Source organism: Melanerpes formicivorus, unplaced genomic scaffold (assembly GCF_026170545.1).
Source record: "Melanerpes formicivorus ecotype bairdi unplaced genomic scaffold, bMelFor1.0.p_v2 SCAF_180, whole genome shotgun sequence".
Classification (NCBI taxonomy): Eukaryota; Metazoa; Chordata; class Aves; order Piciformes; family Picidae; genus Melanerpes; species Melanerpes formicivorus.
In genome coordinates this window covers 113,204-182,574 of record NW_027142532.1, presented here as the reverse complement: position 1 = coordinate 182,574, position 69,371 = coordinate 113,204, and the positions used below count along the sequence as shown (strand labels likewise).

The following is a 69,371-nucleotide window of genomic DNA, read 5'->3' as shown; positions in this document are numbered from 1 at the left end:
TGGGGGAGGGGAAAGGCATTTGGGGCCTGGGGTTCTGGCCTGCTTTGGTGGAGCTCTGGAGGAAGCTTTGGCCTAGGGAGGTTGCTTGGCTCCCGTGGCCCAGGCACACTATGGATTGTTGTGGATTGGATGCTTTGCACTGTAGGATGCAGCTCTGAACAGCACAGCCATGGAAACTGCCCAATTCTATCCAACCCTCTGGCCACAGCTTCGCATCAACTCCTTTCACAAGGCTCAGAGAGAGCCTCTCTGCCTCCTGAAACCTAAGGCAATACCCTGCAGAACAAGTTGGAGGAGCTCAAGGGGACAAGCTGCAGAGGGGGCCCAGGGCAACCTCCTGAGCTTCAACAAGAGCAAGGGCAGGGTCCTGCCCCTGGCCTGGCACAATCCTCACAATCAGGACAGGCTGGGGGAGGAGGGGATAGGAAGCAGCCCTGCAGAAAACCACTGGGGGGTGCTGCTGGACAAGAAGCTGGACAGGAACAGACAGGGGGAGCCTGCAGCCCACAAGGCCAAGGGCAGCCTGGGCTGCACCAAAAGCAGCAGGGCCACAGATGGACAGAGGCCATCCTGGCACTTGGCTCTGCCCTGCTGAGACTTCACCTGCAGCACTGCAGCCAGCTCTGGAGCCCTCAACACAGGAAGGACATGGACCTGATGGAGAGGGTCCAGAGGAGGGACACAAAAATGATCAGGGGCTTGGAGCAGCTCTGCTACCAGGACAGGCTGAGGGAGCTGGGGGTGATCAGCCTGGAGAGGAGAATACTCTATGGAGACCTAAGAGTGACCTTCTGGTACCTGAAGGGGACTACAAGAAGGCTGCAGAGGGACTCTTTGAAGCCATTGTCTCTGGTCCTGTCCCTGCAGGCTTTGCAAACTAGAGCAGAGCAGATTGAGATTGGAGGTGAGGAACAAGTTCCGCACCAGGAGCCTGCTGGAACACTGCAACAGGTTGCCCAGGGAGGGGCTTGAGGTCCCAGTCCTGCAGAGGTTCAAGGTCAGGCTGGACAGGGCTCTGGGCAACCTGAGCTAGTGCAGGATGTCCCTGATGACTGCAGAGGGGCTTGGACTGCAGCACCTTTGCTGCTCCCTGCCAACCCAAACCACTCTAGGATTCTAGGAGGCTAAGGGCAGCCTCCAGGGAGAGCAGGAAAAAGATGAGGCAGAGGAGGACAAGGAAGAGGACAAGGAGGAGGAGAACCAAAATCCCTTCCCAACTCCTCCAAACCTCTGCCAAATTCCTGGAAAGCTCTTCCAGCTCTGCAGAGTTCATTCTGAAGAGAGCTGAGGGAGTTGCTAGGCTCAGGGATGTCTTGCACACTCTGCACAAATGCTCCAGAAGCTTTCCAAGTGCCCTCAAAACCAGCAGCACAGCTCTGCTGCCACACAATGCCAGGCTGCAAGGGATCCCAAGGCTCAGCTGCTCCAACCTTGCCAGCTGACACTGGACTGGAAAGGAGCTGGCCCAGCCCCCTGCCAAGCTGAGCCTTCCAACTCTGCCCTGCAGGGCAATCCACCACTGCCCTGGGGAGAGGATTCCAATGGTTGACTGGCAGGGAAAGCTTTTGCCTCTGCAGGGCACTGTGCCACTTCAGCTCAACTCTTGCAGCAGCTCTTTGAGATCTGCCTTTGGAGCACCACAAACTCTGCAGCACTGCAGTGCAAAGCAGCTCAGCTTCAACTTCCAACTGCCTGAACTCTCACATTTTAAATTCAAGGCAGGGGCCAAGCTCACACCCAGCCCCCAAGCTCAAGAACCAGCAACTAAGGTCAGAGTCAGCTCCCAAGCACAAGAATCCAGATCAGAAATGCAGAACCAGCCCCCAGGCTCAGAGCCAGCTCCTAAGTTCACATCCAGGCCCCAAGCTCAAGAACCAGCAGCTAAGATCAGAACCACTTCCCAAGCTGAGAGCCACCTCCAGAGCTCACACCCAGGCCCCAAGCTCACAAGCCAGCAAACCAAACCAGGTTGGAAGAGACCTTCAAGATCATCACGTCCAACCCATCAACCAATCCAACCCACCCAAACAACTAACCCATGGCACCAAGTACCTCATCAAGTCTCCAAATAAGGTCAGAACCACAATAATAACCACAATAATAAGCAAATAAGGACAGAACCACATTCCAAGCTCAAGAGCCAGCCCCCAAGCTCAAGAGCCAGCCACTAAGGTCCAGAACCTAGATCAAAAGTGCAGACTCGACTCCCAAGCCAGCAACTAAGGTCAGAATCACTTACCAAGCTCAAGAACCAGTCCCTGACCTCAGAGACAGGCCCTGAGGTCAGGAACCACACCCCAAGCCCAGAGCCAGCAACTAAGGTCAGAACCCCTTTCCAAGCTCACACCCAGACCCCAAGCTCAAGAAACAGCTCCCAAGCCAGCAATTAAGGTCAGAACCACTTTCCAACCTCAGGAACTAGCCCCCAGGCTCCAGTACCAGCAACAAAAGTCAGAGCCAAGCTCCAGAGCCAGCCCCCACAAGCTCAAGAGTCAGCCAGTAAGGTCAGAACCACTTTCCAAGCTCAAGAAGCAGCAGCTAAGATCAGAACCACTTCCCAAGCTCAGAGCCAGCCCCTAAGCTCACAACCAGCCCCCAAGCTCAAGAACCAGTCCCTGACCTCAGAGACAGGCCCTGAGGTCAAGAACCACACCCCAAGCCCAGAGCCAACAACTAAGCTCAAAACCCCTTTCCAAGCTCACAACCAGACCCCAAGCTCAAGAGCCAGAAAATAAAATCAGCACCACTTCCCAAGCTCAAGAGCCAGCAACTAAGGTCAGAACACTTCCCAATCTCACAGCCAGCCCCCAGGTTCAAGAACCAACCCCCAAGCTCCAGAACTAGCAACTAACATCAGAACCACTTCCTAAGCTCACACCCAGACCCCCAATCACAGTATCACAGTATCACTTAGGTTGGAAAGGACCTCGAGGATCATCGAGTCCAACCTATCAACACAGACCCATGACTAGACCATGGCACCAAGTGCCACGTCCAATCTCCCCTTGAACGCCTCCAGGGTCGATGACTCAACCACCTCCCTGGGCAGCACTTTCCAATGCCGAATGACTCGCTCGGTGAAGAACTTCCTCCTCACCTCGAGTCTAAACCTCCTCTGGCACAGCTTGAGACTGTGTCCCCTTGTTCTGGTGCTGCTTGCCTGGGAGAAGAGACCAACCCCTTCCCGGCCACAACCACCTTTCAGGTAGTTGTAGAGGGCAATGAGGTCACCCCTGAGCCTCCTCTTCTCCAGGCTAAACACTCCCAGCTCCCTCAGCCTCTCCTCATAGGGCTTGTGTTCAAGGCCTCTCCCCAGCCTTGTTGCCCTTCTCTGGACATGTTCAAGTGTCTCAATGTCCTTCTTAAACTGAGGGGCCCAGAACTGGACACAGGACTCAAGGTGTGGCCTAACCAAAGCAGAGTACAGGGGCACAATGACCTCCCTGCTCCTGCTGGCCACACTATTCCTAATGCAGGCCAGGATGCTATTGGCCCTCTTGGCCACCTGGGCACACTGCTGGCTCATATTCAGGTGGCTATCGACCAGCACACCCAGGTCCCTCTCTCTTTGGGAGCTCTCAGCCACTCCAACCCCAGCCTGTAGCTCTGCATGGGATTGCCGTAGCCAAAGTGCAGCACTCGGCACTTGGACTTGTTGAATGCGATCCCATTGGACTCTGCCCATCTGTCCAGTCTGTCGAGGTTCCTCTGCAAAAGGGGACTCTGCAAGCTCAAGAAACAGCTCCCAAGCCAGCAAGTAAGGTCAGAACCACTTTCCAACCTCAGGAACCAGCCCCCAAGCTCCAGTACCAACAACAAAGGTCAGAAGCAAGCTCCAGAGCCAGCCCCCACAAGCTCAAGAGCAAGCAAGCAAGGTCAGCACCACTTCCCAAGCTCAAGAACCAACCCCTGACCTCAGAGACAGGCCCTGAGGTCAAGAACCACACCCCAAGCCCAGAGCCAGCAACTAAGGTCAGAACCCCTTTCCAAGCTCACACCCAGCCCCCAGGCTCAGAGCCAGTTTCACAACTTTGCTTATTTCAAGTTCCCTTCATTGCACTTCTGCTAAGTGTCCAAATTCAAGCAGCCAGAGAATGCTTTGGGCTGGTAGGGACCCCAAAGATCAGACAGCTCCAACCCCCTGCCATGCCCACAGACACCTTCCACCACACCAGGCTGCTCAAGCCCTCATCCAACCTCACCCTCAGCACCTCCAGGGAGGGGGCAGCCAGCACCTCCCTGCCCAACCTGCTCCAGGCTCTCACCACCCCCACTCCAAACTACTGCCTCCCAAGCACCACTCCAAATCTGCCCTCCTCAACCTTCAATCCACTCCCCCTCAGCCCATCACTCCCAGCCCCTCACAAAAGTCCCTCCACCGCTCTCCTGCAGCCCCCAGCAGCTACCACAAGGCTGCTCCAACCTCTCCCCACAGCCTTCTCCTCTCCACCCTCCACAGACACAACTCTCACAGCCAACCCACACAGGGGAGATGCCACAGCCCTCCCACCACCCCCAGGGCCTCCTGCACAGCCCCTCCAACAGCTCAACCTCCTGCCCCTCCTGGGGGCACCACAGCTGCACACAGCACTCCAGCTGGCAGCACACAATGCTGCCAGCACAAAAACCATTGCAGCAAAAGCCTCAACCTGTGCTCAGCTGCCAAAACCAAAGGGACCTCAACTTGGCCACAAGAGAAAGGACCAAACTCAGCCAAGACACTGATCCAACACCCAAGGCTGCACAAAACAACCAGCAACAGCTTCCAGCAACAGCAGACCTGCAGCTGGGCTGCAAAGCTCTACAGGAGAAAACCACTCCAGAAGGGCTCCAGGGCCCCAGGGATTGCAAAGCCCAGGCTCTCACTCTCCTCCTGCACAAGGAAAGCTTCACTTGCCCACAAGAAGCCAAACACTTCACCACACCAAGCCATCCACACCACTTGACTTTCAACCTCCTTCAAGCCCTTGCCTGGCAGCAGCACTTCCTCAGCCCACAGCTCCAGCAACACCACAAGGCCTTGAAGGCTCTCCTGCACTCCACACCTCTCAGCCACACCCACACCCCTTGGCCACCCACAACCCAACAAGCTTCCTGCTCACCACTTCTCTTCCCAAGCCTCACCTCCCTTTGGCCCTCTCAGCACACCACCAACTGACCCCAAAAGGCTCCAGCTGACAGCACTGCTTGCAAGAATCCCAGGCACTTCCAAGGGCAGACTAGGAGCCCAGAGGCAAAACCCAAACCTTTCCCCTCTCCACAGGACTCTCTCCCATTTCCCATTCTTCCCAGCACCTCCAGCACCTAAGAGGCATTTGCTCTGGGGCAGCTTCCTCACACAGCCACACAATTGCCTGGCCTGCAAAAGACCTCTCTCAGCACTGAGGCCAACTGCCAGCCCCAACACCACCAGGGACACCAAACCATGGCCCCATGGCCACACCTTGCTGCAACACCTCCAGCCATGGCCACTCCACTGCCTCCCTGGGCAGCCTCTGCCAGGCCCTGACCACTCTGGCACCAAACTCATTCCTCCTCCTCTCCAACATCTTTATTGATGATCTGGATGAGGGCATTGAGCCCATCAGCAGTAAATTTGCTGACGACACCAAGCTGGGGTCAGAAGTTGATCTGCTGGAGGGTAGAGAGGCTCTGCAGAGGGACCTCGACAGGCTGGACAGATGGGCAGAATCCAAGGGCAGGAGATTGAACACATCCAAGCGCTGGGTTCTGCACATTGGCCACAACAACCCCAGGCAGAGCTACAGGCTGGGGTCAGAGTGGCTGGAGAGCAGCCAGGCAGAGAAAGACCTGGGGGTGCTGGTCGATGGGAGGCTGAACATGAGCCTGCAGTGTGCCCAGGCAGCCAAGAGGGCCAATGGCATCCTGGCCTGCATTAAGAACAGTGTGGCCAGCAGGAGCAGGGAGGTCATTCTGCCCCTGTACACTGCACTGGTTAGGCCACACCTCGAGTCCTGTATCCAGTTCTGGGCCCCTCAGTTTAGGAAGGAGGTTGACTTGCTGGAAGGTGTCCAGAGAAGGGCAATGAAGTTGGTGAGGGGTTTGGAACACAGTCCTGTGAGGAGAGGCTGAGGGAGCTGGGGTTGCTTAGCCTGAAGAAGAGGTGACTCAGGGGTGACCTTATTGCTGTCTACAACTACCTGAAGGGAGGTTGTAGACAGGCAGAGGTTGGTCTCTTCTCCCAGGCAGCCAGCACCAGAGCAAGAGGACACAGTCTCAGGCTGCACCAGGGGAGGTTTAGGCTGGAGGTTAGGAGGAAGTTCTATACAGAGAGAGTGATTGCCCATTGGGATGGGCTGCCTAGGGAGGTGGTGGAGTCACCGTCATTGGAGGTGTTCAGGAGGAGACTTGATGGGGTGTTTGGTTACATGGGTTAGTTGATTAGGTGGTGCTGGATGATAGGTTGGACATGATGATCCTGAAGGTCTCTTCCAACCTGGTTTATTCAATTCTTTTATATTCTATTCAACCTAAGCCTCCCCTGCCACAATTTCAGGCCACTTCCTCTCCTACCACCTGAGACTAGGCAGAAGAGCCCAACCCCCACCTCACTGCAGCCTCCTTGCAGGCAGCTCCAGAGGCCAAGAGGTCTCCCCTCAGCCTCCTCCACACTAAACACTCACAGCTCCCTCACCTGGTCCTCACCAGCCCTGCTCTCCAGACCCTCCCACACCTTTCTTGCCCTTCTCTGCACCTGCTCCAGACCCTCAAAGTCCTTCTTCGAGTCAGGGGCCAAAACTGACCCCAGCATTCCAGGGGTGGCCTCCCCAGGGCCCAGGACAGGAGGACAATCCCTGCCCTGGCCCTGCTGGACACAGCACTGCTGAGACTTGCAGAGCACTGCAATTGCTTTGCTCACTTGCAGCAATCATTTCCTTCCCTTCCCAGCTCATTGCACAGCAAAGAGCAGCAAGGGAATTGCTTTGGCTTCTGCTGAAGCTCCTCCAAGGAAGCTGCAGGACTTCTCACCACCAAAACCATCAACAACAGGCTGCCCCCAGCCCAAGCCAAACCTTTCAGTCCAATTCAATGCAGTTCCTCAGCCACAGGCAGACACTCAACAGGTCAGCCTCATTTGGCTGCCTGCCAGCAAGCATTTCCCCAGAGGCAGAGCAGCTGCAGCACAGCAGTCTGCTTCTGACCATGCTTCCTGCCAGCACAGCTGACAAAAGCTCTGCACAGCTCTCAGCCTGCAGCCACACAGCAAAAGCTCCTCCTGCCCTGAGCCTTTCTGTGCTCAGGAGGCCTGCAGAGAAACTGAGAATCACTCTGCAACCCCCCAGGGAATCTTTGTGCCTCAAGAGATTGCAGAGCACAGAGGCCTTGGAGGGGTGTTCTGGGCAGGGGGGCTGTGGGTTTGGGGTGATTCTGACACCTCCTTAAGCTCTCTGCCCAGCTCTGCAGAAGGCCCAGCATCAGGGGCAGGCATTTTGCTGCCAGCCCAAGGGCTGAGGCAGGAGCACCCCTGGCTGCTGGCCCAGCACAGCCAGCTGCAGGCACTGGCAGTCTGGGGGGGGATAAAGCCCTGAACCCCCCAAACAGCCTCCCCCAGCTCCCTGTGCCGCCCCAGGCAGCCCATGCTGCACCCTGCCACAAGCAGGAGGAGCCCAAAATGCCCCCAGGGAAACCACAACAGCAGCCTGAGAGCTCAAAATGCCTCCCTGGCACCCTCAGTTACCTCCCTGCACCCCAAAGCTATCCCAAAGGAACCAACAAGGGTCCCCAACACCCAGGCAGCAGGAAAGGACTCCCCCACCCCCATGGGACCCAGCACTGGGGGGGACTGTAGAGGGATTCTGGGGGGCTGGGCCCATGGCAGTGCCATTTGGGACCCTGCCTGACCTGGGGGCAAGAAGACTTGGGGGGCAGCAACATTTGGGGACCCTCCTGTTCTTCCCTCCCCACTCCAGCTGGGCACTCCTCCAGTGCCACCCAAGTTGGGGACCCCATTGCCCTGGGGGTACCCCCCCCACCTCCTGGCCTCCTCTCACCAGTAGCCTCTCTCCAAATGGGGGCTCCTGCCCAGGAGGCCACCCCAGCCCCAAGCCCTGGGCTCACAGACCAGGCCAGGCCAGGCTCTGAGGTGCTCTATGGCCAAGCCAAGCTGAGTCCAGCACCAAGCCACTGCTGGACCCCACTGGACTCTTCCTTGGACACCCCCAGCAAGGGCAGCGCTCAAAGAGGTGTCCTGCAGCTTGTGCAGGGATGAGAGCAGCTGAGGAGAGAGGGGAGAAGGCAAAGAGAGGGCAGAGAATAACCAGCAGAGAGCTCAGCACCACCCCAGGCTCCCATCCAGGCTGCCAAGGTGCTGCTGGGCACCCACCGGGCTTGGCTGGGGGCAGGGCACCACTGCCAGCTGCAAGTAGCCAAAGGGGCAAGCTGGGCACACTGGGCACAGAGGCTTAGCCTCCTGAGGGCAGGGACAAAAGGCAGAGCCCAGCTGGGGTCAGAGAGAGGCCTGCAGAGAGATGGACACAGCCCTGTGCCCGAGGGCAGGCAGAGGCACCCCTGGCACAAGGGCACAGCAGAGCCCCACAGGAAGGGGCTGGGGGGCACAGAGGCCTTGGATGCCACCACCCCCAGCACAGCCAAACCGCCCCACAGCTGACACCAGCCCCAGGCGCTCCCAAGCTCAGGCTCAGCACAGCACCCACGCCTGACACCCCCACGGCACCCAGCACACAGCCTGCCCACAGCTCCCCCCCGCGCCTGGCCCTCAGCCCAGCCGCTGCCCTTCAGCACAGCAGCCGCCCGGCACCTGCCACCACAAAGCCTCCAAACCCCCAGGGCTCCCCCACACACCCCCACAGCAGCCTCTGCTGCAAGCCACACCCCACGCTCACCACCACCTCTCCTGCACACAGCAGCCCCCACAGCGCCGCTGCCACCTCAGCTCTGCTGCCAGCCCAGCCCCCAGCACAGGGACACAGGGACACAGGGCCAGGGACAGGCCCTGCAGCCCACCAATGGCTCTGCCTGCAACACAGCAGCAGCCAAAGGGGGCCTGCAGCTGCCCCCACCAGGGGGAGGCAGCAGCACAGCACCACAAGGAACCCCCAAACACACCCACCCCGACCCCACCCTAAACACGCACCCACAACCCCACACACCCCTCCCACAAAGCCACACACCACACCCACCCACCCCCAACACCTCTGCCCTACCCCACACACAGCCCCACAGACACACCCCCCCACACAACTCCCCACACCACCCCCAACACCACACACCCCCACAGCTCCCCACACACTGCCCACAGACACACACAGCTCCCCACAACCCCACACACCCCCTCGCACCACCCCACCACTCCCCACTCCCAGCCTCACCACCCCGACCCACACCACACCCACACACAGCCTCCCCCACCACCACCAACTCCTACCCCCAAACCCACACAGCCCCACGGGCTCCTCACCAGCCCCTCACACGCCCCTCTCCGACCCCAAGCCCCCACCCAACCTCACACACGCCCCCACAACTCCACAGCCCCCAACAACCACCCCCCACAGCCCCACCCACACCAGCCCCACACCTCACCGAGCCCTCCTCAAGCCCAGCTCCAGGACACAGCCCTCAGCCCCAGGCCATCCCAATGCCAACCCCACCAGCCGCTCCCCCAAGCCCCAAGGGATCCCCACCCCAGCAGCCCCCACTCTGCCCCGCACCTGCCCACACCTACCCCACAGCCCAGGCCAAAGGGGCGCACAGCAGCAGGAAGAGGAAAGAGGAAGAGCGGAGCAGAGGCAGCTGCCGACTGCCGTCCCCTGCAGCCTCCTGCCAGCCTGGGCGAGCAGAGAGCGATGCAATGGAGGCCCCGAACCGCCCACGTCGCAGCCCAGCCCAGGCGGGGGCTGGGGCCGCAGAGGAAGCCCCGCCCACGGCCGGGCAGCCGCAGCCAATGAGAGGCGGCGGGAGAGCGGCAGCTCCTCCCCCTGGGCGCTGCCGAGGCCCAGCCAGGAGCTGCCCCTGCCGGCCGCGGCCGCCATTGTTGCTGCCCCGTGGGGAGCGGCAGCGGGGCCGGAGCGCGGGAGAAGTGCCGGAGGTGCTGGCGGGCGAGCGGCAGCTGCCGGCTGGTGAGCTGCGGCGGGGCGGGAGGGGCTGAGGGGGCCGGGGAGCGCTGAGGGCGGCGGCAGCGCAGCGGGGAAGGCTCTGGCTGCGTGGGGCTGCCGGGGGCGTGTGCGGAGTTGGGGGTCGGGAGGGGCGCGGGGGGCAGGGGGCTCCGTGGGGCTGGGGCAGGCTCGGGGAGGGTGAGGAATTGTTCTGTTTGGCTTTGGCCAGGGGCAGGGGGGTGCCGGCGGGGCTGGGGGCCGCGGGGTTGGCTCCTGAAGCTCTTGGCTGTTTGCAGTCTGTGCTGTGCAGGATGTGCATTGGGACAGCAATGGGGGGGGGCGGTGAGGTGTCAGAGAGCGGCCGGGAGGGACGGGGTCCAGAGTGCAACTCTCATCCCAGCCCTGCTGCCCGCACTCAGCACCAGGCGGGGCTGGCACTGGCACTGGGGGTGGAGCACAGCCCTGGGAGGAGAGGCTGAGGGAGCTCTGGGGTTGCTGAGCCTGGAGAAGAGGAGGCTCAGGGCAGACCTCATTGCTGTCTACAACTCCCTGAAGGGAGGCTGTAGCCAGGTGGGGGTTGGTCTCTTCTCCCAGGCAGCCAGAACAAGAGGGCACAGTCTCAAGCTGTGCCAGGGGAGGTTTAGGCTGGATGTTAGGAAGAAGTTCTTCATAGAGAGAGAGATTGGCCATGGGAATGTGCTGCCCAGGGAGGTGTTGGAGTCTCCATCCCTGGAGGTGTTTAGGAAGAGCCTGGATGAGGCACTTGGTGCCATGGTTTAGTTGATCAGATGGTGCTGGGTGAGAGGTTGGACTTGATGATCTCAAAGGGCTCTTCCAACCTGGTTAATCCTCTCCCCTCCCTCTCCCCTCCCTCTCCCCTCCCTCTCCCCTCCCTCTCCCCTCCCTCTCCCCTCCCTCTCCCCTCCCTCTCCCCTCCCTCTCCCCTCCCTCTCCCCTCCCTCTCCCCTCCCCCTCCCCCTCCCCTCCCCTCCCCTCCCCTCCCCTCCCCTCCCCTCCCCTCCCCTCCCCTCCCCTCCCCTCCCCTCCCCTCCCCTCCCCTCCCCTCCCCTCCCCTCCCCTCCCTCTCCCCTCCCTCTCCCCTCCCTCTCCCCTCCCTCTCCCCTCCCTCTCCCCTCCCTCTCCCCTCCCTCTCCCCCTCCCCTCCCTCCCCCACAAACCAGGAGAGCCAACAGCTGCCACCCACCCAGGGGAGAGATGAGGGAGCAGAGGGGAGGAGCTGGCTGTGCATTCTGCTTCCAGGGCAGCTGCAGGGATTATGGGATGGCAGAACAATTCACCATGTCCTGTGCCCACCCTCTGGCCACTGCCCAGCCCCTTGCTGCTCTCTGGCACTGCTGGAGGAATCTTCTCTATGGTCCACAGCCCACAACAAAATACTATTGACCAAAGGACCTCTTCAGCTCTGGCACAGTGCCAGGCTCAGGGCATGGCTGACCTGCACCTGAAAGGTCTTCTCCAGCCACAGGCACTCTGTGATTCTTACTCCTTTAGGCTGGGAAGGGCCAGGCCTGGAAAAACATCCAGGTGGCTGTCAAGAAGGTGGTGCCAGGCTCTCTGTAATGGTGTCCTGGGGCAGGACAAGGGGCAATGGATACAGGCTGGGACACAGCAAGCTCCACCTCACCATGGGGAGAAACTTCTTGGCTGGAAGGGTGCTGGAGCCCTGCAGCAGGCTGCCCAGAGAGGCCCTGCAGTGCCCCTTGCCGGAGAGCTTCCAGAGCCATCCGGATGCGTTCCTGTGGGACCTGCCCCAGGGGATCCTGCTCTGGCAGGGGGATTGAACCTCCTCTCCAGAGCTCCTTTCCAGCCCCTACCATCCCAGCAGTCTATGATGCAATGATCCCAAGCTGTCTGACACCAAGCTGCGTGGTGCAGCAGACAGCTGGAGGGAAGGGAGGCCATCCAGAGGGAGCTGGACAGGCTGGAGAGGTGGGCACAAGCCAACCTCAGGAGGTTCAACAAGACCAAGGGCAGGGTCCTGCAGCTGGGTCGAGGCAATCCCAGGCACAAATCCAGGCTGGGCAGTGACTGGCTGGAAAGCAGCCCTGAGGAGAGAGACTTGGGGGTGCTGGGGGAGGAGAAGCTCAACATGAGCTCTCAGTGTGCACTTGCAGCCCGCAAAGCCAATCAGCTCCTGGGCTGCATCAGGAGAAGTGTGGCCAGCAGGGCAAGGGGGTGATCCTCCCCCTCTGCTCAGCCCTGGTGAGACCCCACCTGGAGTACTGCCTCCAGTTCTGGAGCCCCTATTACAAGAGGGATGTGGAGGTGCTGGAAGGTGTCCAGAGCAGGGCCAGGAGGATGAGCAGAGGGTTGGAGCTCCTCTCCTATGAGGACAGACTGAAGGAGTTGGGGCTGTTCAGTCTGGAGAAGAGAAGGCTCTGAGGTGACCTCATTGTGGCCTTCCAGTATCTGAAGAGGGCTACAGGAAGGCTGGGGAGGGACTGCTCAGGATCTCAGGTGGTGATAGGACTAGGGGGAATGGAATGAAGCTTGAGGTGGGGAGATTCAGGCTGGATGTGAGGAGGAAGTTCTTCCCCATGAGAGTGGTGAAGCCCTGGAATGGGTTGTCCAGGGAGGTGGTTGAGGCCCCAGCCCTGGAGGTGTTTAAGCCCAGGCTGGATGAGGCTGTGGCCAGGCTGATCTAGTGTGGGGTGTCCCTGCCCATGGCAGGGGGGTTGGAACTAGATGATCCTTGTGGTCCCTTCCAACCCTGACTGATTCTATGATACTATGATGCTATGACCACAGCCATGGGCTGGACCTAGTCAGTGCTGAGCAGCAGATATTTGTCTCCCTCACCTCCCTGCCAAGGCAAAGCACAGAGCTCCCAGAACCGATTCTATGATTGCTCATGGAAACATTTGAAACCCAGGGTGGCTATAACTCAACTGGAGTTTTAATGCTCACCTTAGTGTTTGTTAGGTGTCTTCTTGGTTTGGTTTTTTTTTCCCCTGGTCTGGTTTCTGGTTTCTAAGCCTTTCAATGTTCACCAGACAAACCCTGGTGGTGGTGGTACTTCAGGTGATTTCTGACTGCATCTTCTGCCACATAAACAGCAAGCAATTACAGAGTGAGCAAGGTGCAGACAACATGAAGTGGGAGTGTTGATGTGCTGCAGGGTAGGAAGCCTCTGCAGAGAGGTCTGGAGAGGTTGGGCTGCTGGGCTAAGGTCAGTTCCAGAAGGTTTAATAAGGCCAAGCACTGGCTCTTGTGCTAGCATCACAACAACCCCGTGAAGGCTGCAGGCTTGGGGCAGCGTGGCTGGAAACTGCCCAGCAGAAAAGGGCCTGGGGGTGTTGGTAGACAGCCAGCTGAGCATGAGCCAGTGTGCACCCAGGTGGTTAGGAAGACCTCCATCATCCTGGCCTGGATCAGAAGGGCTGTGACCAGCAGGAAGTGATTGTCTCTCTGGAGCCAGCACTGGTGAGACTGCATCTCAAGTGCTGTGTTTGGTTTTGGGCATCACAGTATGAGAAAGTCACTGAGGTGCTGGAGCAGGGAGAGAGAAGGGCAGCAAAGCTGGTGAGGAGATTGGAGAGCAGGTCTGGTGAGGAGAGGCTGAGGGACCTGGGATTGCTTATTCTGAAGAAGGACGAGAGGAGACCTCCTTGATCTCTACATGTTCCTGAAAGGAGATCAGAGTGAGGCCAATATTGGCCTCTTCTCCCAAGTAACCAATGACAGGACAAGAGGAAATGCCCTGAAATTGTACCAGGGGAGATTTAGGTTGGAGAGGAGGAAAAATTTCTTTGCTTCAAGAGTGCTCAGGCATTGGAGCAGGCTGCCCAGGGGGGTGGGAGAGTCACTGTCCCTGGATGTATTCAAGAAATGAGTAGAGGTGGCACTCTGGGACATGGTCTGGTGGTCATGGAGATGTAAGTAGAAGGTTGGACTTGATGATCTTGGAGGTCTTTTCCAACCTTAGTGAGTCTGTCTGTGAAACCCTGTGGCAAACCAGCAGCACTCAGGGGCTGAGAACACAACTCCCACTGGGATCCATCCCCAGGGCTCAAGTCTCCTCCTAAGGCAGCTCTGAACCCTCAGCTGCAGTTCAAAGGCTCTGCTTCGAGCAGGGCAATGTTCCTCCTGCCAACAGCTGCCAGCTGAATTTGGGGTTTCCCCAACCCAAACTCTTCTCTGATTGGATCAACTCTGCCAGGAGCAGCAGGTTCCACAGTCCTGATGCTTCACCTCTCAACCCCCCCAAATTCTATAGCTGCAGCTCAGGGGAGCTGACAGCTTTGTGCCTCTGGATTCCTCTTTCAGCACTTGGAGAAGATTTTAACATTTCCCAAACTATTAGAACCTCCTAAACCTCCCTAAAGATGCTTTAAAAGCTCTGTTTGAGGACTTGAGGATTTTAAGGAGTTTTTTTGGCACTCAAAATGCTTTGTAAAAAATGGCTTAAAAATGATCCAAATCTCTCTGAACATCATTCAAAGGACCTGAAAAGAATCAAAATCTTGTAGAAAAACATCAAATATGGACAAAAATAATCAAAATGTCTTCAAAACTCACTAAAAGGACCTGGAATGAGTAAAGATACTTCAAAAATCATTGAAAGGGACTGGGAATAATAAAAATACCTCAAAAACCATTAGAAAAATCCTAAAAATGGTCTAAATATCTCCAAAAAATCATTGAAAAGGCCTGAAAATGATCAAAATGTCTTCAGTAATCATGAAAAAGGAGATGAAAATACTCAAACTATCTTCAAAAGTCATTCAAAATGCCTGAGGCTAAGCAAAATCTCCCCAAACCCCATTAAAATCAGCCCAAAATAAGGAAAATAGCTTCAAAAGGAAGGAAAAGGGGCTGGAAATTATCCACAGAGCTGCGGGAAATGATTAAAAGTGCCAAAATGAACCCAAACCAATTCCAGAACCTCATCCCCATGGCTGCCAAGCTCCTGCAAACTGATTCTGCAGAGCTCTCAGCCAGGCTCTGGCTTCTTGCAGTCTCCAACATCCTTCAGAAATGCTGCAAAAGGCTGAAAACTGCCGGAAAAGTCCTCAGCACCTGCTGGAAACTCTGGAAGGCGACAGAAAAGCTCTTCCCGAGCCGTTCACATCCCCTGGAGCTGCCCCAAGCCCCCTCGGGAGGCATCGAAATCTCTCTGCAAGAGTTTGGGAGAGGCTGGGAGGAGGTTTTGGGTTCCCAACCCTGCAGAGAATCCTCAGCGAAAAAACTCCTCCGCAGCTCTGCAGAGCTCCTGGAAACCTCTGCGCAAGCTTTCCGAGCTGAGCCAAAGCTCCTGGGAGCTGTGCGCAGCTGCTGGGTCAGAGGTGTTGCGGAGCTGCTGTGCCCCAGCCCTGCCCCCGCAGCGCAGCTCAGCCCAGACGGCGCCGCCCTGGCTGAGAGCTGCACCTCCCGGCATGCCCCGCACGGAGCCAGGGCCGCAGCTCCCCGCTGGGACTTGGAGGCGTGGTTGGGGTAATCCGGCGTCTCTCATTGGCTCCGGACGCCCAGCCGTGGGCGGGGCTTCCCCTGCGGCCCCAGCCCCCGCCTGGGCTGGGCTGCAACGTGGGCGGTTCGGGGCCTCCATTGCATCGCTCTCTGCTCGCCCAGGCTGCCAGGAGGCTGCAGGGGACGGCAGTCGGCAGCTGCCTCTGCTCCGAGCTCTTCGTCCTTCCTCTTCCTGCTGCTGTGCGCCCCTTTGGCCTGGGCTGTGGGGTAGGTGTGGGCAGGCGCGGGGCAGAGTGGGGGCTGCTGGGGTGGGGATCCCTTGGGGCTTGGGGGAGCGGCTGGTGGGGTTGGCATTGGGCTGCGGTGGGGCTGAGGGCTGTGTCCTGGAGCTGGGCTTGAGGAGGGCTCGGTGAGGTGTGGGGCTGGTGTGGGTGGGGCTGTGGGGGGTGGTTGTTGGGGGCTGTGGAGTTGTGGGGGCGTGTGTGAGGTTGGGTGGGGGCTTGGGGTCGGAGAGGGGCGTGTGAGGGGCTGGTGAGGAGCCCGTGGGGCTGTGTGGGTTTGGGGGTAGGAGTTGGTGGTGGTGGGGGAGGCTGTGTGTGGGTGTGGTGTGGGTCGGGGTGGTGAGGCTGGGAGTGGGGGAGTGGTGGGGTGGTGCGAGGGGGTGGGTGCGGTTGTGGGGAGCTGTGTGTGTCTGTGGGCAGTGTGTGGGGAGCTGTGGGGGGTGTGTGGTGTTGGGAGTGGTGTGGGGAGTTGTGTGGGGGGTGTGTCTGTGGGGCTGTGTGTGGGGGGTAGGGCAGAGGTGTTGGGGGTGGGTGGGTGGGTATGGGGTTGTGGGAGGGGTGTGTGGGGTTGTGGGTGCGTGTTTAGGGTGGGGTCGGGGTGGGTGTGTTTGGGGGTTCCTTGTGGTGCTGTGCTGCTGCCTCCCCCTGGTGGGGGCAGCTGCAGGCCCCCTTTGGCTGCTGCTGTGTTGCAGGCGGAGCCATTGGTGGGCTGCAGGGGCTGTCCCTGGCCCTGTGTCCCTGTGTCCCTGTGCTGGGGGCTGGGCTGGCAGCAGAGCTGAGGTGGCAGCGGCGCTGTGGGGGCTGCTGTGTGCAGGAGAGGTGGTGGTGAGCGTGGGGTGTGGCTTGCAGCAGAGGCTGCTGTGGGGGTGTGTGGGGGAGCCCTGGGGGTTTGGAGGCTTTGTGGTGGCAGGTGCCGGGCGGCTGCTGTGCTGAAGGGCAGCGGCTGGGCTGAGGGCCAGGCGCGGGGGGGAGCTGTGGGCAGGCTGTGTGCTGGGTGCCGTGGGGGTGTCAGGCGTGGGTGCTGTGCTGAGCCTGAGCTTGGGAGCGCCTGGGGCTGGTGTCAGCTGTGGGGCGGTTTGGCTGTGCTGGGGGTGGTGGCATCCAAGGCCTCTGTGCTCTGCAATCTCTTGAGGCACAAAGACTCCCTGGGGGGTTGCAGAGTGATTCTCAGTTTCTCTGCAGGCCTCCTGAGCACAGAAAGGCTCAGGGCAGGAGGAGCTTTTGCTGTGTGGCTGCAGGCTGAGAGCTGTGCAGAGCTTTTGTCAGCTGTGCTGGCAGGAAGCATGGTCAGAAGCAGACTGCTGTGCTGCAGCTGCTCTGCCTCTGGGGAAATGCTTGCTGGCAGGCAGCCAAATGAGGCTGACCTGTTGAGTGTCTGCCTGTGGCTGAGGAACTGCATTGAATTGGACTGAAAGGTTTGGCTTGGGCTGGGGGCAGCCTGTTGTTGATGGTTTTGGTGGTGAGAAGTCCTGCAGCTTCCTTGGAGGAGCTTCAGCGGAAGCCAAAGCAATTCCCTTGCTGCTCTTTGCTGTGCAATGAGCTGGGAAGGGAAGGAAATGATTGCTGCAAGTGAGCAAAGCAATTGCAGTGCTCTGCAAGTCTCAGCAGTGCTGTGTCCAGCAGGGCCAGGGCAGGGATTGTCCTCCTGTCCTGGGCCCTGGGGATGCCACCCCTGGAATGCTGGGGTGAGTTTTGGGCCCCTGACTCGAAGAAGGACTTTGAGGGTCTGGAGCAGGTGCAGAGAAGGGCAATAAAGGTGGGGAAGGGTCTGGAGAGCAGGGCTGGTGAGGAGCAGGTGAGGGAGCTGTGGGTGTTTAGTGTGGAGAAGAGGAGGCTGAGGGGAGACCTCCTTGGCCTCTGGAGCTCCCTGCAAGGAGGCTGCAGTGAGGTGGGGGTTGGGCTCTTGTGCCTAGTCTTAGGCACTAGGAGGAGAGCAATTGGCCTGAAATTGTCACAGGGGAGGCTCAGGTTGGAGAGGAGGAGGAATGAGTTTGGTGCCAGAGTGGTCAGGGCCTGGCAGAGGCTGCCCAGGGAGGCAGTGGAGTGGCCATGGCTGGAGGTGTTGCAGCAAGGTGTGGCCATGGGGCCATGGTTTGGTGTCCCTGGTGGTGTTGGGGCTGGCAGTTGGCCTCAGTGCTGAGAGAGGTCTTTTGCAGGCCAGGCAATTGTGTGGCTGTGTGAGGAAGCTGCCCCAGAGCAAATGCCTCTTAGGTGCTGGAGGTGCTGGGAAGAATGGGAAATGGGAGAGAGTCCTGTGGAGAGGGGAAAGGTTTGGGTTTTGCCTCTGGGCTCCTAGTCTGCCCTTGGAAGTGCCTGGGATTCTTGCAAGCAGTGCTGTCAGCTGGAGCCTTTTGGGGTCAGTTGGTGGTGTGCTGAGAGGGCCCAAGGGAGGTGAGGCTTGGGAAGAGAAGTGGTGAGCAGGAAGCTTGTTGGGTTGTGGGTGGCCAAGGGGTGTGGGTGTGGCTGAGAGGTGTGGAGTGCAGGAGAGCCTTCAAGGCCTTGTGGTGTTGCTGGAGCTGTGGGCTGAGGAAGTGCTGCTGCCAGGCAAGGGCTTGAAGGAGGTTGAAAGTCAAGTGGTGTGGATGGATCGGTGTGGGGAAGTGTTTGGTTTCTTGTGGCCAAGTGAAGCTTTCCTTGTGCAGGAGGAGAGTGAGAGCCTGGGCTTTGCAATCCCTGGGGCCCTGGAGCCCTTCTGGAGTGGTTTTCTTCTGCAGAGCTTTGCAGCCCAGCTGCAGGTCTGCTGTTGCTGGAAGCTGTTGCTGGTTGTTTTGTGCAGCCTTGGATGTTGGATCAGTGTCTTGGCTGAGTTTGGTCCTTTCTCTTGTGGCCAAGTTGAGGTCCCTTTGGTTTTGGCAGCTGAGCACAGGTTGAGGCTTTTGCTGCAATGGTTTTTGTGCTGGCAGCATTGTGTGCTGCCAGCTGGAGTGCTGTGTGCAGCTGTGGTGCCCCCAGGAGGGGCAGGAGGTTGAGCTATTGGAGGGGGTGTGTAGGAGGTCATGGGGGTGGTGGGAGGGCTGTGGTAGCTCCCCTGTGGGGGTGGTCTGCGAGTCTTGTGTCTGTGGAGGGTGGAGAGGAGAAGGCTGTGGGGAGAGGTTGGAGCAGCCTTGTGGTAGCTGTTGGGGTCTGCAGGGGAGCTGTGGAGGGACTTTGGTGAGGGGCTGGGAGTGATGGGCTGAGGGGGACTGGATTGAAGGTTGAGGAGGGCAGATTTGGAGTGGAGCTTGGGAGGAAATTGTTTGGAGCTGGGGTGGTGAGAGCCTGGAGCAGGTTGGCCAGGGAGGTGCTGGCTGCCCCCTCCCTGGAAGTGCTGAGGGTGAGGTTGGATGAGGGCTTGAGCAGCGTGGTGTGGTGGAAGGTGTCTGTGGGCATGGCAGGGGGTTGGAGCTGTCTGCTCTTTGGGGTCCCTTCTAGGCCAAAGCATTCTCTGACTGCTTCAATATGGACACTTAGCAGAAGTGCAATGAAGGGAACTTGAAATAAGCAAAGTTGTGAAACTGGCTCTGAGCCTGGGGGCTGGGGGTGAGGTTGTTTGCTGGTTCTTAGCTTGGGAGCTGCATCTGAGCTTGGGATCTGGGTCTGCACTTTTGATCTGGGCCTGACCTTGAGGACCTGTTCTGAACTTTGGAGCTGCTGGAGTGCTGTGTGCAGCTCTGGTGCCCCCAAGAGCTTGGGAGCTGGGTCTTGAGCTTGGGTGTGGGTCTGAGTTTGGGGGCTGGGTGTGGTGTTGGCTGATGATTCCTGAGCTTGGGAGCTGATTCTGAGCTTGGGAGCTGATTCTGAGCTTGGGAGCTGAGTCTGCACTTTTTATTTGAGCGTGAGCTCGGGGTCTGGTTGTTAAGCTCGAGAAGTGGTTCTGGTCTTAGTTGCTGGTTCTTGGGCTCGGGGGCTGGCTCTGGGCTTGGGATGTGGTTCTGACCTTAGTTGCTGGCACTGAGCTGGGGGCTGGTGTTTGCACACAGGGACTGGCTGTGACCTTGGGAAGTGGTTCTGGCCTTAGTGGCAGGCTCTCGGGCCCGGGGGCTGGGTCTGAGCTTGGTGGCTTATTCTTGAGCTGGGGGCAGCTTCTGAGCATGGGAGCTGGTTCTTGAGCTTGGGAAGTGGTTCTGACCTTAGTTGCTGGCTCTGAGCCTGGGTGCTGAGTCTGCACTTTTGATTGGAGCGTGAGTTTGGGGTTTCTGACCTTAGTTGCTGGTTCTTGAGCTAGGGGTACTGGCGCTGGGCTTGGGAAGTGCTTCTGGGCTTGCGGTCTGGGTCTGATCTTGGGTACTGGCTCCTGAGCTTGGGAAGTGGTTCTGACCTTAGCTGCTGGCTCTGAGCCCAGGAGCTGAGTCTGCATGTTAGATTTGAGTGTGAGCTTGGGGGCTGGTGGGCTGGTTCTTGATCTGGAGAAGTTGTTCTGACCTTAGTTGCTGGTTCTAGAGCTTAGGAGCTGGCTCTGAGCTTGGGGGCTGTTTCTTGAGCTCAGGGATCAGGCTCTTGGTTCAGGGGCTGGCTCCTGAGCTCAGGCTGGGAAGTGCTTCTGACCTTAGTTGCTGGCTCTTGAGCTCACAGGCTGGTTCTGGGCTTGAGGGCTTGAGGGCTGGCTCTGGGCTTGGGAAGTGGTTCTTGAGCTAAGGAAATTGGTTCTTAACCTGGGGGTTGGCTTTGACCTTAGTTGCTGGCTCTTGAGCTTGGGGGTCAGGCTCTGGGCTTGGGAACTGCATCTGAGCTCAGGAAGTGGTTCTGGGCTTGGGGGTTGGTTCTTGAGCTTGGGAAGTAGTTCTGACCTTGGTTGCTGGTTTTAGAGCTCAGGGGCTGGCTCTGAGATTGGGAAGTAGTTCTGGGCTTGGGGTCTGGGTCTGAGCTCAGGAGATTGTTCCCTAAGCTCAGGGCTGCTTCTTGGCCTTGGGGACTGGCTCTGGGCTCGGGGGCTGGTTCTTGAGCTTGGGAAGTGCTTCTGACCTTAGTGGCTGGCTCTAGAGCTCAGGGGCTAGTTCTGAGCTTGGGAAGTAGTTCTGACCTTAGGTGCTGGTTCTCAAGCTTGGGGGCTGGCCCTGAGCTCAGGGGCTGGCTGTCAAGCTTGGGAAGTGGATCTGAGCTTAGTTGGTGGCTCTAAGTCCTGGAGCTGAGTCTGCATGTTAGATTTGAGTGTGAGCTTGGGGGCTGGTGGGCTGGTTCTTGATCTTGAGAAGTTGTTCTGACCTTAGTTGCTGGCTCTTGAGCTTGGGGGCTGGCTCTTGAGCTGGGAAGTGGTTCTGACCTTAGTTGCTGGCTCTTGAGGTTGCAGGCTGGTGCTGGGCTTGAAGGCTGGTTCTGGGCTTGGGAAGTGGTTCTTGAGCTAAGGAAATTGGTTCTGACCTTACTTGCTGGTTTTGGGTTCAGGGGTCAGGCTCTGGGCTTGGGGGTTGGTTCTTGAGCTTGGGAAGTAGTTCTAACTTTGCTTGCTGGTTCTAGAGCTTGGGGTCTGGGTCTGAGCTCAGGAGCTTGTTCCCTGAGCTCAGGGCTGCTTCTTGGGCTTGGGGGCTGGCTCTGGGCTCAGGGGATGGTTTTTAATCTCTGGGGCTGCCATTGAGCTTGGAGATTGGTTCTGGAGCTTGGGAAGTGGTTGTGACCTTAGTTGCTGGCGCTGAGCTTGGGAGCTGGCTTTGAACTTGGGAAGGGTTTCTGACCTTAATTGCTGGTTCTCAAGCTGAGGGGCTGGTGCTGAGCTTGGGGTCTGGTTGTCAAGCTTGGAAAGGGTTCTGACCTTAGTTGCTGGCTGTGGGCTTGGGGTGTGGTTCTTGACCTCAGGGCCTGTCTCTGAGGTCAGGGGCTGGTTCTTGAGCTTGGGAAGTGATTCTGAGCTTAGTTGCTGGCATGGGAGCGGAGTCTGCACTTTTGATCTAGGTTCTGGACCTTAGTGGCTGGCTCTTGAGCTTGGGGGCTGGCTCTTGAGCTTGAAATGTGGTTCTGACCTTATTTGCTGGCTTGTGAGCTTGGGGCCTGGGTGTGAGCTCTGGAGGTGGCTCTGAGCTTGGGAAGTGTTCTGACCTTAATTGCTGGTTCTTGAGCTCAGGGGCTGGCTCTGAGCTTGGGAAGTGTTCTGATCTTAGCTGCTGGTTCTTGAGCTTGGGGCCTGGATGTGAACTTAGGAGCTGGCTCTGAGCCTGGGGGCTGGCTCTGCATTTCTGATCTGGATTCTTGTGCTTGGGAGCTGACTCTGACCTTAGTTGCTGGTTTCTGAGCTTGGGGGCTGGGTGTGAGCTTGGCCCTTGCCTTGAATTTAAAATGTGAGAGTTCAGGCAGTTGGAAGTTGAAGCTGAGCTGCTTTGCACTGCAGTGCTTCAGAGTTTGTGGTGCTCCAAAGGCAGATCTCAAAGAGCTGCTGCAAGAGTTGAGCTGAAGTGGCACAGTGCCCTGCAGAGGCAAAAGCTTTTCCCTGCCAGTCAGCCATTGGAATCCTCTCCCCAGGGCAGTGTTGGATTGCCCTGCAGGGCAGAGTTGGAAGGCTCAGCTTGGCAGGGGGCTGGGCCAGCTCCTTTCCAGGCCAGTGTCAGCTGGCAAGGTTGGAGCAGCTGAGCCTTGGGGTGCCTTGCAGCCTGGCATTGTGTGGCAGCAGAGCTGTGCTGCTGGTTTTGAGGGCACTTGGAAAGCTTCTGGAGCATTTGTGCAGAGTGTGCAAGACATCCCTGAGCCTAGCAACTCCCTCAGCTCTCTTCAGAATGAACTCTGCAGAGCTGGAAGAGCTTTCCAGGAATTTGGCAGAGGTTTGGAGGAGTTGGGAAGGGATTTTGGTTCTCCTCCTCCTTGTCCTCTTCCTTGTCCTCCTCTGCCTCATCTTTTTCCTGCTCTCCCTGGAGGCTGCGCTTAGACTCCTAGAGTCCTAGAGTGGTTTGGGTTGGGAGGGAGCTGCAAAGGTGCTGCAGTCCAAGCCCCTCTGCAGTCAGCAGGGACATCCTGCACTAGCTCAGGTTGCCCAGAGCCCTGTCCAGCATCCCAGCGAGGGCTGAAGAGGTTTAGCAAGAAGCTGCCCAAGTCCCTTCCTCCTTTGCTGCATCTGCAGGGATCATGAAGCTCCCTTTGTGTATGTTGTGAGGGCTGCTTTGATCTTCTCTTGGGGAGTGGGCAGCAGAGGTGTGTGCAGGGCAGAGGTGAGCACACAGTGAGTGTGGTGGGGGCAGGGCCAGGGCGGAGAGCTGGGACCAGAGCAAAATCTGCTGTCAAATGCAGCTGCAGGCAGCAGAGGCCTGGGCAGGCAGTGGGAGGAATCTTTAGGCAAGGGCTGGGAGAGGCTGTGTAGAGGCAGCTGTGTTGTGGTGCTGGCCTGCAGCTGTGTGCTGGGGGCTGTGTGCTGGGCAAGGAGCTGAGCCTGCACTTGTTGAGGTCTCCCATCTTGATCAGCCCTGGCTGTGTGCTGTGGCTGTGCTGCTGGGCTTGGGAGCTGCCCCCAGCAAGGCTGAGCTGTGCTGCCTGGTCCTGGGCAGTGCTGAGCCATCCCTTGCAGATCAGTGCTCTCCCCTGAGCCCTTTGCTTTTCTCTGTCAGGGGCTGAGTGGTCTCTGTGTCCCTGTGTGCTGTGGAAGAGCAGAATTTGCAGTCCTGCCCCTTGGAGCAGCCCAAGAGGTAAGAAACCCAGAGTGGGTTAACAGCAGGACCCCAGCCCCAAGGGCAGCTCCCAGCCTCCACCTCCTCCTGTCCAGCATATTTCACCTCTCCAGGAGCTCTGAGGCACATCAGGTGTTGTGGGAGTTGAGGAATGCTCCAGGCTGCTGGGAGTGTGTTGTGAGCGGGAGGTGATGTTTGGGGGTTGGGATCTGGAGGGTGCTGGGAGAAGGTTGGAGGTGGTTTGGTGTTCCTTGTTCAGTGCTGCTGCCTCCATTGTCTGAGCAAGGGGAGACCAAAGGACAAGGCTGGGCCAGGAACCACCCTGCCAATGCCACCAGGCTCGAGGAGAGTGGGACAAGACCATGTGTAAGTCCCAGGGTACCTCAGGGCACTGATCACAGGAACCTGGGGTCTCAGCACAGGTATTAGAGGTCTGTGCCCATACTGTGGCAGAAACTGAAGGTTTGAGGTCCCCTCTGCATTCTCTTCTCCAGCTGGGTGTTGGGAGTCAGGGAGTGTCATGACCCAGGCAGGATCTGAGGGTTTGAGGTCCTGGGCTCAGGTGCTTCCATCTTCCCTATTGCAGAGCTGTGACCCCTGCCTGCCACAGTATGGCCTCACAGAAGGACCCAGACAAGAGCTGGGAGGAGAAGCAGCACCCAGAGATCAAGTTGGAGAAGCCAATGTGCAGTGCCAAGGTAGAGGAGGATGAGGAGAAAAAAGAGGAGAAGATGGAGGATGATGCTGAGAATGACAACTATGAAGAGGAGGATAATGATGATGATGAAGGTGACCAGGATGAGGGGGAGGAATGTATGGAGGAGGATGAAGCCAGAGCAGGTCCCTCAGTGTCACCCAAAGAGCTGAATCAGTGCCCTGAGTGTGGGCAGAGCTTCCCAGGTAGCTCAGATCTAGTGAAGCACCTCTGCCTACAACCTGGCACTTGTCCCTTCGTTTGTGGTGACTGTGGCAAGAGGTTCCGCTGGAACGCTGATCTCATCAAGCACTGCCGCACCCACACTGGAGAGAACCCGTTCACCTGTGCTGACTGCGGACAGAGCTTCACCCAGCGCTATAATCTCACCCGGCACCGCCGCACCCACACTGGAGAGAAGCCCTTCTCTTGTGACAGCTGTGGCAAGCGGTTCAGGCAGATCTTTACTCTTATGCAACACCACCTCACCCACAGCAGTGAGAAGGCCTTTACCTGCAGGGACTGCGGCAAGAGCTTCAAACACAGGTCCACTCTCACCATCCATCGCCGCATCCACACTGGAGAGCATCTGTTCCCCTGTGCTGAGTGCGGCAAGAGCTTCACCACGAGTACTCTGTACATCCAGCACCAACTCATCCACAGCGGGGAACAACCGTACAGCTGCGCCGACTGCGGTAAGAGCTTCACCCAGATGGGGAACCTCGCAGAGCACCGTCGTGTGCACACTGGCGAGAAATCATTCAGCTGTGCTGAGTGCGGCAAGGCGTTCAGCCATAGGCACACTCTCATTGGGCACCACCGCACCCACACCTGTGAGAAGTCTTACAACTGTGCTGACTGTAGCGAGAGTTTCAGCCACAGGCGCTATCTCATTGCTCACCGCCGCACCCACAGTGGTGAGAAGACTTGCACCTGTCCTGACTGTGGCAAGAGCTTCAGCCGCAGGAGCAATCTCATTGTTCACTGCCGCACCCACACTGGTGAGAAGACTTACACCTGTCCTGACTGTGGCAAGAGCTTTAGCCACAGGAGCAATCTCATTGTTCACCGCCGCACTCACACTGGTGAGAAGCCCTACACCTGTGCAGATTGTGGCAAGAGCTTCCGCCACCGGGGCACGCTCGTTGGTCACCGCTGCACCCATATTGGTGAGAAGCTGTTCACCTGTGGTCACTGTGGGAAGAGCTTCAGCGAGAAGCGATCCCTCAGCAATCACCAATGCACCCACACCAGAGAGCAGCCTGCACTGGAGGGGAGGCATAAATCCACCTAGAATCTGTTGGGTAATCGTGACCCTTCTGAGAGGGCCTTTCCAGCACCAAAATCATCCCTTTTTCCTTTGCAATTCTCAGAGACTGGGGACACCAGCAGCAACCAACACCTCCTGCCCTTCGGAACACCAATTGTTGCTAATGAGAACAATTACAGTGCTGAGTCGGCACAGCTGGAGGTCCCAGTGGAGCTGGGAAGGGCTTTGACAGGGTCTGTCTGGTTCTTCCCTTATGCTTTGTGTCTCCCTGGGGTAAGAAATCCTCTGTCCATTGACCAATTGTCTCAATAAAACCCAAAAGTTACCCAAATCCTGTCTCTTTGCTTTTATTTCAGATATCCCTGCCTCAATGCCCAAATTTTGGGGGCATTTGCTCCCAAGGGATGGGGTGGAGCTGTGTGCCCAGTTCAGGGAGGGGAAATGAGGTTCTCAGAGGAGTCTTGAAGGGCATCTCAGAGGCATTCTTCAGGGGCTTTCAGGTGATCTTAGGTGTTTGGGATTTGGATGGTCCTGGGACTGACTTTTGGGATCTTTGGAGGGTGTAGGGGGAAGCTCATGGAGATCTCTGGAAGAACTCAGAAAGCTTCTGTTGGCTTTCCACTCTGGGGCTGGAACAGGTTGAAGAGGTTAAGCTGCCTGTTCTCGCCCAAAACAGAAGGGAATGGAAAAATAACACACACAAATCAAAACCCCCTCTGGTCTGAGATAAGGACTTGAGACATCAACAGATCTGAATCCAAAGGAGATCCCATAATGCACACTGACCTGAGGCTGTTTGCAGAAAGAAGCACAGCAGTGAGCTGCAGCAGCCAGGAGTTAAACCCCTGCAGCCCTCCCCCTCAGCAAAGAGCCAGCACCTGAGAGCCAGAACCCAACAGCAGCAACCAGAACAGGAAGCCTCTCATGTTGCCATCTGAACTTCAGACCCTGTAGTACTTTGCTCCAGCCAGCACTGTCCCTGTGAAGGTGGCATGAGGCAGAATGGTGTGGAACAATGGCAGCAAATTTCCAGCTTAACCTTTGATATTCCCAAGTCCTCATTCTGTGCCACCTGCACCATGCCCAGCAGCAATCAGCAGCACACCTCAGGCACTGTCCATTCTCACTCCACAGGAGGTTGCTTTGCAGTACCCAGAGGGCTGCTCACTGCAGGTGCTCTGCAGCTCCACTCTGTTCCAGCACAGTCTGGATCAGTCCATGCCCAGTCCAAATGCTGCAAATGCTGGGGCTGTGTTTCTAGCTCTGGGGCAGTCTGAGACCAGTGACTCCTTCCATGCCTCCAAGTGAAAGCAAACTGTGGCTTGCATCCCAGTACTCAGCTTCCAACACATCCAGGTGTGGGGATCCTCCTGACACACCAGAAACACAGATGGGTTCCACCCCTCATGGTTTGATGGTGTTAGAGCACTCTGGGCACCTGTATCTACTAAAGCTTTATCCTCTCATGGCTTCAACTTGCCAGGCCATTGGTTCTGTGTGGTCCAACAAACCAATTTGTTTCTCCCCTCCATCTGGTTGGAGGCCAAGGCTCTCTAAGTGCCGGGTGCTGCTCTTTGGCCACAACAACCCCATGCAGTGCTACAGGCTGGGGTCAGAGTGGCTGGAGAGCAGCCAAACAGAAACCAACCTTGGTGGTACTAGTTGATAGTAGGCTGAACGTAAGCCAGCAGTGCACCTAGGTGGCCAAGAAGGCCAAAGGCATCCTGGGCTTTATCAGGAACAGTGTGGCCAGCAGGAGCAGGGAGGTCATTCTGCCCCTGTACACTGCACTGGTTAGTCCACACCTTGAGTCCTGTGTCCAGTTCTGGGCCCCTCAGTTTAGGAAGAATGTTGACTTGCTGGAAGGTGTCCAGAGAAGGGCAACAAAGCTGGGGAGGGGTTTGGAGTACAGGTCCTATGAGGAGAGGCTGGGGGTTCTGAGGTTGCTTAGCCTGGAGAAGAGGAGGCTCAGGGCAGACCTTATTGCTGTCTACAACTACCTGAAGGGAGGTGGTGGATAGGTGGGGGCTGGTCTCTTCTCCCAGGCAACCAGCACCAGAACAAGAGGACACAGTCTCAAGCTGCACCAGGGGAGCTTTAGACTGGAGGTTAGGAAGAAGTTTATCATAGAGAGAGTGATTGCCCATTGGAATGGGATGCCTGGGGAACTGGCAGAGTTGCCATCATTGGGAGTGTTTAGGAGAAGACTTGATGGGGTGCTTGGTGCCATGGTTTAGTTTATTAGATGGTGTTGGATGATGAGTTGGATGTGATGATCTTGAAGGTCTCTTCCAACATGGTCTATTCTATTCTATTCTATTCTATTCTATTCTATTCTATTCTATTCTATTCTATTCTATTCTATTCTATTCTATTCTATTCTATGTGGACAGAACAAAAGGGTTGGTTCCTGAGAAAAAAGAAGTGCAGGGAATAAAAGGGTTGGTGCCTGAGCAAAAAGAAGGGCAGAGGAAAAAAAGGTTGGTGCCTGAGAATAAAGCAGCGCAGGAAGCACTAGAAAAAAAAGATTTGGTGCCCAAGAATAAAGCCCAGAGAATAAAAGTGTTGGTGCCTGAGATAAAAGGGGATCAGAGAAGAAAGAAGTGCATAGAATAACAGGGTTGGTGCCCGAGAAAAAGTAAGCACAGGGAATAAATGGGTTGGTGCCTGAGAAAAAAGAAGAGCAGAAGAAAAATGTCTTGGTGCCCAAGAGATAGAAAGCGAAGAGAAAAAAAGGTTGATGCCTGAGAAAAAAGAAATGGAGAAAATAAATGTTCAGTGCCTGAGAAGAAAGAAGCACAGAGAATAAAAGTGTTGGTGACCGAGAAAAGAGAAGCGCAGGGAATAAAAGTGTGAGTGCCCGAGGGAAAAGGATAGAGAATAAAATAGTTGGTGCCAAAGAAGTAAGAAGTGCAGAGAAAAAAAAGGGATGGTGCACAAGAAAAAAGAAGTACAGAGAAAAATGTGTTGGTGCTGAAAGAAAATAAGAGCAGAGAATAAAATTGCTTGTGCCCAAGAAATAAGAAGCACAGAGCAAAAAAAGGTCTGTGCACAAAAATAAGACTCTCAGAGATAAAAAGGGTTGGTGCCCGAGAAAAAGCAGCACAGGGGAAAAGGGTTAGTGCCTGATAACAAAGAAGCATAGAGGAAAAAAGGGTTGGTGTCCAAGAAAAAAGAAGTGCAGAGAATTATAGGGTCAGTGCCCAAGAAAAGAGAAGTGCAGGGAAAAAAAGGCTTGGTGTCCAAGAAAAAAGAAGTGCAGAGAAAAAAAAAGCATTGCTGCATGAGAAAAAAGAAGTACAGAGGAAAAAAATGATTGGTGCCCGAGGAAAAAGGAGCAGAGAATAAAATAGTTTGTGTCTGACAAATAAGAAGCTCAGAGAAAAAAAGAGTTGGTGGCCGAGAGAAAAGAAGCGCAGGGAAAAACAGGGTTGGTGCCTGAGAGAAAAGAAGTGCAGAGAAAAATGTGATGGTACCTGAAAGAAACCAAGAGCAGAGAACAAAATTGTTGGTGCCCAAGAAATAAGAAGCACAGGGAATAAAAGTGTTGGTGCCCAAGGAAAAAGAAGTGCGGAGAAAAAATGTGTTCGTGCCCCAGAGATAAAAAGTGAAGAGAAACAAAGGGTTGGTGCCCGAGTGAGAAGTGCAGAGGAAAACAGGGTTGGTGCCAGAGGAAACAGAAGTACAGAGGAAGAAACAGTTGGTGCCCGAGTGAAAGGAAGGGCAGAGGACAAAAGGTTTGGTGCCCAAGAAAAAAAAGGACAGAGAAAAAAGTGTTGCTGCCTGAGAAGAAAGAAGTGCAGGGAATAAAAGGGTTGGTGCCTGAGAGAAAAGAAGTGCAGGGAATAAAAGGGTTGGTGCCTGAGAGAAAAGAAGCCCAGAGAAGAAAAATGGTTGGTGCACAAAGGAAAAAGAAGCTCAGAGAAAAAAAGTGTTGGTGCCCAAGAGAAAAGAGGAGCAGAGTAGAAAAGGGTCTGTGCCCAAGAAAAAAGAAGTGCAGAGAAGAAAAGGGTTGGTGTCCGAGAGAAAAGAAGTGCTGAGGAAATAAGTGTTGGTGCTGGAGGAAAAAAAAAAGCAAAGGGAAAAAAGGGTTGGTGCCCTAGAGAAAAGAAGCATAGAGATAAAAATGATTGGTGGCCAAGAAAAAAGAAGCACAGAGGAGAAAAGGCTGGTGCCCAAGGGAAAAGCAGTGCAGAGGGAAAAAAGGTTGGTGCTGGAGCAAAAAGAAGATCAGAGGAACAAAGAGTTGGTGCCTGAGAACAAAGCAGCACAGAAGATAAAGGTTGGTACCCAGAAGAAAAGAAGCACAGAGTAAAACCAGGGTGGTTCCAAAAAAAACCCAAGATCAGAGAAACAAAGTGTTGGTGCCCGAGGAAAAAGAAGGCCAGAGGAAAGAAGGGTTGGTGCCCAAGAAAAAGAAGCATAGAGAAAAAAGTGTTGGTGCCTGAGAAAAAAGAAGTGCAGGGAATAAAAGGGGAGGTGCCCAGAAAAAAGAAGTGCAGAGGGGAAAAGGGTTGGTGGCTGAGCAAAAAGAAACAGAAAGAATAAACACAATGGGTGCCTGAGAAAAGAGAAGTGCAGGGAATAAAGGGGTTGGTGCCAGAGAGAAAGGAGGCACAGAGGAAAAAGGGTTGCTGCCTGAGAAAAAAGATAGTAGAGGAAAAAATGTTTGGTGTGTGAGAAAAAAGAAGCACAGAGAACAAAACGGTTGGTGCCCAAGAGAATAGAAGCACAGGGAATAAAAGGGTTGGTGCTCGAGAGAAAAGAAGTGCAGAGGAAAAAATGGTTGGTGTCCAAGAAAAAAGAAGTACACAGAAAAATGTGTTGGTGCTCGAAAAACAACAAGAGCAGAGAATGAAAGTGTTGGTGCCTGAGGAAAAAGACTTGCAAGAAAAAAAGATGGTTGATGCCTGAGAGAAAAAAGCACATAGGAAAAATGGGTTGGTGCCTGAGAAAAAAGAAGTGCAGGGGAAAAAAGGATTGGTTGCGGGAAGAGAGTTGGTTTTGGTTAGCTTGAGAAGACTATAGGGAAGATTTGCCTTTGCTTGAATTAGAGAGAGCTGTGTTTTGTCTTTGACTCTGAGAGAAGCTGGGCAGCATTTGGTGGGATGTGTTAAAATATTGTTTTGTTGTTTTGACCTATTGTCTGCCTGTGGTGGGCCATGCCCATCCTGGAAAAAAAACAGAGGGGGAGGGCTCATGAGAGTTTTTTTGCCCTCCCTGGGGGGTGTGTTTCCTCCCCTGGGAAACTGACTTTGGGATGGCATTCAACAAGAAGTCCAAGTGCCGAGTGCTGCACTTTGGCTACGGCAATCCCATGCAGAGCTACAGGCTGGGGTCGGAGTGGTTGGAGAGCTCCCAAACAGAGAGGGACCTGGGGGTGCTGATCGACAGCCACCTGAATATGAGCCAGCAGTGTGCCCAGGTGGCCAAGAGGGCCAATGGCATCCTGGCCTGCATTAGTGTAGTGGGATGGAAAGGGTAAGGCCAAGAAGCCTCCTCCCTTCCCCCTTGTAGGGTAAAAGGGAAAAAAAAATTGAAGGGAAAGGAAAAAAAAAACTCACAAGCTGAATTAGCAAAGCAGTGGAGCTATATTTACAAAGCAATGTAGGGAATGCAGGGGAATATTTACAAATTTACAATATCTACAATATATACAAAGATATACAACAGAGTAACACAGAAATGAGAGTAACCCCCCTCTGGACAGAGGGGGTTCCCCACCTCCGCTCTCCCCTCTCTCCCCCCCCTTTCCCCAGAGTGGGATAGAAAGAGAGAGAAGAGAGGAAAAAAAAAATGTTAGAAGCAGTTTGTGTTAATTGGAAAGGAGTTAATATACCGGCCTTTATCTGTCTTCAAGGCCGAGGCCTTGGCAGAAAGCCCAGCACAGAGATAGCTGCAGAGCTGCTGCACCGTGGAAAGGCGGTAGCAAGACTGACAGAAAAGTTGTGGAAATGTCCAGTTCACTCCCAGTTCCGAAGGTGCTTCCTCCCACTCATCCAATGAAATTAGTTTAGACTATTCCTTCCGTTTACCAACTTCCGTCCACCATATTCCCTTTCTTAAGGGGGCAATGTCAACCGGCCACAGTCCACCCCTTCTAAACAATTTCATTGGCTGTTCATACTGTCCATCCAATCCAAAACGATATTTACAGTTCGTGAGCAAAGTTCATAGTCCATTCCGGCTACGCTCAGATGTAGATGATTCAAAAGTCCAAGAAAATCAGAAAATGAGAAAAATGGAAAACAGTTCATTTCTTCGCCGGCGAAGCAAAGAAAAGGGAAACAGGGATTCTCAGGGTCTCTTAGTTGACTCAGGGCTCTCAGGGATCTCAGGGTTCGTGCACCGTAGATTCCTCGTTGATTCTTCCTCTGGACGCGATGTAGCTGTACAACAGTTCGAAATTAACCTCTTTCAGCTAAAGTTAGATTTCTTTGCGGAATACACTGAATTTCACCATTCTCTTGCATTACCCAATAAGTGTGACCCGGACCTTCAGCTGAAACCACCCCTCGGACAGGTTTAGCCTCTCCTGAGGGTGAAAATACCCAAACAGTTTTACCTAACAGATTCTTTTCTCTAACAACAGGAACTCTATCACCTTCTACTTTTCGTAGCAAATCTGAATGTGCAGGTCCAGCTCGGTTCACTGAACCTCTACTATTTACCAGCCAGGTTGCTTGTGCTAAATGTTTTTCCCAGTTTTTCAAAGATCCACCTCCCATGGCTTTGAGAGTGGTCTTCAACAAACCGTTGTAGCGTTCAATCTTCCCTGAAGCTGGTGCATAGTAGGGAATGTGGAATATCCACTCAATACCGTGCTCTTTTGCCCAGTTCTTTACAAGGTTGTTCTTGAAATGAGTTCCATTGTCTGACTCAATCCTCTCTGGAGTTCCGTGTCTCCACAGGATCTGTCTCTCCAGACCAAGAATGGTGTTGCGTGCAGTTGCATGTGGAACTGGATAAGTTTCCAACCATCCAGTGTTTGCCTCTACCATAGTAAGCACGTATTGCTTACCAGAACGAGAACGTGGTAGAGTGATGTAGTCAATCTGCCAAGCTTCACCATACTTGTACTTGGACCATCTGTCACCATACCACAAGGGCTTAAGTCGTTTTGCCTGCTTAATAGCAGCACAAATGTCACAGTCATGGATGACTTGCGTGATAGCATCCATGGAAATGTCTATGGATCTGTCACGAGCCCATTGGTATGTTGCATCTCTGCCTTGATGTCCTGATGAATCGTGAGTCCACCGAGCTAAGAATATCTCACCTCGGTGTTTCCAGTTGAGATCAAGATTAGAGTCCATGTCTACTTGAGAAACTCTTGCAGCTAGGTCTGCCTGATGGTTGTGTTGCTGTTCCTCAGTAGCTTTGCTCTTAGGAATGTGAGCATCGATGTGTCTCACTTTCACTGGAATTCTCTCGATTCGATCAGCAATGTCCTGCCATAGGTTGGCTGCCCAAATGGGTTTTCCTTTTCTCTGCCAACCACTCTTCTTCCAGTTCTTTAGCCAACCCCATAGAGCATTGGCTACCATCCATGAGTCGGTGTAGAGATAAAGCTTTGGCCATCTCTCACGTTCAGCTACGTCGAGAGCTAGCTGGACAGCTTTTACCTCTGCGAACTGACTGGATTCTCCTTCTCCATCTTTTGCTTCTGCAACTCGGCGTGTTGGACTCCACACTGCAGACTTCCACCTTCGCTTGTTCCCAACAAGACGACAGGAACCGTCTGTGAACAAAGCATATTTCTTTTCATCATCAGAAAGGTCATTGTAAGGAGGAGCTTCCTCAGCACGAGTTACTTTCTCCTCTGGAGGTTTGGCACAGTTGATACCTTCAGGCCAACTTGAGATCACCTCCACTAGACCAGGTCTTTCAAGATTTCCCATTCGAGCTCTCTGTGTTATCAGAGCCATCCACTTGGACCAGGTTGAGTCTGTGGCATGATGTGGTGTGAATCCTTTGCCTTTAAACATCCAATTCAAAACTGGTAATCTGGGAGCTAAGAGAAGTTGTGATTCAGTTCCAATCACTTCAGAAGATGCTTTTACTCCTTCATAGGCAGCTAAAATTTCTTTCTCTGTTGGAGTATAATTAGCCTCTGAACCTCTGTAACCTCGACTCCAGAAACCAAGAGGTCGTCCACGTGTCTCACCTGGAGCTTTTTGCCACAAGCACCAGGTTGGACCATTGTCACTTGCAGCCGTGTATAAAATGTTCTTAATGTCTGGACCATCTCGGACAGGTCCCAGACCCATTGCTTGAATTACCTCTTGCTTTATCTGGTCAAAGGCTGCTTGTTGTTCAGGTCCCCAGTGGAAATGGTTTCTCTTTCGAGTCACATCATACAGAGGTTTCACAATCTGACTGTATCCAGGAATGTGCAGTCTCCAAAATCCCACTATCCCCAAGAAACGTAGGGTCTCTTGCTTGTTGGTGGGACTTGCCATGGTAGAGACTCTATTTACCACATCCACTGGAATGTGTCGGCGTCCATCCTGCCAGCGCACTCCCAGAAACTGAATTTCTGTGGTAGGTCCTTTCATCTTGTCTCGCTTGATGGCAAAACCTGCATTCAGAAGAATGTCAATGATTTTGTTACCTTTCTCGAAGATTCCTCAGCAGTTTTACCCCAGACGATGATATCATCGATGAACTGGATGTGTTCTGGAGCACCGCCTTTCTCCAGAGCATCGTGGATCACTGCATGACAGATGCTGGAGCTGTGGATCCAGCCCATTGGCAGTCTGTTGAAAGTGTACTGGATTCCTCTCCAGGTGAAAGCAAACTGAGGCCTGCATTCCTCTGCTATGGGAATAGAGAAAAATGCATTAGCAATGTCTATGGTAGCATACCATTTGGCCTCTTTGGATTCCAGCTCATACTGTAGCTCCATCATGTCTGGCACTGCTGCACTCATAGGTGGTGTTACTTCATTCAGGGCTCAGTAGTCTATTGTCAGACGCCAGTCTCCATTCTGCTTCCGCACAGGCCACACTGGACTGTTGAAAGGTGAATAAGTTTTGCTGATGACTTTCTGACTCTCCAACTGACGAATCAGATTCTGAATGGGCAACAAAGAGTCACGGTTGGTTCTGTATTGTCTGTGATGCACAGTCTGAGAAGCAACCGGCAATTTAATGTCCTGTATCTTATGTTGTCCCACAACTGCAGATTCATCAGAAAGTTCAGGTCTAGCAGACAGCTTCAATTTTTGTCCATCAATTTCTATTGAAGCTACTCCAAAAGCCCATTTGTAACCTCTAGGGTCTTTGAAACGCCCTTCTCTCAGAAAATCAATTCCCAAAATACAAGGTGCGTCAGGTCCGGTCACAACTGTATGCTTCCTCCATTGTTTACCAGTTAGACTTATATTAACCTCTACCTTACTTAACTCTTGAGATCCACCAGTGACTCCCAGAATAGTTATAGACTCTGATCCCTGATAATTTGATGGTATTATGGTGCACTGAGCTCCTGTGTCAACCAAGGCCCTGTACTTCTGAAATTGTGAAGTGCCAGGCCACTGGATGTACACATCCCAATAGATTCTATTATCTCTGTTATCCCTCTCCTCCCCCTGGCGGGAGGCAGGGCACCCCTAGTTATGGGGAACATGTGCACATGTGCATTGCACATATTGTGCAGGGTTATAACTTTGCATGTTATGACTGGAGCCACTGTTGGAGCCATAAGAGTCATTCTGGGGAACTGTGGAAGTAACAGCTACCCTTCTGGTATTGCTACCTTGGGTTCTGCCACTTTGCAATTCCCTCAGTCTCCTGAAAAGATTAGAAGTTGGTTGGCCATCCCAGCGGTTCATGTTCTCACCAAACTGATCATGCAGAGTTATCCAAATAGTTCTACGTGATTGTCTTGGTGGTCTGTTTTGGAATGACCTGTTTTGGAATGTCCTGTTTTGGAATGACCTCCTTGGAGGACGTGTATTCCTCACAGATGAGACTTGTACCCACCTGGAGGAAGAATTGAAACTATCCCTTTGTGCCAATTGGGATATGGAATTTCTAAATTCATCTTTTAACTCTCTTATGCAATTCTGTATATCACCAGACATAGTTTTAATGGCTGAAACCAAAGAACCACGTGTCATGCTATCCTCCAATTGTCTCATTTGATCACTGAATTGGCCAACCGTAGGAGAAGCTCCACCATAACTTCTTGACACAATTCTGCTTGCCAGAATGTTTGCATAATTAGAAGGAGCAAGTTTGATGATCTTTTTAGCAAGACCAATACCCACAGGAACGTCATCAGGATTCAGAGTTTCATGTTCACCATAGAGTAGCTCTCTAACAGCGAATTCTCTCAAGCGCTTAATTCCCTCATCTATGGTAGTCCAGGGTTTAGGATTCCAGGGAAGATCATCTCGGGAAGGGTATCTCAGGGCAACTGCCATTAAAAGGCGTATCCACAGATTAACCTTACCGAGAGCTTCGCCTAGATGTCTATCTATTCCATTGTCCCTTGAGAGAGTTCCTAACTGAGCTGCTGACTTGTCTCCAACTGTTAGAGCTGAAGCACCTGTATCATAACACCTACTAAGCCAAGCTAGAACTGGCTCCTTATCTGCCCTGGTGAAATCTTTACGGACATTTCGCAATTCCTCCCGTGGTGACGAACAGTCTGTAATATCATCTTCATCTTCATCTCCCTGAATTCTTTGCCCATAAAATCCTGCTGTCATTCTCCTAAGGATCTCTTTAAGCTGAGAACCACCTTTGCCAGCTGCTTTCCTAGCTTCATCTCTATCCTGCTTTGATCTCACTAGGTTAGCTAGATCTTTAAAACAAACCTTCTCTTCCTCCTGAGCAGGATCTTTTAGAGTAGAGGGCCCCTCACCAGGATCAGTCTCCTCCTCTTCTTCTCCATCTTTGCCCTTTCCAGCTCTAGTCTTTAAAGGAGCCACCTTAACTGGAGCTGTGTTTGAATTTACAGCCACCTTAATGGAAGCTGACAGGTCCTGAGATAAATCAGCTGCTGGGGCAGTGACTTCCGGTCCCACCGAGGGAGTGGGTGGAAGTGACGTTGCTCCGTTAATGGCCGACGGAGAAGAAGAAGGAGAAGGAGTAGGAGAAGGAGTAGGCGCCATGTTGATACCAGCCGATGCCCTTGGCTGCTTGCTAGAATCAGCAAAGTCATTTACAGCTGCTTTACCAATTAACTTTTTAGCCTTCTTTTTGACTGACATGGGTTCTCCACAGTCCTCGTCACTAGATGACTCTGGGACTGACCGAGAGCCACAGCATTTTCTTTTTGATCTAGTTTTAATAACAAAACACACCCTGGACACCTTTTTCTCTCGCCGTAAAGAGAACAGTAAATATGCGATTACCATCACCAGCAACAGATTTATACACATCAAATAAATCACTTTTGGATCCCAGGCATCACCTAAAGTTACTGTCTCCTCAGGCGGAATCTTAAAACTCTTTATCTCAATTGGGAGAGTGGTGGAGGTAACATTCCTGTATCTCACCGGCCATAATAAATTAATACATTTTCCATACCATAATTTAACTCTATACATAACCCACATATAAATTATCCGCACCAAATATTTGCCCAGGTAATCCAAAATCAAACCCAAACAATACCTGTAAACCAGAGCCCCAAAAATTGAAAAGAATAATCGCTCCACAAACCACAATACCTTCATGTTTGCTAATTCAGCTAGAAAACACTAAATCAATCAAATAATAAATTGAACTAATTATCTGCCCCACATTGGGCGCCAATAAAAAAATGTGGTAGGTTGGGAGGGCAAGGCCAAGAAGCCTCCTCCCTTCCCCCTTGTAAGGTAAAGGGAAAGAAACTTGAAGGGAAAGGAAAAAAAAACTCGCAAGCTGAATTAGCAAAGCAGTGGAGCTATATTTACAAACCAATTTAGGGTATGCAGGGGAATATTTACAAATTTACAATATCTACAATATATACAAAGATATACAACAGAGTAACACAGAAATGAGAGTAGCCCCCCTTGCCGAGGGGTTCCCCACCTCTGCTCTCCCCTCTCTCCCCCACCCCTTTCCCCAGAGTAGTTCGGAAAAGAGGGAGAAAAAAAAGAGAAAGAAGTTAAAAGTAGTTTTGTGTTAATTGGAAAGGAGTCAATACAGGCCTTCTATCTCATCTTCAAGGCCGAGGCCTTGGCAGAAAGCCCAGCACAAAACAGAGCTGCTGCACGAAGAAGAGGCGGAAGCAAGACTAATGATAGAGTGCCAGAGTGCCCAGGATATCTTTTCTACACTCCCAGTTCAGAAGGTGCTTCCTCCCACTCTTCCAATGAAATTAGTTTAGACTATTCCTTCCGTTTACCAACTTCCGTCCACCATATTCCCTTTCTTAAGGGCACAGCCTCAAACGGTCACAGCTGGGAGAGCAAGGGTGCAGCACACCAAGGACACTTCTCAGTTCTCTGTTTCTCTCTGTCCTGATCCACACCTGGCTTACCCTGGGCTACTTCATGGTCTAGGCCTTTTCTTTGTTTGTTTGTTTTTAACCTAAAATGAGAATGCATGTTGTGTTGTAAGGAATTTTGACTTTCCCATTAACTATTTAAAACTAAGGCAAACTGGTGAGGTGACATAGAAATCCATAGGAACATTTTCTCTAGTCACACAACAATTAAACAATCATAACAGCCAGTCCTAATTCACACGGTGCTGTGGTGCATTCTTCTGAGTGATGCTTTTGATCCCAGATTACCATAGCAGTTGTTGTGATCGATGTTCGACTGCATGGGAAATGCTGTGTGCTCATGGCCTTGATTCCTCTGCCGTTGTTCATTGCGATGATTGCAGTTGGCATGGGGTAGACATTTCTTGCTGGTATCACTAAAGCCCCTTAGCTATAACATATACATCCTCTCTTTTGATTTGTTGATTTTTTCTTGATAGATTTTTAAATTTTTTTATTTTTATTATTTTTATTTTTTAAATTTTATTTTTAATTTTAATTTTTATTTTAAGTATTTCATTTTTTAAATATTTTTCTTAATTTTAATTTTTAATCCAATTTTTAATTTTTTATCTTATATTATTTTTAAAAAACTATTTTAATTTTTTTTGTATGTTTGCTTTATTTAATCTATTTTTAAAATTTCTAATATTTTTATTTCAATTAAAAAAATTAATCAATTTTTAAAAATCTTAGTTTTTTATTTAATCTATTTTTTAATTTTTTTAATTTTATTTTGTTTTGGTTTTATTATTTTTTAACTTTTTTTAAAATTTACATTATTTTTATATTTATTTTTATTTTATTTTTTAATATTATTTTAATTAATTTTAAATTTTAAAATTTTAATTATTTTAAATTTAATTTTTAAAATCTAATTTTTAATGTAATTAATGTTTTTAATATGCCTCTTAAATATTTTTTCTTTTGTTGTTATCTGTATTTTTTGGTCTATAACTTTTAATAATTTGTAGATAATTTTATTTTTCTTTTAAATATTTTTTATTTATTGATTTTTTTATAGCTTTTAATTTTTCTTGAATTTTATTTATCATAATTTAATCTTGTATTAATGAATTTTTTATGTTATTTCATAATCTAATTTTTTTTAATTTATTTTTTTAAATTGTTTTCTTATTTTATTTTTTCCTTTTTTATTTTCTTTTTAATCTTTTTTGTGTTTAATATTTTGTCCTTATTTTTCATTTTAACTTTTGTAAATTTCTATTTTGCTAATAATCCTTATGCTTTTTGTTAATAGTTATTTTTTGTTAGTAATCCTTATGGGGTTTATTTGTTTGGGTTTTTTTTAATTATTATTATGTTAAATTGTTTTTTATATTAAATATTTTTCTTTCTTTTCTATAATTTGCTTTTTTTATTATTATTATTGTTGTTATTTTGTACTTTTCCTTTGCAGTAGTACTTTGTGCTATTAGCCAAACACCAAACTCGTGCGAGAGGCAATGCACCAAAATGGACTCTCCACACTGTCTATTAGCTGAGGAAGGAGGTGGATGTGGAAAGTTTAATACATCTGATTGGGGAGGCAGCAATAAATATAGCCACCAACAGCAGGGAAATAGCTCATGGACCAGTCCAAACCTGGAAAGGACTGGAATGGGACACATTGTCTTGGTTGCCTGGTGGGCCATGGGTCAAACGAGTGTCATTCTTCTCTCTTTGTGCAACAGTAGCTCTAATCTTTCTACCATGTCTGATACCCTGGTTGGTATGGCTTATCCATCCTGCAGTCAGGCAGGTGCAGGTTGTAGCCATATCAAGTGAGCCTCAAAAGGCTATAAAAAAGAGCAGTATGATGTATCTGCAAATCAGACCAACATCAGAAATGAGCCAAGAGGAAAGGATTAAGTTAATGGTGAAAGAATTTTGTAAAGACAGTTATTAAAGCAAGGAGAGGAGGGATTGATGGGATTGAAAGGAGGGAGTGTCTTTACAAAGGAAGAATTGGCTAAGAGGGAGTTGGAAGGGAAAGCAGGAACCAGAGAGTTCCCCTTCTCTATGTGTTTGTAAATCACAAAGGGGCCTCTGCTAAGTCTCTTCCCTTGAACCTTGCTGTCAATCAGTAGGGGTCTGTCCCAAGATAGCAGACACTGAACACAGCCTGAACTGCTGAACTTTTAGGCCAGAGCACAGGCTTAAGAGACTACTGAATATTAACTTCTGCACCCAGAGAAGTGGAGAACCTAATTTAAATGAGCATAGGATGTATGAAGCAGGGAGGGTTTGTGTGAAGGGGGACATGTAGCAGGGGTTTGGGAAAGACTAAATCCTGAGTACCTGAGCCACTGGGGAAAGGGAGAGGGAGATTTGCATCCAGAAATGTAGGATGGAAGGGGAGCTGTGCCTTCAGCAGTGAGAGAGACCCCACAGGGAATTGTCCTGTGGACTCTCCCTTTATTCAAAGGAAGTTTTACAAGACTTCTCTGTCTCTGTTATGAACTTCTAGATGGGAAGAATTTTTCCTTGCATGTTGCACACCCAGGGAGCACAGCTGCTCCTGTCTGCAGTCTCTGGGTCACAGCAGACAGGCCAGTACTGAATCTGAAATGGTCTGAAGAAAGACTCTGGTGGGAAAACTACACTCTCACAAGGGTAACAGCACCAGCAGCAGTCAAGAAGGGAGAAACCAGACTGTGAGTGACATCAGAACTGCTCAGCAGGAGAGGAAAAAGAGTTTATTGCTTCTGAAGGCATCCAGTAGTCATTTTCCTCAGGGCATCCTTGAGCTCCTGGTTCCTGAGGCTGTAGATAAGAGGGTTGACTGCTGGAGGTACCACTGAGTACAGAACTGCAAGCACCAGATCCAGGGATGGGGACAAGATAGAAGAGGGCTTCAGGTAGGCAAAGATTACAGTGGTGACAAAAAGGGAAACCACAGCCAGGTGAGGGAGGCAGGTGGCAAAGGCTTTGTGGCGTCCCTGCTGAGAGGGGATCCTCAGCACTGCCCTGAAGATCTGCACATAAGACACCACAAGGAACACAAAACAGACAAAGAAGAAACAGGCACTGGCCACAAGAAGTCAAAGTTCCCTGAGGTAGGATTTGGAGCAGGAGAGCTTGAGGATCTGGGGCACTTCACAGAAGAACTGGTCCACAACATTGCCCTGGCAGAAGGGCAGGGAAAATGTATTGGCTGTGTGCAGCAGAGCATGGAGAAAGCCACAGGTCCAGGCAGCTGCTGCCAGGTGGAGACAAACTCTGCTGCCCAGGAAGGTCTCATAGTGCAGGGGTCTGCAGATGGCAGCGTAGCGATCGTAGGACATGGTGGTGAGGAGAAAATACTCTGCACCAAGCAAAAGGAAAAGCAGAAATACTTGTGCAGCACATCCTGCATAGGTGATGTCCCTGGTGTCCCTCAGGGAATTGACCATGGTCTTGGGGACAGTGGTGGAGATGGCACCCAGGTCAGTGAGGGCAAGGTTGAGGAGGAAGAAGTACATGGGGGTGTGGAGGTGGTGGTCCCAGGCTATGGTGGTGATGATGAGGCCATTGCCCAGCAGGGCAGCCAGGTAGATGGCCAGGAAGAGGCAGAAGTGCAGGAGCTGCAGCTGCCTTGTGCCTGGGAATGGCAGGAGGAGGAAGTGGGTGATGGAGCTGCTGTTGGCCATCTGCTGCCTCTGGCCATGAGGCACTGTCAAAAGAGAAGGAGACAGTGAGAGGAGACTTCTCTCAGCACAGCCAAAACCACTCCCCACAGACCCTCCCCTGTCACACAGACACTTACTGCTTCTCAGGGACTTTCCTTCAGCTCCAAGGCTGGGGCATTGCTTGGTCCTGGTTTAGGGTAAAAGGCAAGAGTGGGAGAGCTCCCCATGGAGTATAAGTCACCCTGCTCTGCACCTCAGCTGGAGGGTGACCATGCTCCCATGTCACCCTGAGAAGCCACCAGACACTGCTGAGAGCAGAGGGATCCACCACACACCACTCTGTGTCTCAGGGTCTCAGCATCCCACTTCCAGTCCAGGAGACACTTGGCTCAGTGTCCCCTGGAAGGCAGCACAGCCTGGATGGACACTTCAAGGACACAGCCAAAGCATGACCATGGCAGGTCCTGAAGTCAGCTCATTCCCAGCCTCACACCCTGCACTGCCCAGAGCTTCACAGGCTCAGTACAACTGGGACACCTCATTGCTGTGGCTCCACCTGCATAGAAGATCTCACAGTGTCTGTGCCTGACTGCAGCTGAAGCTTCCATGCCCAGAGAGCCATCAGCAGCACAAAGAGCATCTGAGACAGACAAGGAGAGGGACAGACAGACACTCAGGAATGCCTTCAGGTGAGGAGTGTAGGCACTTGGTGAGGTTCCCAGTAAAGCTCTGTGTGATGGTTGAAGAGGCTCAGCCCTTGCTCTAAAGGCACAGCTGAGTTTTCCTCCTCACCAGCCAGGCCAGAGACAGTGGAAGCAAAAATTCAGGATAGCAGAGACTGGGTCAGGAAGCCCTGGCCTGAACAAAGTCATGAAAAGTCCCCATGAAAATGTTCTGGAAATGAGCTGGAGCTGAGAGCAACCCTCACCCACACAGCAGCCTTTCCACAGCAAAAGGAACCTGCCTTGCTCTGCCCTGCCTTGCCCTGCCCAGGGTAACTCATTCCAACCCCAGCTTCTCCCCAAAGCTGCATGAAGAGCTCCCTGGGCTGCTTGAGACCTGAGCCTGGCAGGCAGCAGAGTCCCTGTCCCAGCTTTAGGAGATGACTCCAGGAACTGCAGCTGCACTGCCCTGCAACCACACACTCACCCTGTCAGCAAATGCAGTGACTTCTCCCCCAGTGAGTTCTCAGCATCCTCCCAATCCTGGCCACCTTGAAGCTCTCTCTGTCTTTCTCATCTCCCGATATGCCCTCAGCCCTGCTGTGCTGTGCAGAGGAGCTGCTCCTGGACAGAGCTCCATCATGCCCAGGAGCCTGGCCCAGCTCAGCAGCAGCAGACCAGCCCAAGGCATTTAAAGGAGCCCTCTGGTGGCTTTGGTGCCAAGTCCATAAACCTCAGAGACTGAGAAGCTGATGAAACCTCTCCAGAAGTCAAAGTCAGATTCAAACTCTGAAGTTTCTTCTACTGTTAATGGGTCCCAGTGAAGCATACTGGGAAAGGGTCCACAGGGTATGGTCAGAGCAGAAGGAGAGAGTGGATGCAAGGGAAGCATCACTGGAGGCACTGAAGCATCTCCAGGCTGTGGTGAGAGCAGAGAACTGAGGCAGTGCTGACAGGTCAGGACAAGCAGCTCAAGGTAGCTCTGCTGCTCAGGAAACCTGGAGGGGTTTCATTGATCCAAAGGGCCAAGCCCTGACCCCCAGCCCCTGGCAAGGCAGATCCTGTCCCTCACCTGTGGGTCAGATCTCTGATTCACCCTGTGAAATCATTTTTATCAGATGCTTTGTGCAATAAAAACCTCTCCAATTATCTACAGAAACCTCGGCAATAATTAGAGGTTCAGCAGAATTTAATGAGACCCATGGAGTATTTGGGGCTGATTACATCATCCTTAGGTACTGCCAGGAGACTCTGCCAAGGTACTGCCAAGAAGCCTCTCAAGAAGTCCAAGTCAGAAGGAAACTCCAAAGTACCTTGAAGCACTGATTGGCCTCACTGAGGCTTGTTACTGACAAAGGCTCCCCAGGGACTCGTTAGAGCAGCTTGTTAGAGGCCAGGATTGCAGGGAGACAAAGGCAAAGTACAGGGCAGAAAAACTTGCCTTTGGTCTAAGAAGCAGAAAGGCCAAGCCCTGACCACTGCCCTTGCAATAGAAGAACCTCAAAGCCTCAAAGCCAAGTTTCTCCTGACAGGCCTTGGTGGCAGAGGCAACTGCCAGAGCCAAGGGGACAAAAGCCTTGGTCCTGTTGAGCCTCTCAGCCTTGCCAGAGCCCTTGGCCATCCCTCCTGCAGCCTCTCCTACACTGTCCCATGCCTGCAGCTCTTTCCCTTCAGGCTGCTGACACCAACCTTGCTTCCCCAACCAGCTCTCACCCTGCCATTTCCATCCCTTCCTTGAGCTGTCTCAGCTCTCCCTGCCATTTCCTGACACCTTTGGATGGCCTCATGCATAGCAGCTCTGCCCTTTGAGGGACATTTCTTTGTCTTCATCTCCACTCTGAACTTTCCAAGCTGCACTTTGTGGAGGTTTTGGTCTCTCCCCACTCCCCAGAAGATCTCCATCCTCTCTGAAACCACCCTTGAGCCATGTGCACGCTGCTCTGGCAGTGCCCTGAGCCTCCATTCAGCAGGATGAAGCAGCCCAGGTCCCTCGGTGTCTCCACATAGATGTCAACCCCCATCCTGCCAGATCTGCTCAGCAGCCTCCCCAATTCCTTGCTTCTCCTTCAGACTGGAGAACTCTGCACCCAGACACCAAGCATCCCGATGTGGCCACAGCAGCGCTGAGTCCATGGGGAGGACAGCTCCTGTGTCTGGGTGGTCACAATCCTGCCTCAGCCCAGCTGCAGTTGGCCTTCTTCCCTGTGTGAGGGGTTTCCTCCATCCCAGGGCATTTGCAATGGCTCTTCTCAGTTGCTGTGATGCCTTTCTGATTGGGGTGGGACACATCAGAACCTCCAGATCCAAAGAACAGGCAGACAGTACTGGGATGGGGCCCAGTCTGTCAGGGAGTGGGTAAGGGGATATAGGCTGTACTGGGAGCAGTCCCAGATGAGTGGTTAGAGGGCTTCAGGAGTTGCAGCCTTTCCTGGGAGTGGGCACAATCTGTCCTGGGAAGGAGTCCTGTTATGGTTGCTATTAATATTTAATATTTGGCAACACCAGAGGAAGTTTAGGCTCAAGGTTAGGAGAAAGTTCTTCCCAGAAAGAGGAATTGGCCACTGGAATGTGCTGCCCAGGGAGGTGGTGGAGTCACCATCACTGGAGGTGTTCAAAGAAAGATTGGATGTGGCACTTGGAGCCATGGTTTAGGTGTCAAGGGGTGTTGGGTGGTAGTTTGGACTTGATGATCTCTGAGGTCGTTGCCAACCTGGTTGATTCTGTGTTTCCCAGGTTTGAAGGTGACCAAAGCAATGTCTTGTGACAAACCCAAGAGATTCCAAAACATGTAGTGAAAGGTGAGGAGAACATCTCCTGCCCAGCTGATAGAATGAGAAACTCATGAGTCTCCCAAAAGCAACAGAAAGAAGGGAAAAGAACCTCAGGAAAGTCTTGCTCAGTATTGCTCTATGAACTGCAGACAGGCCTTAGGCCTGGTCCTTGAAATGGGAGCTTAGGAGAAGACAGAGGCTTAGGGCCTGCTCTTGAAGGTGACATTTGCCCCAGCTCTTCCCAGAGAGGCCCTTGCTGTCCCCTGTTCTGCTCCCTCAAGCAGACCAGCACTCACACATGCCCTGCACTACAACAGCCATGCAAACAAAGCTGAACAAGCTCAGGATTATTGCTCCAACCAACTTCTTGAGACTGAAGCCCAAGGCAGGAATCCACAACCATAGCCAGGCCCAGAGCTCTGAGAAGCCCCAGGTGTTGTCTTCCTTTTGCACTTCATGCAGAATCTGCTTGGTTCCCATATCTCACTGATCACAGAATGGGCTGGGCTGGAAGGGACCTCCAAACGTTATCTTGTCCAACCTTCCCAGGGACATCCTCAACTAGATCAGGTTGCCCAGAGCACTGTCAAGCCTTACCTTGAATCTCTCCAGGGATGGGACCCTAACCACCTCCCTGGGCAACCTGTTCCAGTGTTCCATTACCCTCGTGGTGCAGAACTTGTGCTGGCTACTCCTTCCTGCACAATCCTGCTTTGTTCCCATCTCTCACCCATGTCTATGCATGTCCTTCCTCTCTGATCCATGGAAACACAACACCTTGTGTTCAGTGCTGTGCCCACTCCTCCTTCTGAGGCAAAGACCATGCCTGGAGCCATTCCCTCCTGAGCAGCTATTTCTGCAACCTGTTTCACTCCTCCCTGGGAAGCTGATCCTGCACCTGCAGTCCTATTCCAGAGGACTGGGAGAGCAGAGGTCTTCACCATGGCCTTTTCTGCTTCACTTTCTCCTGAGCAAGGCAGAAACCATCAAGCTAAGCTGTGCCAAGCAGAGGCCCTTTCCTTTGCAGCATTGTTTCATTTGTGCCATTTCACATCTCCTTGGACCCAGCTTGGAGTCTCTCACTGATCAGCCACAGTTGTATTTGGGAGCACTGCCCCAGGGGCACAGATTCCTGACCAGCTGAGGGGCAATCTTTTCCTGCCTTTACTGCCACATCTCCAATACTTTCCCTTTCCTCCTGGTGCTGCCCACCCTGTGTGTTTTTTCCTCATTATGGTGACAGCCTGGATGGATGCACAGCCTGAGTGTTTTTCCCACAGAGGTTCCTTGACTTCAGGCAGTCAATGTTTGCTAATCAGTTAGGTTGCATCTCTGGACACATTTGGAATCTCTCTTTTTTGGATCAGGAGCCTCTTTCATCCCCATCCTGTGCTTCAAATTCTGGATTATCCTTAAGGGAAGTGTTCATCCACAAGCTCAACAGGAGCCACCAGTGTGCACTTGCAGCCCAGAGAGCCAATTGTATCCTGGGCTGCATCAAGAGCAATGTGGCCAGCAGGGCCAGGGAGGTGATTCTCCCAATCTGCTCCACCCTGGTCAGCCCCCACCTGGAGCTCTGTGTCCAGTTCTGCAGCATCTATTACAAGAAGGATCTGTAGGGGCTGGAAGGCATCCAGAGAAGGGCCATGGGGATGAGCAGAGGGCTGGAGCTGCTCTGCTATGAGGACAGACTGAGGGAGTTGGGGCTGTTCAGTCTGGAGAAGAGAAGGCTCCAAGGAGTCCTTCTTGTGGCCTTCCAGTATCTGAAGGAGGCTACAAAAAAGCTGGGGAGGGACTTTTTAGGGTGCTGGGTAGGGATAGGACTGGGAGGAATGGAGCAAAACTTGAAGTGGGGAGATTCAGATTGGATGTGAGGAAGAAATTCTTCCCCTTGAGGGTCGAGAGACACTGGCACAGGTTGCCCAGGGAGGTGGTGGAAGTCTCATCCCTGGAGGCTTTGAAGGCCAGTCTGGGTGTGGCTGTGAGCAACCTGCTCTGGTGTCAGGTGTCCCTGCCCATGGCAGGGGGCTTCAAGCTGGATGATCCTTGAGGTCCCTTCCATCCCTAGCAATTCTATGATTCTCAGTATGCCCAAGAGGTATTATCAGGTAATGGAATTCCAATGAATGCCCTCCCCCCTCCAGCCCTTCCTTAGGGTTCTCAGGGCAGTTGGTGCACCCCCAGCAGTTGCTCTCATCAGCTCTCTGTGTTGTGTTCTGTGTCCATCCAGAATGGACATTTGCTACCAAGGGCTTGCTTTCTAGATTCAGGTGATGAGATTTTCAGTTCCTTTTCTCCTTCTCTTCAGTCTGCTGTTCCTTCTCCTGCACTAGTGCCTGCTGGGACAGGATCCATGTGATTAAGAGGAACCCACTGGCAATTTCTGGGGAGCCTCAGATTCACTGGAGGTGATCTGCACCATGCAATGTCCAGAGCAATGTGAACCCTACAGCACTCAAGGGAACAAATAGTTAGAGAGCAGCCCCATGGAGGACCTGGGAGTTGTGGTGGGCAGCAAGATCTGCATGGGACAGCAATGTGCCCTGGTGGCTAGGAAGGCCAATGGGATGCTGGGGTGCCTTTGGAAGAGTGTGGCCAGCAGATCCAGGGAGGTTCTCCTCTCCCTCTACTCTGCCCTGGTGAGGCCCCACCTGGAATATTGCATCCAGTTGAGGGCTCCCCAGGTCAAGAGGGACAGGGATCTGCTGCAAAGGGTGTGAGAATGCTGAAGGGACTGCAGCACTGCCTGATGAGGAGAGGCTGAGAGGTCTGGGTCTGTTTAGTCTGGAAAGGAAAAGACTGATCGATGTCTATCTATATATGAGGGCTGAGGGCTGGGGGTCAGGAAGCAAGAGGCAGGGGCAGCCTGTGCTCACTTGTGCCCTGGGATAGGACAAGGGGCAATGGATGGAAACTGCAGCACAGGAAGTTCTACTTCAACAGCAGGAAGAACTTCTTGACTGTAAGGGTGACAGAGCCCTGGAACAGGCTGCCCAGGGAGGTTGTGGAGCCTCCCTCTCTGGAGACTTTCCAGCCCTGTCTTGATGTGTTGATGTGAGACCTGCACCAGATTCTATGGTCCTGTTTTGGCAGGGGGACCCAGGGTTCCCCAGAGGTCCCTCCAAGCCCCTAACATCCTGTCACCTGTGACCCTCTGAACTGTCACAGGTCTCTGAATCCAAAGGAGATCCTGTTTGTGCTGCTGCGGGTGCTCAGTGTTAGCTTAGGGCAATGACTCAGAGATGTGCTGCCCACTGCTGGGCAGCTTGCTCTGGTTTCATCCAGAGCAATACAGGACACTCCCAAGGAAACCACAGTGAGATCTGCCCTGATGTTGGGTACTGAGGAGTGGCAGGGGGTGGGGGAGGGAAGGGGCAAATTCTTAGGCTGGTGGTCACCCCTGATGTTTTGGAATTTCAGCCCTGAGTAAGTGCAAAATCCTCCCCAGCTGGGGAAAGGTTTGGGAAAAGTCTGTTGTCAGCCTGGGAGTTCCTGAGAGACAGAAATCACTGCAATGTGCTTGGGCCTGGCCCATGGCTCTCAAGCCCTTCTCATCTCTGTGCAGAGGGCTCAGGGGCAAGAGAAGGTCTCTGGACCTACAGACAGTGCCACAGGCATGGCAGCTGCATCAGAGAAGCAGCCTGTGCCAGGATCAGCTGCCTCTTGTAGTGAATGGTGCTTATGACCAGGATTGTGCCCCAAATATTACCAGAACATGCTTCTGTGTGTGTGACTCAAACCCCCTTTCTCCCCCCTCCCTTCTGGAGTTGGGCGGGGGGACCTTGGCACCACTGAGTCCAGGTAAGCAATCTGCCTGGGCATGTTTCCACCCCTGTGGTAAACAAGGCCCAGGCTACATGTTCGTTTACCCTGTTTACTGCGTGTGCTTATGGTTATTTGGCAGAGTATCAGTTGATTGGTTAATTATTGTGTTAGCAGTGGGTGCTGACTGGAGCAGTATTCTTTGGGGCAAATGGTAAATAGGAGTTGTTTGGTAAACAAGTGCCCCCCACGCTGGTGTCCGTGCCTATGCCTGCGTGCGTCTCTGTGCCGCTACGGTCCGCCTCGCCCGGGACTTGAAGCAGCTCCAGAAGGCCTCGCTGCACATTGCCACTGTTGCCCAGCTGGGGGCAGTGCCATGGAGCGTGGGGTCAACTGCCGCATGAACCATCACCACGGGAGGAAACCATGGCAGCCCCTGTGCACCACCGGTCCTGAAGCACTACAGCCCCCACAGCGGGGAACCTTTGCCAGGTGCTGTGCTTCATGGAGCCAGCGGCAAAAGCCTCTGAAGCTTCCCCTGGGAGGCTCCAGGACCTTTGTGCTCTGGGAGAAGCAGCAACCCTGCGGCACAGCCACGCGGTCGGCGCCGTTCTCTAGTTCCTCATGAGGGCACAGCCGTGCTGCGCTGTCAGGACTCTAAACACATCACCAAGGAAAGATTTCATGAGGTTCTCAGCTCGTGAGGAAGCCAAACCTTTGCTTTATAGAATTTGGGTTCAGGTAGTGCTGATACTGTCCTGGGTTGAGGGTTTGCCGGTCACCGACAAACCCCTCCCCCACTGCTTTTCCAATCAGTTTCAACTCTAAATTCTAGAACTCATTTGGTTCGTCTGAAGTGCCCAGGCACAAACGTTCTGCAGAGGTGGTTCCACCAACCCAACACTGCTGCCTGTGAATAGAAACTAAATCTGTTGGGAAAAAGAAGCTTACAAGGAAAGCAGCTGATCCTGCAAAGGACCAGGAGGGATCAGGGTCCCCATGGGAACAAGAGGAAGATCCAGGGCTGCTGGCTTGGTTCTTATCTCTGGCTTTGGAAGATGGCCAAGGACAAAGAGTGGATGAAACAAGCAGCAGGCCCCAGCAAGGCAAAGGAAATCTCTGCTCCTCTGTCCAGGCCTGTGTCTCAGCTGTGAAGGAACTGTCCCAGGAGTTCCATCAGCTCCAGAAGAAGATTTTATTCCCCACCTGTACAGTCCTGTGTTTCAGCCATGAGGAGCAGCTGCTCCCCTGTCCAAGGGACAGAATCTGGGAGGCACACAGCACAGCACACCCTCTGCTTTACCTGTATGACCATAGGGAGGAAGTGGAAGGGAAAACCCAATCCAGTCCTGGCTGCAGGAGTCTGTGACTTACAGGGGAATTGTCCCCCCAGAGATGCTGCCTCAGTGTCCACTGGGAAATGGCCGAAGAAGAGCAGGGAAGCTGAAACTGCTTCTGGTCCTCCTGAAGGGACTCCCAAAGCATCTTCACGAGATGCAAGGGACCCAAGGTAGAATTAGAGGGGCTCTGCCTCCAACCAGATGGAAGGGAGAGACAAATTGGTTTGTTGGACTGTACAGAACCAATGGCCTGGCAAGTTGAAGCCATGAGAGGATAAAGCTTTAGTAGATACAGGTGCCCAGAGTGCTCTGACACCATCAAACCACAAGGGGTGGAACCCATCTGTGTTTCTGGTGTGACAGGAGGATCCCCACACCTGGATGTGTTGGAAGCTGAGTACTGGGATGCAAGCCACAGTTTGCTTTCACTTGGAGGCATGGAAGGAGTCACTGGTCTCAGACTGCCCCAGAGCTAGAAACACAGCCCCAGCATTTGCAGCATTTGGACTGGGCATGGACTGATCCAGACTGTGCTGGAACAGAGTGGAGCTGCAGAGCACCTGCAGTGAGCAGCCCTCTGGGTACTGCAAAGCAACTTCCTGTGGAGTGAGAATGGACAGTGCCTGAGGTGTGCTGCTGATTGCTGCTGGGCATGGTGCAGGTGGCACAGAATGAGGGCTTGGGAATGTCAAAGGTTAAGTTGAAAATTTGCTGCCATTACTCCATCCTGCCTCATGCCACCTTCACAGGGACAGTGCTGGCTGGAGCAAAGTACTACAGGGCTTGAAGTTCAGTTGGCAACATGGGAGGCTTCCTGTTCTGGTTGCTGCTGTTGGGTTCTGGCTCTCAGGTGCCGGCTCTTTGCTGAGGGGGAGGGCTGCAGGTGTTTAACTCCTGGCTACTGCTGCTCACTGCTGTGCTTCTTTCTGCAAACAGCCTCAGGTCAGTGTGCATTATGGGATCTCATTTGGATTCAACTCTTTTGAGCTTATCACAAGTCCTTATCTCAGCCCAGAGGGTTTTTTGATTCATGTGTGTATTTTTCCCTCCCTTCTGTTTTGGGGGGGAACAGGCAGCTTAAACTCTTCTCAGCTCTTCAACCTGTTCCAGCCCCAGAGTGAAAAGCCAACAGAAGCTTTCTGAGTTCTTCCAATGATCTCCATCAGCTTCCCCCTACACCCTCCAAAGATCCCAAAAGTCAGTCCCAGGACCATCCAAATCCCAAACATCTAAGATCACCTGAAAGCCCCTGCAGAATGCCTCTGAGATGCCCCTCAAGACTCCTCTGAGAACCTCATTTTGCCTTCCCTCGACGGGGAACACAGCTCCACCCCATGCCTTGGGAGCAAATGCCCCCAAAATTCAGGCATTGAGGCAGGGGTATCTGAAATAAAAGCAAACAGACAGGATTTGGGTAACTTTTGGGTTTTATTGACACAATTGGTCAACAGACAGAGGGTTTCTTACCCCAGGGAGACACAAAGCATTGGGGAAGAACCAGACAGACCCTGGCGAAGCCCTGCCCAGCTCCACTGGGCGCTCCAGCTGTGCCGACTCAGCACTGTAATTGTTCTCATTAGCAATAATTGGTGTTCAGATGGGCAGGAGGTGTTTGTTGCTGCTGGTACCCCCCAGTCCCTGAGAACTGCAAAGGAAAAAGAGATTTTGATGCTGGAGAGGCCCTCTCAGAGGGGTCACGATTACCCAACAGATTCTAGGTGGAGTTATGCCTCCCCTCCAGTGCAGGCTGCTCTCTGGTGTGGGTGCAGCGGTGCTTGTTGAGGGATCGCTTCTCGGTGAAGCTCTTCCCACAGTCAGCACAGGTGAAAGGTTTCTCACCAGTGTGGGTGCGGTGGTGGTAAATGAGATAGCTCCTACGGCTGAAGGCCTGGCCGCACTCAGCACAGCTGAAAGACTTCTCGCCAGTGTGCACACGACGGTGCTCTGTGAGGTGTACGTTCTGGGTGAAGCTCTTGCCGCAGTCGGTACAGCTGTAAGGTTTCTCACCATTATGGATGAGTTGGTGCTGGATTAATGCAGTACTCGTGGTAAAGCTCTTGCTGCACTCAGCACAGGGGAACAGATGCTCTCCAGTGTGGATGCGGCGATGGATGGTGAGAGTGGAGCTGCGTTTGAAGCTCTTGCCGCAGTCCCTGCAGGTGAAGGCCTTCTCACTGCTGTGGGTGAGGTGGTGTTGCATAAGATGAGAGATCTGCCTGAACCGCTTGCCACAGCTGTCACAAGAGAAAGGCCTCTCTCCAGTGTGAGTGAGGCAGTGCTGGTTGAGACTATAGCGCTGGGTGAAGCTCTGTCTGCAGTCAGCACAGGTGAAAGATTTCTCTCCAGTGTGGGTGTGGCGGTGCTGGGTGAGATGACCTCGCTGGGTGAAGCCCTGCCCACAGTCGAGACAGAGGAAAGGTTTCTCTCCAGTGTGGGTTCGGCGGTGCCGAGTGAGATTGCCGCGCTGGGTGAACCTCTGTCCGCAGTCAGCACAGGTGAATGGTTTCTCACCAGTGTGGGTGCGGCGGTGTTGGATGAGCTCAGAGTTCCAGCGGAACCTCTTGCCACAGTCACCACAAACGAAGGGACGAGTGCCAGGCTGAGGGCAGAGGTGCTTAACTAGCTCTGAGCTACCTGGGAAGCTCTGCCCACACTCAAGGCACTGATTCAGCTCTTTGGGTGACACTGAGGGACCTGCTCTGGCTTCATCCTCCTCCATACATTCCTCCCCCTCATCCTGGTCGCCTTCATCATCATCGTTATCCTCCTCTTCACAGTTATCATTCTCAGCATCATCCTCCATCTTGTCCTCTTTTTCCTCCTCATCCTCGTCTCCCTTGGGACTGCACACTGGTTTCTCCAACTTGATCTCTGGGTGCTGCTTCTCTTCCCAGCTCTTGCCTGGGTCCTTCTGTGAGGTCATACTGTGGCAGGAAGGGGTCACAGCTGTGCAATAGGGAAGATGGAAGCACCTGAGCCCAGGACCTCAAACCCTCAGATACTGCCTGGTTCATGACAGTCCCTGACTCCCAACACCTCCCAACACCCAGCTGGAGAAGAGAATGCAGAGGGGACCTCAAACCTTCAGTTTCTGCTACAGTGTGGGCACAGACCTCCAATACCTGTGCTGAGACTCCAGGTTCCTGTGATCAGTGCTCTGAGGTACCCTGGGGCTTACAAGTGGTCTTGTCCTACTCTCGAGCCTGGTGACATTGGCAGGGTGGTTCCTGGCCCAGGCCCTGTCCTTTGATCTCCCCTGGCTCAGACAATGGAGGCAGCAGCACTGAACAAGGAACACCAAACCACCTCCAACCTTCTCCCACCACCCTACAGATCCCAACCCCCAAACATCATCCCCTGCTCACAACTCACCCCCAGCAGCCTGGAGCATTCCTCAACTCCCACAACACCTGATGTGCCTCAGAGCTCCTGGAGAGGTGAAATATGCTGCACAGGAGGAGGTGGAGGAGGCTAATGGCTGCCCTGGGGGCATAGGATCCTGCTGTTAACCCACTCTGGGTTTCTTACCTGTTGGGCTGCTCCAAGGGGTAGTTCTGCAAACTCTGCTCTTCCCCAGCACACAGGGACAGGAATGATGGAGAGAGGACTCAGCCCCTGACAGAGAGAAGCAAAGGGCTCAGAGGAGAGCACTGACCTGCAAGGGATGGCTCAGCACTGCCCAGCACCAGGCAGCACAGCTCAGCCTTGCTGGGGGCAGCTCCCAAGCCCAGCAGCACAGCCACAGCACACAGCCAGGGCTGCTCAAGATGGGAGGCCTCAACAAGTGCACACTCAGCTCCTTGCCCAGCACACAGTCCCCAGCACACAGCTGCAGGCCAGCACCACAACACAGCTGCCTCCACACAGCCTCTCCCAGGCCTTGCCTAAAGCTTCCTCCCACTGCCTACCCAGGCACCCACCACACCCACTCTGTGCTCAGCTCTGCCCTGCACACAACTCTCTGCTGCCCACTCCCCAAGAGAAGATCACAGCAGCCCTCAGGACACACACAAAGGGAGCTTCATGCTTTCTGAATGTGCATCAAAAGGGGAAGGGACTTGGGCAGCTTCTTGCTAAACCTCTTCAGCCCTCACTGGGATGCTGGAGGAGTCTCTGGCTCCTGCCCAAACCTCACACCTCCAGCACCCTTCACACACCTGCAGCCCAAAGAGACTCACTGGAAAGGGTTTTGCTTCCTTCTCTCCCTGACCATTTCTCTCAGCTTGCTCTTTGCAGTTCTCCTGGAGCTGCCACTCCACATCCCCAAGAGAAAAATGAGGTTTGGTGGGAGGCCACAGTGCCCATGGGCTGCTGTTCATCTCTCAGCTGACACAGGCAGAGCTGCAGCACAATTCACTCCTTTCACCTCCTCAAATGCTGCCAGATTCTGCCATTCCCTGCACACACATTTGCCACCTGGGCCCTGCATCCTCTCCTCCTTTTTGGGGGACAAGGCCTAATTCCTGCCTGACCACTCCCAGGCCCTTCCCTCATTCCCAGCACATCCATGGCCCTGCTGCCTCGGGTGTCCCATGGCCCTGGGTCCCTCATCTCCACTGCCACTGCAGCTGGAAGGGTGGAGTGGGAAATGCTGTGGCTGAGGAAGCATCTAAGGAACTGGGCTGGAAGCAGCAGCACAAGAATGGAAGGGGCCTGAGACTAAAGGCTGGGATCAGCTGGAGGGCTGAAAGAACAGCACCAAGCCAAGGGGGGGTTACAGATGAGGGCTGGGGAGGGACCCTGCAGCCACCTCAGGCAGCAACTGATGAGAGCAAGGGGGACAGAGAGGGAGAGAGACCTCAGGTGACTCCTGCCATGGGGGATGGCTGGGCTGTGTGGCTAGGAGCCCTGAGTGCCTGCTTGGGCTGCGCTGGATGTCAGGAGAGGTGAGGGACTGTTCTGAGCCAGGTAGGGTTTGCAGCTTTGAGCTTCTGGGGTCAGCTGTTGCCAGCACCATTGTAGGCAGGAGCCAGGCAGAGCCACACAGCTGCTGAACTAAGCCCTCCCACCCCCTGCAGCCTTCACCCTCCATCTCTCCATCCATTGCTCCAGCTGCACTCACTTGCTGCCCTCAGAGAGTCCACAGGGCCCCACCAAGTCCCCAGGGCTGACCTACAGAGCCAGCAATGCCCAACAGAAACCCCTGGATGAGAGCATGGAGGAGAATCCCTGTGGTGGATGGAAGGCACTGGGATGTCTTACACCAGAGAGTAGAGATCTCCAGAAGGGACAGCAGAGTCCAGAGGGACACCACAAAGTGTCATCAACTCCTTTGGCAAGGCTCAAAGAGAGCCTCTCTGCCTCCTGAAACCTAAGGCAATACCCTGCAGAACAAGTTGGAGGAGCTCAAGCAGACAAGCTGCAGAGGGGGCCCAGAGCAACCTCCTGAGCTTCAACAAGAGCAAGGGCAGGGTCCTGCCCCTGGCCTGGCACAATCCTCACAATCAGGACAGGCTGGGGGAGGAGGGGATAGGAAGCAGCCCTGCAGAAAAGCACTGGGGGGTGCTGCTGGACAAGAAGCTGGACAGGAACAGACAGGGGGAGCCTGCAGCCCACAAGGCCAAGGGCAGCCTGGGCTGCACCAAAAGCAGCAGGGCCAGAGATGGACAGAGGCCATCCTGGCACTTGGCTGTGCTCTGCTGAGACTTCACCTGCAGCACTGCAGCCAGCTCTGGAGCCATCAACACAGGAAGGACATGGACCTGATGGAGAGGGTCCAGAGGAGGGACACAAAAATGATCAGGGGCTTGGAGCAGCTCTGCTACCAGGACAGGCTGAGGGAGCTGGGGGTGATCAGCCTGGAGAGGAGAAGAGAAGACTCTGGGGAGACCTAAGAGTGACCTTCTGGTACCTGAAGGGGACTACAAGAAGGCTGCAGAGGGACTCTTTGCAAAGCCTGCAGGGACAGCACCAGAGGCAATGGCTTCAAACCAGAGCAGAGCAGATTGAGATTGGAGGTGAGGAACAAGTTCTGCACCAGGAGCCTGCTGGAACACTGCAACAGGTTGCCCAGGGAGGGGGTTGAGGTCCCAGCCCTGCAGATGTTCAAGGTAAGGCTGGACAGGGCTCTGGGCAACCTGAGCTAGTGCAGGATGTCCCTGCTGACTGCAGAGGGGCTTGGACTGCATCACTTTTGCAGCTCCCTGACAACCCAAACCACTCCAGGATTCTAGGAGTCTAAGGGCAGCCTCCAGGGAGAGCAGGAAAAAGATGAGGCAGAGGAGGACAAGGAAGAGGACAAGGAGGAGGAGAACCAAAATCCCTTCCAAACTCCTCCAAACCTCTGCCAAATTCCTGGAAAGCTCTTCCAGCTCTGCAGAGTTCATTCTGAAGAGAGCTGAGGGAGTTGCTAGGCTCAGGGATGTCTTGCACACTCTGCACAAATGCTCCAGAAGCTTTCCAAGTGCCCTCAAAACCAGCAGCACAGCTCTGCTGCCACACAATGCCAGGCTGCAAGGGACCCCAAGGCTCAGCTGCTCCAACCTTGCCAGCTGACACTGGACTGGAAAGGAGCTGGCCCAGCCCCCTGCCAAGCTGAGCCTTCCAACTCTGCCCTGCAGGGCAATCCACCACTGCCCTGGGGGGATGATTCCAATGGCTGACTGGCAGGGAAAAGCTTTTGCCTCTGCAGGGCACTGTGCCACTTCAGCTCAACTCTTGCAGCAGCTCTTTGAGATCTGCCTTTGGAGCACCACAAACTCTGCAGCACTGCAGTGCAAAGCAGCTCAGCTTCAACTTCCAACTGCCTGAACTCTCACATTTTAAATTCAAGGCAGGGGCCAAGCTCACACCCAGCCCCCAAGCTCAAGAACCAGCAACTAAGGTCAGAGTCAGCTCCCAAGCACAAGAATCCAGATCAGAAATGCAGAACCAGCCCCCAGGCTCAGAGCCAGCTCCTAAGTTCACATCCAGGCTCCAAGCCCAGCACCAGCAGCTAAGATCAGAACCACTTCCCAAGCTCAGAGCCAGCCCCTGAGCTCAAGAACCAGCAATTAAGGTCAGAACACTTCCCAAGCTGAGAGCCACCTCCAGAGCTCACACCCAGGCCCCAAGCTCACAAGCCAGTAAATAAGGTCAGAACCACATTCCAAGCTCAAGAGCCAGCCCCCAAGCTCAAGAGACAGCCACTAAGGTCCAGAACCTAGACCAAAACTGCAGACTCAGCTCCCAAGCTCCCAGGCCAGCAACTCAGGTCAGAATCACTTAGCAAGCTCAAGAACCAGCCCCTGACCTCACAGACAGGCCCTGAGATCAAGAACCACACCCCAAGCCCAGAGTGAGCAACTAAGCTCAAAACCCCTTTCCAAGCTCACACCCAGCCCCCAAGCTCAAGAGCCAGAAAATAAAATCAGAACCACTTCCCAAGCTCAAGAACCAGCAGCTAAGCTCAGAACCACTTCCTAAGCTCAAGAACCAGCACCCAAGCTTCAGAACCTAGATCAAAAGTGCAGACTCAGCTCCCAAGCTCAATAATCAGCAACTAAGATCACAACCACTTCCCAAGCTCACACCCAGCCCCCAAGCTCAAGAAACAGCTTCCAAGCCAGCACCTAAGGTCAAAACCCTTTCCAAGCTCAGGAATCAGCCCCCAGGCTCCAGAACCAGCACCCAAGCAACCTAAACCAAAAGTGCAGACTCAGCTCCCAAGCTCAGAGCCAGCAACTAAGGTCAGAACAATTCCCAAGCTCACAGCCAGCCCTCAAGTTCAAGAGCCAGCCCCTAAGCTCCAAAACCAGCAACAAGGGCCAGAACCAAGCTCCAGAGCCAGCAACCAAGGTCAGAGCCATTTACAAGCTCAGGATCCAGGCCCTGAGGACAGGAACCACACCCCAAGCCCAGAGCCAGCAACTAAGGTCAGAACCCTTTCCAAGCTCACACCCAGACCCCAAGCTCAAGAGCCAGAAAATAAAATCAGAACCACTTCCCAAGCTCAAGAGCCAGCAGCTAAGCTCAGAACCACTTCCAAGCTCAGAGTCAGCCCCCAAGCTCAGAACCACTTCCCAAGCTCAGAGCCAGCCCCCAATTTCAAGAGCCAGCCCCTAAGCTCCAGAACCAGCAACTAAGGTCAGAACCACTTCCTAAGCTCAAGAACCAGCACCCAAGCTTCAGAACCTAGATCAAAAGTGCAGACTCAGCTCCCAAGCTCAGAACCAGCAACTAAGATCACAACCACTTCCCAAGCTCACACCCAGCCCCCAAGCTCAAGAAACAGCTCCCAAGCTTCCAAGCCAGCACCTAAGGTCAGAACCCTTTCCAAGCTCAGGAACCAGCCCCCAGGCTCCAGTACCAGCAACAAAGGTCAGAACCAAGCTCCAGAGCCAGCCCCCACACGCTCAAGAGCCAGCCAGTAAGGTCAGAGCCAGCCCCCACACGCTCAAGAGCCAGCCCCCACACGCTCAAGAGCCAGCCCCCACACGCTCAAGAGCCAGCCCCCACACGCTCAAGAGCCAGCCCCCACACGCTCAAGAGCCAGCCCCCACACGCTCAAGAGCCAGCCCCCACACGCTCAAGAGCCAGCCCCCACACGCTCAAGAGCCAGCCCCCACACGCTCAAGAGCCAGCCCCCACACGCTCAAGAGCCAGCCCCCAAGCTCAGGAGCCAGCAGCTAAGGTCAGAACCACTTCACAAGCTCAAGAACCAGCCCCCAAGCTCAGACCCAGCCCCTGAGCTCAAGAACCAGCAGCTGAGGTCAGAACTACTTCCCAAGCCCAGAGCCAGTCCCTGAGCTCAAGAGCCAGCAGCTAAGGTCAGAACCACTTCCCAAGCTCAAGAACTAGCACCCAAGATCAGACCCAGACCCCAAGCCCAGAACCACTTCCTGAGCCCAGCACCAGTACCCCTAGCTCAAGAACCCAAGCTCACACTCAAATCAAAAGTGCAGACTCAGCTCCCAGGCTCAGAGCCAGCAACTAAGGTCAGAACTCATTCCCAAGATCAGAGCCTGCCCCCAAGCTCAAAAAGCAGCAGCTGAGCCCAGAACCACTTCCCTAGCCCAGAGCCAGCCCCCAAGCCCAAGAACCAGCAACTAAGACCAGAACCACTTCTCGAGCTTAACAACCAGACCCCGAGCTCACACTCAAATAAAAAGTGCAGACTCAGCTCCCAAGCTCAGAATCAGCTCCCAAGCTCAGGAATCATCAGCCAACATCACACCCAGCCCCCAAGCTCAGACCCACACCCAAGCTCAAGACCCAGCTCCCAAGCTCTTGGGGGCACCAGAGCTGCACACAGCACTCCAGCACCTCCAAAGTTCAGAACAGGTCCTCAAGGTCAGGCCCAGATCAAAAGTGCAGACCCAGATCCCAAGCTCAGATGCAGCTCCCAAGCTAAGGACCAGCAAACAACCTCACCCCCAGCCCCCAGGCTCAGAGCCAGTTTCACAACTTTGCTTATTTCAAGTTCCCTTCATTGCACTTCTGTTAAGTGTCCAAATTCAAGCAGCCAGAGAATGCTTTGGGCTGCAAGGGACCCCAAACATCAGACAGCTCCAACCCCCTGCCATGCCCACAGACACCTTCCACCACACCAGGCTGCTCAAGCCCTCAGCCAACCTCACCCTCAGCACCTCCAGGGAGGGGGCAGCCAGCACCTCCCTGCCCAACCTGCTCCAGGCTCTCACCACCCCCACTCCAAACTATTTCCTCCCCAGCTCCACTCCAAATCTGCCCTCCTCAACCTTCAATCCACTCCCCCTCAGCCCATCACTCCCAGCCCCTCACAAAAGTCCCTCCCCAGCTCTCCTGCAGACCACAGCAGCTACCACAAGGCTGCTCCAACCTCTCCCCACAGCCTTCTCCTCTCCAGCCTCAACAAACACAACTCTTACAGCCAACCCACACAGGGGAGATGCCACAGCCCTCTCACCACCCCCATGCCCTCCTCTGCACCCCCTCCAACAGCTCAACCTCCTGCCCCTCTTGGGGGCACCACAGCTGCACACAGCACTCCAGCTGGCAGCACACAATGCTGCCAGCACAAAAACCATTGCAGCAAAAGCCTCAACCTGTGCTCAGCTGCCAAAACCAAAGGGACCTCAACTTGGCCACCAGAGAAAGGACCAAACTCAGCCAAGACACTGATCCAACACCCAAGGCTGCACAAAACAACCAGCAACAGCTTCCAGCAACAGCAGACCTGCAGCTGGGCTGCAAAGCTCTGCAGAAGAAAACCACTCCAGAAGGGCTCCAGGGCCCCAGGGATTGCAAAGCCCAGGCTCTCACTCTCCTCCTGCACAAGGAAAGCTTCACTTGCCCACAAGAAGCCAAACACTTCCCCACACCAAGCCATCCACACCACTTGACTTTCAACCTCCTTCAAGCCCTTGCCTGGCAGCACCACTTCCTCAGCCCACAGCTCCAGCAACACCACAAGGCCTTGAAGGCTCTCCTGCACTCCACACCTCTCAGCCACACCCACACCCCTTGGCCACCCACAACCCAACAAGCTTCCTGCTCACCACTTCTCTTCCCAAGCCTCACCTCCCTTTGGCCCTCTCAGCACACCACCAACTGACCCCAAAGGGCTCCAGCTGACAGCACTGCTTGCAAGAATCCCAGGCACTTCCAAGGGCAGACTAGGAGCCCAGAGGCAAAACCCAAACCTTTCCCCTCCCCACAGGACTCTCTCCCATTTCCCATTCTTCCCAGCACCTCCAGCACCTAAGAGGCATTTGCTCTGGGGCAGCTTCCTCACACAGCCACACAATTGCCTGGCCTGCAAAAGACCTCTCTCAGCACTGAGGCCAACTGCCAGCCCCAACACCACCAGGGACACCAAACCATGGCCCCATGGCCACACCTTGCTGCAACACCTCCAGCCATGGCCACTCCACTGCCTCCCTGGGCAGCCTCTGCCAGGCCCTGACCACTCTGCCACCAAACTCATTCCTCCTCCTCTCCAACCTAAGCCTCCCCTGACACAATTTCAGGACACTTCCTCTCCTTCTGCCACCTGAGACAAGGCACAAGAGCCCAACCCCCACCTCACTGCAGCCTCCTTGCAGGCAGCTCCAGAGGCCAAGAGGTCTCCCCTCAGCCTCCTCTTCTCCACACTAAACACCCACAGCTCCCTCACCTGCTCCTCTCAGCCCTGCTCTCCAGACCCTTCCCCACCTTTCTTGCCCTTCTCTGCACCTGCTCCAGAACCTCAAAGTCCTTCTTGGGGTCAGGGGCCCAAAACTGACCCCAGCATTCCAGGGGTGGGCTCCCCAGGGCCCAGGACAGGAGGACAACCCCTGCCCTGGCCCTGCTGGACACAGCACTGCTGAGACTTGCAGAGCACTGCAATTGCTTTGCTCACTTGCAGCAATCATTTCCTTCCCTTCCCAGCTCATTGCACAGCAAACAGCAGCAAGGGAATTGCTTTGTCTGCTGCTGAAGCTCCTCCAAGGAAGCTGCAGGACTTCTCACCACCAAAACCATCAACAACAGGCTGCCCCCAGCCCAAGCCAAACCTTTCAGTCCAATTAAATGCAGTTCCTCAGCCACAAGCAGACACTCAACAGCTCAGCCTCATTTGGCTGCCTGCCAGCAAGCATTTCCCCAGGGGCAGAGCAGCTGCAGCACAGCAGTCTGCTTCTGACCATGCTTCCTGCCAGCACAGCTGACAAAAGCTCTGCACAGCTCTCAGCCTGCAGTCACACAGCAAAAGCTCCTCCTGCCCTGAGCCTTTCTGTGCTCAGGAGGCCTGCAGAGAAACTGAGAAGCACTCTGCAACCCCCCAGGGAATCTTTGTGCCTCAAGAGCTTGCAGAGCACAGAGGCCTTGGATGCCACCACCCTCAGCACAGCCAAACCGCCCCACAGCTGACACCAGCCCCAGGCGCTCCCAAGCTCAGGCTCAGCACAGCACCCACGCCTGACACCCCCACGGCACCCAGCACACAGCCTGCCCACAGCTCCCCCCCGCGCCTGGCCCTCAGCCCAGCCGCTGCCCTTCAGCACAGCAGCCGCCCGGCACCTGCCAGCACAAAGCCTCCAAACCCCCAGGGCTCCCCCACACACCCCCACAGCAGCCTCTGCTGCAAGCCACACCCCACGCTCACCACCACCTCTCCTGCACACAGCAGCCCCCACAGCGCCGCTGCCACCTCAGCTCTGCTGCCAGCCCAGCCCCCAGCACAGGGACACAGGGCCAGGGACAGCCCCTGCAGCCCACCAATGGCTCCACCTGCAACACAGCAGCAGCCAAAGGGGGCCTGCAGCTGCCCCCACCAGGGGGAGGCAGCAGCACAGCACCACAACGAACCCCCAAACACACCCACCCCGACCCAGACCCACACACAGCTCCCCACAACCGCACCCACCCCCTCGCACCATCCCACCACTCCCCACTCCAAGCCTCACCACCCCGACCCACACCACACCCACACACAGCCTCCCCCACCACCACCAACTCCTACCCCCAAACCCACACAGCCCCACGGGCTCCTCACCAGCCCCTCACACGCCCCTCTCCGACCCCAAGTTCCACCCAACCTCACACACGCCCCCACAACTCCACAGCCCCCAACAACCACCCCCCACAGCCCCACCCACACCAGCCCCACACCTCACCGAGCCCTCCTCAAGCCCAGCTCCAGGACACAGCCCTCAGCCCCACCGCAGCCCAATGCCAACCCCACCAGCCGCTCCCCCAAGCCCCAAGGGATCCCCACCCCAGCAGCCCCCACTCTGCCCCGCGCCTGCCCACACCTACCCCACAGCCCAGGCCAAAGGGGCGCACAGCAGCAGGAAGAGGAAGGAGGAAGAGCTCGGAGCAGAGGCAGCTGCCGACTGCCGTCCCCTGCAGCCTCCTAGCAGCCTGGGCGAGCAGAGAGCGATGCAATGGAGGCCCCGAACCGCCCACGTTGCAGCCCAGCCCAGGCGGGGGCTGGGGCCGCAGGGGAAGCCCCGCCCACGGCTGGGCGTCCGGAGCCAATGAGAGACGCCGGATTACCCCAACCACGCCTCCAAGTCCCAGCGGGGAGCTGCGGCCCTGGCTCCGCGCGGGGCATGCCGGGAGGTGCAGCTCTCAGCCCGGGCGGCGCCGTCTGGGCTGAGCTGCGCTGCGGGGGCAGGGCTGGGGCACAGCAGCTCCGCAGCAGCTCTGACCCAGCAGCTGCGCACAGCTCCCAGGAGCTTTGGCTCAGCTCGGAAAGCTTGCGCAGAGGTTTCCAGGAGCTCCGGAGGATTTTGTTCGCTGAGGATTCTCTGCGGGGTTGGGAACCCAAAACCTCCTCCCAGCCTCTCCCAAACTCTTGCAAAGAGATTTCGATGCCTCCCGAGGGGGCTTGGGGCAGCTCCAGGGGATCTGAACGGCTCGGGAAGAGTTTTTCTGTCGCCTTCCAGAGTTTCCAGCAGGTGCTGAGGACTTCTCCGGCAGATTTCAGCCTTTTGCAGCATTTCTGAAGGATGTTGGAGACTGCAAGAAGCCAGAGCCTGGCTGAGAGCTCTGCAGAATCAGTTTGCAGGAGCTTGGCAGCCATGGGGATGAGGTTCTGGAATTGGTTTGGGTTCGTTTTGGCACTTTTAATCATTTCCCGAAGCTCTGTGGATTATTTCCAGCCCCTTTTCCTTCCTTTTGAAGCTATTTGCCTCATTTTGGGCTGATTTTAATGGGTTTTGGGGAGACTTTGCTTAGCCTCAGGCATTTTGAATGACTTCTGAGGAGAGTTTGAGTATTTTCATCTCCTTTTTCATGATTACTGAAGACATTTTGATCATTTTCAGGCCTTTTTAATGATTTTTTTGGGAGATATTTAGACCATTTTTAGGTTTTTCTAATGATTTTTGAGGCATTGTCATTATCCCCAGGCCCTTTCAATGATTTTTGAAGTATCTTTACTCATTCCAGGTCCTTTTAGTGAGTTTTGAAGACATTTTGATTACTTTTGTGCATATTTGATGTTTTCCTACAAGATTTTGATTCTTTTCAGGCCCTTTGAATGATCTTCAGAGAGATCTGCATCATTTTTTAGCCATTTTTTACAAAGCATTTTGAGTGCCCAAGAAAACTCCTTAAAATCCTCAAGTCTTCAAACAGAGCTTTTGAAGCATCTTTAGGGAGGTTTAGGAGGTTCTAATAGTTTGGAAAGTGTTAAAATCTTCTCCAAGTGCTGAAACAGGAATCCAGAGGCACAAAGCTGTCAGCTCCCCTGAGCTGCAGCTATAGAATTTGGGGGTTTTGAGAGATGAAGCATCAGGACTGTGGAACCTGCTGCTCCTGGCAGAGTTGATCCAATCAGAGAAGAGTTTGGGTTGGGAAACCCCCAAATTCAGCTGGCAGCTGTGGGCAGGAGGAACATTGCCCTGCTTGAAGCAGAGCCTTTGAACTGCAGCTGAGGGTTCAGAGCTGCCTTAGGAGGAGACTTGAGCCCTGGGGATGTATCCCAATGGGAGTTGTGTTCTCAGCCCCTGAGTGCTGCTGGTTTGCCACAGGGTTTCACAGACAGACTCCCTAAGGTTGGAAAAGACCTCCAAGCTCATCAAGTCCAACCTTCTACCCACATCTCCATGACCACCAGACCAGGTCCCAGAGTGCCACCTCTACTCATTTCTGGAATACATCCAGGGACAGTGACTCTCCCACCCCCCTGGGCAGCCTGCTCCAATGCCTGAGCACTCTTGAAGCAACTAAATTTTTCCTCCTCTCCAACCTAAATCTCCTCTGGTACAATTTCAGGGCATTTCCTCTTGTCCTGCCATTGGTTACTTGGGAGAAGAGGCCAATATTGGCCTCACTCATGATCTCCTTTCAGGTCCATGTAGAGATCAATGAGGTCTCCTCTCAACCTTCTCTTCTTCACAATAAGCAATCCCAGCTCCCTCAGCCTCTCCTCACCAGACCTGCTCTCCAATCTCCTCACCAGCTTTGCTGCCCTTCTCTGTCCCTGCTCCAGTGATGAACAGAAAAGTCTCATTAACAGAATAACAGAGTTGATCAGAATTTTCCGCTTGTTAGCTGAAATGCTGGAATGCAGGGAGGGGGAGAGGGGTTGGCAGACAGCCTTTGGGTAGATAAGGAGTAAGAGGATTTGTCAGTGATTCACTTCTGTTAGTCTTGGACAAGATGATCTTTTGTATAAGATAAAGGACACCTGCATGATATGTGTACTTCTGCTGTTTTTAGCTAAATAAGCTGTGTATAGACAGGAAGCATCTGGACCTCTGCCATTGTAGACAGATAACTTTCTGTATAAAAGTTTGCCCAAAGCTCTCTGAAGACACACAGGTCTTTTGAAATGATTCTACCTGTGTCAGGGGCCAGAACTGAAGCATGATACAAGAAACTTACTGAGTCTCTTGTCTGTCTTTCTCTAAGTCAATTTGGCGACCGCGGCAGGACGACTCTGTTTGGCTGCAGGACCTGCTGAGGAGCCGGACCTCTCAGGGCCCGCCGAGAAACTCTCGAGGAGAGCTCCTCTGCTCATCAGATTGCTGCAGGAACAGACAAGACTGCCAGCACAGAGTAGGTATGCTTCTATAAAAGGGGTAGCTCCGTAAGTCATGAGGGGACGCCCTGCGCGGGAGAGAGGCATTCATTGCACCCCTAGGTAAAAGAGCTCTTGGGCTGGGACCAGGGGGGTCCCAAAGGTAACTATAAGCATTGTTTATGTATCATGAACATTGTTTGTAGTGTGGGACCAGGGGGGTCCCAAAGGTAACTATAAGTATTGTTTAAGTGTGTGAGGGGCCAAGAGGGTCCCTAAAGAACATAAAGTACTAGAGGTTTTGAATGTGTGGCTGAGTGTGTGTGGCCAATAACTGTGTGCTAAGGACCGGACATTATTGTTGTAGTTGTATTTGCATTTGTTTTGTGTTCTGTGTGCTGTAAAAAGAAACTACTGTGTCGTATTGTGTAAAATGGGAGGGAGACAAAGGAGTGAGATCCCAAGACACGGCCCTCTTGGTTGTATACTTGCCCACTGGGGGGAAATTGGAGGCCCCCCAGGAGGGTCAACAAATCAAAAGACTCTAATTAAATTTCGTGCCCGGTGGTGGCCATTATATAAATTAGATGGTGGAGAGAAATGGCCTGTAAATGGGAGTCTGGAGTATGATACTGTACTGCAATTGATGTTGTTTTTAAGAAGAGAAAAGAAATGGGATGAGACAATAGATGCTGATATGTATTTCTATCTCCGAGAGCATCCGGAGTTTCAAAGGGACTGTGGTGTTAGAGCTCCCTCAGATCCAATGGTTTTGGCCCTTGGAAAAGAAAACAAGGCCAAGAATAAGAGGCAGACACAGTTGAAAAGGTGTTGCTCTGCGTGTAGCATAGGGCAGAGGTGTCTGAAACTTGAGGAATTAAAAGACCTGCCTGAATTTTATCAATCTCCAGGAAAATTGCAAGAGGTAGTGACAGAGAGTTCGGAAAATAATGTAGGAAGTTCTGGGAGTGGCAGCAATTCAGAGAGTGATACTGGAGTCAGGTCCCAGAGCTATGCTCAGGGAAGCCCAGTGGCAAGAAGGACAGCAAGCAAATGCCCCGGCTTCCCAGGTACTCATTCAAGCCCCCCTGTGACAAGCAGTAGGGCCTGAGGGGGACCCAGTCTGGATTAAGGTGCCTTTTACAAGTCATGATTTGGATAGTTGGAGAGAAAAGGCTAAAAATTATCGTAATGATCCCACAGGGACGGCTACACATTTGCGATTCATAGTTAGGCAGCACAATCCAGACTGGGACAGAGGATATCCAGTTATTATTAGAACAAATGACTGAAACAGAGAAACAATGACTTGAAAAACACGGATTGGAGCTTGCAACAGAAAGAATTCAAACCCGGGGAGGAGGGGCAAACATTGGAGATGTATTTCCACTCCAAAATCCGGAATGGAATACAAACAATGCCCTGCAAAGGACTAGATTGGAGGAATACCGGGAGTTTGTAGCCAGGGGAATAGAAAAAGCCATTCCGAAAGCAATTAACTGGTCTGTGTTATACTCAGTCAGACAAGGACCTGGTGAATCACCCTCAGAATTCTTAGATAAGCTGAGGGAAGTCATGAAGAAAAACACCTCTCTTGACCCCGGATCAGAAGTAGGTATACAACAACTGGTATCCCTATTTATCAGGGCGACGGAGATGGGAATCAATACGGCTGACCAATATGATCGAGTATTGTTCCTTTATTGTTTCAGTGTTGCAGGCCGATGGTACAGGCCTGAGGTGCAGGCCTGTAGAGCAGGCCTGTAGTGGAAGTATAGCACAGTAAAGTGTAGAAGAAACAGGAGACAGGAAAGGCAGAAGTGCATAGCAAGGCAACTGCTACAACTTATATAAACTCGGAGTGCCCTGTTGGCATGGCTTCATTGGTTCCCTATGATGACAACACATTGCACTGTTACAGATTATTGGTCCAACTACTAATGACACAATGAGGTTGTTGATGCAGGTGCATGTCCTGTTGTCCCAAGACAACTGTCCATGTTTATAACTACCAGTGTCTTGTTTTAGTTACATGCTGCAGGCACAGCACTGTTTTGCTCCACTGCTAGCTGGCTCTGCATTTATGCTGAGCATGGCCTACCACCATGTCAGGCTCTAGGCCTGCACTGCCAGACTGCTCACACTGCTCGTTGCTGGCATTGCCACACCTATTTATTGGGCAATCTGCTAGTGATATCAGAAAGAAGCTGCAAAAGTTGTCACCCCTGCAGGGAAGGGATTTAGAGGCACTTTTGGATGTAGCATGGAGAGTATTTTCTAACGGGGAAGAAGAAAGCAGGAGAAAAGAGAAGAGAATGCTGGTAGCAGCGTTGCAGGAAAGTAAGGAGACTAAAGGGACTAATAGAGTGCGGTTGGAAAAGGATCAGTGTGCAATGTGCCAAAAGAAGGGACACTGGAAAAGAGAATGTCCAGAGAGGAACAAGAAAAACAGAATACAGGCACAACTAGAAGAGGATGATTAGGGAGGACTGGAGGAGATTATAAATACAGATCCTAGCAGATCCTCTGGTTATAATGAAGCTAGGGGAACAAGAAAATAAACTGGAATTCCTAGTTGACACAGGAGCAACCTTTTCAGTCTTAAATCAAGCACTGCTGCCTCTGGATGAGAGCTGTGTTTCTGTGGTAGGGGCTACAGGTCAAACTGAGAAGGCATATTCTTTTAAACCTCTTAGATATAAATATGGTAAAACTTGGGGCTTACATAAATTTTTATAGATGCCAAATGCCCCAAAGTCATTGCTGGGGAGGGATTTGTTGGAAGCATTGGGAGCTGAAATTAAATTTAATAAGGGGAAGGTAGAATTCAGAGTAAGGGAGGAACAGTTGGTTGAGGTTTTAAGTCTGGCATTAATGAGCCCTCAACAAGAGAAAAACAGAATAAGAGAAAGCATAAAAGATCAAGTATATCCTGGGGTTTGGGACACTGAGCAGCCTGGAAGGGCCAAAAATGCCCTACCTGTGATAATAGATCTTAAGCCTGGAGCTCAACCTGTTAGATTAAAACAATATCCTTTAAGGAAAGAAGATAGGGAAGGAGTTTTGCCTAGTGTAGAAAAATTCTTAAAGTATGGGCTGCTAACAGAGTGTGAATCAGCTTACAATACTCCAATTCTACCTGTAAGGAAACCAGCTGGAGGGTATCGGTTAGTGCAGGACCTAAGGGCTATAAATAAAATAACAAAGGATATCCATCCTGTGGTGGCAAACCCATGTACCCTCTTGACTCAATTGAGAACAGAATTAGAATGGTTTACCCTCTTGGATCTAAAAGATGCCTTTTTCTGTTTACCCCTGGCCCCTGAGAGCCAGCCACTGTTTGCCTTTGAATGGGAGAGCCCAGAAACTAACCGCAAGTGTCAATTAACTTGGACAGTCTTGCCCCAAGGATTTAAGAACAGCCCTACTGTCTTTGGAAATCAGCTCGCAAAAGAATTAGAGAAGTGGAACAGGCCAGAAGGCAACGGAGCTCTGCTGCAGTATGTAGATGACATCCTGCTGGCCACCCAGACCAGAGCGGAATGTGAAAGCTGGACTGTGAGTATGCTGAAGTTCCTGGGACTTCATGGGTACCGAGTTTCCCCACAGAAGGCCCAAAGAGTACAGCAGCAAGTAACCTACTTGGGATATGAATTAACAGCAGGACAACGAGTGCTGGGCCCTGAAAGAAAGGAGGCCATCTGTTCTATTCCACTTCCAAACACAGTAAAGGCACTCCGAACCTTTTTGGGAATGACAGGGTGGTGCCGGTTGTGGATTTATAATGATGGCCTGCTCGTGAAACCCCTCTGTGAATTACTGAAAGAGACTGATAAGGACTTGCAATGGAATGGAGAAGCTGAACAAGCTTTCCGTACCTTAAAGAAGGAATTGATGAGGGCACCAGCACTAGGCCTACCTGATGTCACTCAACCTTTTTGATTGTATTCCCATGAAAGCCAAGGGATAGCACTCGGAGTCCTAGCACAAACCTTAGGACCCTACCGAAGGGCGGTGGCATAC

The 69,371-nt window shown here is 53.1% G+C and overlaps 2 protein-coding genes and 1 pseudogene across 3 annotated transcripts; 1 reads left to right on the top strand and 2 right to left on the bottom strand.

Annotated features, from left to right (window-relative positions):
• Window positions 1-10,072: 10,072 nt before the first annotated feature.
• LOC137457463 (zinc finger protein 135-like) lies at window positions 10,073-25,544 on the top strand. The gene is made up of 3 exons (XM_068169363.1): window positions 10,073-10,097; window positions 23,284-23,361; window positions 23,930-25,544. Exon 3 carries the CDS (start codon window positions 23,955-23,957, stop codon window positions 25,329-25,331), a length of 1,377 nt encoding a protein of 458 aa, XP_068025464.1. The 5' UTR covers window positions 10,073-10,097; window positions 23,284-23,361; window positions 23,930-23,954; the 3' UTR covers window positions 25,332-25,544.
• Window positions 25,545-40,492: 14,948 nt separating this feature from the next.
• Window positions 40,493-41,425, bottom strand: LOC137457468 (olfactory receptor 14A16-like; annotated as a pseudogene).
• A 9,933-nt stretch (window positions 41,426-51,358) lies between these two features.
• Window positions 51,359-62,710, bottom strand: LOC137457466 (gastrula zinc finger protein XlCGF57.1-like). 2 transcript variants are annotated; one of them, XM_068169374.1, is made up of 3 exons: window positions 62,636-62,710; window positions 53,468-53,554; window positions 51,359-52,885 (listed from the first exon to the last, which is right to left on the bottom strand). In XM_068169374.1, the coding sequence occupies exon 3, from the start codon at window positions 52,860-52,862 to the stop codon at window positions 51,654-51,656; it is 1,209 nt and encodes a 402-aa protein (XP_068025475.1). In that variant the 5' UTR covers window positions 52,863-52,885; window positions 53,468-53,554; window positions 62,636-62,710; the 3' UTR covers window positions 51,359-51,653. The 2 variants fall into 2 exon arrangements, with proteins under 2 accessions (XP_068025475.1, XP_068025474.1); XM_068169373.1 differs by lacking the exon at window positions 62,636-62,710 and having other exon boundaries at window positions 53,312-53,500.
• Between the last annotated feature and the right edge of the window lie 6,661 nt (window positions 62,711-69,371).

Excerpts from the sequence above, each read along its gene's own strand:
- LOC137457463 (XM_068169363.1), top strand. The coding sequence starts at position 23,955 with ATGGCCTCACAGAAGGACCCAGACAAGAGCTGGGAGGAGAAGCAGCAC.